Source organism: Rhinolophus sinicus, chromosome 2, assembly GCF_057876585.1.
Source record: "Rhinolophus sinicus isolate RSI-liver-muscle chromosome 2, RSI-T2T, whole genome shotgun sequence".
NCBI lineage: Eukaryota > Metazoa > Chordata > Mammalia > Chiroptera > Rhinolophidae > Rhinolophus > Rhinolophus sinicus.
In genome coordinates, this window is record NC_142502.1 from 26,313,716 (window position 1) to 26,385,804 (window position 72,089).

The 72,089-nt window shown below is 36.7% G+C and overlaps 1 long non-coding RNA gene across 2 annotated transcripts; it reads left to right on the forward strand.

The window, feature by feature from the left end:
* Positions 1 to 8,346: 8,346 nt before the first annotated feature.
* LOC141571903 (uncharacterized) lies at positions 8,347 to 43,270 on the forward strand. Of its 2 annotated transcripts, XR_016019685.1 has the most exons (4): positions 8,374 to 8,435; positions 22,307 to 22,493; positions 41,240 to 41,499; positions 42,194 to 43,270. It is a non-coding gene; the product is annotated as an uncharacterized LOC141571903 (long non-coding RNA). The 2 variants fall into 2 exon arrangements; XR_016019686.1 differs by lacking the exon at positions 22,307 to 22,493 and having other exon boundaries at positions 8,347 to 8,435.
* The last annotated feature ends 28,819 nt before the right edge of the window (positions 43,271 to 72,089 follow it).

Here is a 72,089-nt window from a genome sequence, read left to right on the forward strand (position 1 = left end):
AAGCCAGAAAACTCAGTTCCTCCCCATATGTCCCTTGCGCATTTCAAGCCGCTGCCCCAGCACTGGAGCTCAGAGTGAGTCCATCAGCGAGTAAATCCATGTGTAGGCCCTTTAAGAGGAGCATCTGGGGAGTGCAGCCACCCTCTGTCTCATTCAGCCACAATCTCTGCTGTTTTTCACAACCAGAAATTATGGGGGCTTCTCTCCTCAGCACTGAAACCCTGGGCTGGGGAGCTTGGTGTGGCACTAGGACCCCTTGCTTCTCCCGGCGGGGAAGGGACCTCCACAGCCAAAATATCCCTCCGGACTTTTAATGGTCAGACATGGGTGTGGGACCAGCCCATTCTGTGTCTATGCCCCTTCTACCAGTCTGGAGGTGGCTTCTTCTGTATGTCCTTAATAGTTGTAGGGCTTCAGTTCAGCAAGACTTCAGAGATTTTCAATGATGGTTATTTCGTAATTTAGTTGTAATTTTGATGTGGTCATGAGAGAAGGTAAGTACAGCATTTACCTACTCCACCATTTTGACTGGAATCTTGGAGCAGGGTTTTAAGCACAAGTATGCATGTAAATGTTTGTAGTGCTGATGACAATTGATGAGGCATTTGTTGATGCTGTTGTGTATGTGTGTGTGTGTGTGTGTGTTAAATATACTTAATAATGCTTTATATTTGGGTTTTAGAGTTTACAACAGGCTTTGTCATATACGCATAACCTCATTTCATCCTCATAGCAGTTCTTATCCTTCTGCCTATGGTTACCTCACCCTGTACTATTTTTCCATTTTTGAGTGGGGATAACTAAGGTTAAGAGAGGTGAAGTGATTTGCCCCAAATCACACACATAATAAATTAACTGGGATTGTTTAAACCCAGGTTTTTTCATTCCAAATCCTGAGTTCTTTCTACTACTCTATTGTAGCTTCCAACTTTTAATTCCTACACCTTTATTTTCTTATAATTCTTCCCAAATTGTAACTACTTCACATAGATTCAATTGCTTAATCTTACTAATTGTGCTTTCTTTGTAATATTTGTATACATTGTTGTCCTTTGGGCAACTTGACTCTGGAGCTATTTTCTATCAAAGCATGTTTTTTCACATATTGTTTGTCTGAATCTTATTTCTTTCCTTCCTATTTTATCATTACATATTTACCTCCATTTATTACTTTAACATATCTTCATAGAATATTGAATCTATTTATTTACTTCAAGGGACTATCCATTTTTAAACTAGTCATAAAATCAATGAGTGCTGAATTCTAGCAAATATGAAAAGCTTTCTTAGTCTTTGTGAAATCCATTTGGTAAGAACTGGCATCTTTTCTGATCACTAGTATGCTTTCTCTTCTTTCTCATTTTTCTTTCTTTCTTTCTTTCTTTCTTTCTTTCTCATTTTTCTTTCTTTCCTTCCTTCCTTCCTTCCTTCCTTCCTTCCTTCCTTCCTTCCTTCCTTCCTTCCTTCTTTCCCTCCCTTCCTCTCTCTCTCCCTCCCTTCCTTTCTCTCTCTCTCCCTCCCTTCCTTTCTCTTTTTCTTTCTCTTTCTTTTCTAACTTACTCCCCCCTCTCTTCTTCCTCTCTCTTCTTCCTCTCTCTCTCTCTCTCTCTCTCTCTCTCTCTCTCTCTCTCTCTCTCTCTCTCTCTCTCTCCCGCCTTTCTTTTCTTTCTTATTTAAACCCAGAGTCTAAGAAAATAAAGTTCTTAACTCCAGCAGAACAAGAAGAAATAGCTTTAAGCGAGCTATTCCTTTTCTTGGCTCTTCACATCAAGTGGACTGCTTAATTTAAAACATCAACCCTGTTAGGGTAAAGTATACCATAGCTCTACTCCTTCCATTTAAATTTATTGCTAGAAATATAAAAAGCTTGTGGAAGTGTGAAACCAATACTACAAAGTTGTGATATTATAGAGGTTACTTCTTCTGATTTACTTTTCAGCATTAGTAATGGTACTAAGGAAATAAATAAAAATAGTCAATTTGTTTACGAGCAATATCAGTTCCAAGAATTCTCGTAATTTGGTCTAAATATTTGTGTTAAGCAAAACATTTTACTTTTTGTAAAGAAAACAGCCTCTAAGAAACTGTATCACAGTGTTTATCATCCATTTTATTAAAATTCTGAAAAAGTCCCAAAGTGCTGGCTCTTCTGGGACCTTGAGGAAGCTCCTCTGATCCGATTTGAATTTAGAGCCTGGCAGAGAGAGTACTTCTGCAAATGAAAGGCAATCTTTTGGTTGAAATATGTCACATACACCAAAGATCTCCTATTAAAGTTTTAATTTATGTTTTAGTCCAGATTACATACAGTTTCTTTTCTGAAATAATTTTTTGGTGCTTTCTCTTTCCTTTAAATAATTGGGAATTAATGATGTTCTTATAAAACGTTGAAAGAACAGTACATATACAAAACACTTTTAGAAATGAGATACCTTTATCTTCAGACTATTAAATTTTTTAAATTCTTATTTAAAATGCTTTATATTTCAGTTGTTTTTTATTTATTTTAATTGTGTTTTTCCAGGACCCATCAGCTCCAAGTCAAGTAGTTGTTTCAATCTAGTTGTGGAGGGCAAAGCTCACAGTGGCCCATGTGGGGATCGAACCGGCAACCTTGTTATTAAGAGCATTGCGCTCTAACCAACTGAGCTAACCAGCTGCCCCTACATTTTTTATTATATCACAATTCGAGATATATAGAGACAGATAGATAGATAGATAGATAGATAGATAGATAGATAGATAGATACATTAAGTAGGTGTTACTAATGTGTAAAACCATGAAAAAATATCACTGTAATGTACTTAAAGGTAACTTTCAGTATGTGAATATTAGAATTTTCATGATAATGTTGACTCAAATCCCCAAAGCATTTCATAGCGAATAGGTTTCTTTGAAAATGTAATATGGGAATAGATTTTATTAATGCAAAACCTGGCAGTTCCTGTGGAATGCTATACAATCTTGTGCCATGTTGTGGCTTTATTGGTTCCTTTTGAAGACTGTCAACAGGTTTTGCAGAGAATGATTCATTCAAAAGAATATGCCAAGCAAAGTTTTGAAATTAGAATAGGCTGAGTTGTTGGTGTCCTCGCTCAGTGAATGGTATCGCCACCCTTTCAGCTGGTCAGGCCAGGACCTGGGGAATCACTCTAAACTCTTTCTTGCCCCTCTCCCCACCCCTGGGGGGAAAAGGGGAAGGGGAATAAGAATAAGAAAATTTCCAAGTATAAAACAAATAAGTCATGAGAATGTAATGTACAGCATAGATAATATAGTCAATAATATTATGATAGTGTGGTACGGTGTCAGATGGTTGCTGGACTTATCATGGAGAGCACTTCTTTAGGTATATAAATGTTGAATAACTATGATGTACACCTGAAGCTAATATAATATTGTATATTAGCTATATTTTAATAAAAACCTTAAAAAAGAAAGCTAATAAATAAATAAACTCTCCCTTGCCCCAACATTGAATTAAGCACGAATTTTTGCTAAAGATTGTCCCATAGTTTCTCTCCTTTTTATCCCCCCACTGCCATCTCAGTTTAGACACTTATCAATTCTCCAATGCTGGGCTATGCTCCATAAAACCATTCTCATCAGAGCTGTCACGCAGAAAAATTTGTAAACATAGACCTGACCATATTACTCCTTTGCTTAAAGTATTGCTTGTAGCAGGGCTCTTAACCACAATATCAGGGTCGTTAGACTACATGTGCCTCCCTTACCACTTCTCCCAAGGTCCCCTTCACCCTCAAAAACAACCAACTTACAGGTTAAAAATTAAAATCCCAGCATTGCATCGAAGACTCTTCATAGCTTCATATCATACTTATGACTTCGTAGGCGTCCACTGCTTATATGTTACCCATATGCCATGAGGATCTGTGCCCAGAATCTTTGCTCATTCTGACCCTCTGCTTGCCACTCTCCTCCCATCCTGCTTTGATGACTAATTCCTGCTTGTCATTCCAGCCTCAGTTTAGAGGCCTTCTGCTCAAGAAAGTCTTCCATGGCACACTGTGAATGCCTCAGTGCCTCTAGCAGAGTACTTACATTAGAACAACCTTGGTTTCATGTCTCACCTCTGGAACAGCAGGTCTCATATTTCAGTGGCATAAGAATTGCCATTCAACACGCAGGGTCCTACGTAATCCAGAGAGTGTAATTCCACAGGTCTCCCTGGGACCCAGGGATCTGCATTTTTATCAGGCAGAATCAGGTAATGCTGATGGGATAAACACCTCAGAAGCCAGCTTTTGGGGTTCTGTTAACCTTCATGTGACGAGTTATTTTCACTTCATAGATATTTCATAAATGTTTGAGGCACTGGATTAGGCCGAACATAGCGTTTGATTCAAGAGTTATGTCAACTTCAGGATTTTTTAGGCCTTCTGTCTATCTCTCCATTTTAACCTCAGCAAAAACCCCGTATGTTCTTGCCTTCTGTCTTGCTGTCTTAGAGGAAGAAGCACCCCTGCAATATCTTAGCATTGAAGAAACTGAGACTCAGGGCAGTAAAAAAATAGATTTTATGAATAAAATGAAAAAAGATATGATCTGTGAGTGTCTCTAGTTAAACAATTAATTGGGTTTCCAGATGAGTAGTGCTGCTGAAGAAAATTGAATGTCAGCTGCACATTTCCTTTAAATTGTTTTTTGTGGCCATGTTTTAAAAAAGTAAAAAGAAACTGACAACCATAATTGTAATAACTCACCTGATATATCCAAAATATTATCATTTCAGTGCAAATCAATACTAAAAATTATTAAGAAGTTATATGGCATTGTTTTTTTCTGGTACTGAGTCTTTGAAATCTGGTGTGTACATCACACTTACAGAACATCTGAAGTCAAATGTTAAATTTTCATCAGAAATACTTGATCTGTTTTTAAAATTCATAAAATGTACAATTGAAAAGGTAAATTTACACACCCAAGATGTTTCACAACATACTTAAAAGCTTTCCAGTAACTGAAGCAACTGTTGGGTTTTAAATGTGTCATTAAATTAATTAAAAATAAATAAAATTTAAAATTTAGTCCCTCAGTCATACAAACCACACAGTTCAATTGCTCAATGGCCATATGTACCTAATGGCTACTGTCTTAGACAGTGTAGCTATAGAACGTGTTATTGTTCAAGATCAGACACTAATTAATCAGCTATCTTCAAGCTATTGATATACTCAGCCTTATTATTTTCTTAAGAATCAGATTTGCAGAAATCCTGAATGCTAAAAATAAGGAAAATTTTCCCAATGGGTTCTATTTATATTATCTAACACTAGAATTTTACTTAAATACTTAACAGTTTACCTTAAATGGATGAAAAGACTGACTGATTCAGTAATAGGAGGCAGAGTCGCAGGAGGACAGAAATATTTACGTAACTCGAGTGAAAGTCCCTAAGTTGTCCTAGCACTCCCAAACAAACTTTGTAACTTGGAGCAAAATGCTTAATATTTAAGCCTGTATCTTCATCTATATACTATAGATGGTGCCTAGTCTACGCACAAGTCTATAGACGCAAAGTGAGGATCAAGTGGGTAATATAGGTCAAACTGTTTCATAAACTATGGCTAACTTATTCTAACACAAATATGGTTTACAACTAATAAACTGAAGGACTAGATTAACAACTACCATTTATTAGGCATTTGCTCTATGGCAGGCACTTTACAGGCTAACTCTAAATCTCATCCTTGCTAGGGAGGTGATATGATCTCCTTTGACTGAGAAAGAAACAGACAGTTGAAAGTTTTAGTACATGTGCAAAGTTACGTGACCTTTCAGGTTCAGAGCCAGAATGTGAACCTAAGCCTTTTTGATTCCCAAAGCCTGTGGGCTTTCCTAGAAACATTACCATGCCCCCAACCCCATAAAAAAAGTGAGGTTCCTAAATTTATTTTCAACAATGAAATAATATAATCCAATCATGATTTTTGGAAATAAAGTGAGCTGAGACTGTAACTCATTTTGAGAGAGGTTGTGGAATTCCAGGCCTCTGTGGGGGGTTTACCCATTGCAACAGATAGAATAAAAGAATAACTCCACAGGGATTTTGAATGAGGATTTACATCAGATAATTTCCCAAAGAAGGAGTATGTGACCTTCTGAGATAGGCAAGTATTGGCATTTCTGGCTTTGAGTCATGCCTAGCATCATAGGAATGAGTTGGCAATAATTAGGCACACACTCATTAAAGAAAACAACTGGAATTCAGCAGTGCTGTGATCAGGTTTCATGTAAATCTACAAGCTTTTCTTTTATGGACTACATGACTTGATGTTTAGAGAAGAAAGGAAATCATCAGCAAATACTCAGATCACCTGAGGTGACCGATGCTGAAGTCCAAAAATCAAAAAGGCAAGGCTTTAATTATATTTACTTTTCAGATACCCTATTGATCTTCCATTTGTAACAAAAAGGATGTAAGACGGCTCTAGCAATGTGGCTTACACAATTTATGTTGCTGTGGTGTTTATAGTAGAAAAGAATTGTATTTGTCCTTTATTTTTTTCTTGTGGGGTTTAAAAATGATTTTCAAGATTTACAGTTATTATGGTGTTGTGTTGGCCAAAGTCCCATAAATAGAGCATCTTATTACTTCTTTGGATGCAAACAAACATTCCATTAGGGTTTACTCTGTGATGGCCACGATGGGTAGACTGGGACACCTCACCCACCTCCTCCAAAGAAGAGAGTCTCTCCAGTGCCTTCGCTACTGGCCCCATCTCCTCGGTGCTGGGCAGGCCTGGCCCCCCCTCAGCGTGGCCTCCAAGCAGCCAAGTTGGCAGCATAGTTGCAAGGCCTTGAACTCTTTCCTCAGTGTCAGCAGGAGCAGAATCAGCAGCAGAGTGATGCAGCTGATGGCCAGTGCAGCTGCCAGTAAGTCCTTCCGCACTGGTGACAAAGAAGAATGTGACAAGTCTCTGCTCTGAAGGAGCTCGGTGTGTGTGTAGGGGGGGAGAGGGGGCATAGGGGGTAGACTAGTGTGTAGCAATTACCACACAAGATGCATAAATTTCTGTGGCAGAGAGCTTAGGTTACCCATAATTATAAAGCAGCAGAGAAGTTGGTGAGCACTTTCCCTATATAACCCAGTCTAATGTGTTGTCAATAGACTGGCCTATCCAAGGATACTTTCCCTGTCCTCCTGAGAGTAACCCTAGGGTGATATCAGACTCTTGTTCCAACTATTGCTTTAAATTAAATGACCATATGGATCCCTTTAGAACTATTACATCTTAGGATGCATTCATTTTTGAGTTGGGAGTTTGGTTGCGAATTGGCCCAAATAGACACTGGAGTGAAAAACCTCATTTGGTAGGAGATGAATCCTAGTGAGTGTATGCCATTTGATGGATTCAGGAAGAAGCCTAGGATTAACCTTGCTTTTTCAATTTTGCCCAGGTCTTACTCTGTCTATAATAAATACAATACCCATAGTATACAAATTCTATTTAACATGCTGTGAAAAGTTTTTGGTGGTTTTTTTTTTTTTTTTGAGTATTACAGTTTTTTTTTAATTGGGAAATATTGGGGAACAGTGTGTTTTTCCATGATGTCAAGTCATTGCTTTTCAATTTAGTTGTGGAGGGTGCAGCTCAGCTCCAAGTCAAGTCGTTGTTTTCAATCTAGTTGTGGAAGGTGCAGCTCACTGGCCCATGTGGGAATTGAACTGGCAACCTTGTTGTTAAGAGCTCATGCTCTAACCAACTGAGCCCTCCGGCTGTCCCCGTGAAATGTTTTTAAAAGCATCTTCTTCAAAGACTATTTTTTTTTGGATATCAGTGAAGTCCATAAAGTCATATATTAGAGTCTTGTCTTCCTTAATGCAAATAGTCATGCTGATACCACTTGAAGTAGCAACTGTGAGAGCACCTACCTACCTAAGTGAGGTCATTCATTGATGGTATCAGAGACTCCATCCGTAGTCCAGTATCCTGAGATGAACTCTGTAGCCTGTTCTGTGATCCTAAAATCTTATTTACGCGTACTTTGGCTGGTCAAGAGATTAGCTCCTGCAATTACTTGCCCAAAGAAATAAAACTTCAGACCAATACGAAAAATGCAGTTTACACATTGCTTTTCCTTCTCAATATAGATCTAAGAGAACTTTGACTTTGAAGGTAACATTGCATAGCTTAGCTGAGGGCTTTCAAATGAGATCATGGCTCAGCCATCACCAAATACAAGAGAAACAGCAGATATTTCCAGGAGACTCAGATCCCTTCTCTGAAATTGGTGCAGTATCTCTGCTGCTGAGATGCTCTGTTTAACGAGTTACAACTTTAGGGATGATGAAATCTAGTAAAATCTCTCCAATGTTCTGTTTTCTCTCCACAGTCCCCTGCCCCTCAGCCTTTACTGGGTTTTATTTGGAACCATGCTTCACCTTGAGAAAACTAGAATGCTGCTGAAGGTAGGTGAATCCTGAGGTAAAAACAGAGCTGACAATCTGGAGCCTGCTGAGGCTGCCTCACTTTGTGGGGTGCGGTCGGGGAGCAGATATGACAATACTGCGGGATCGGAAGACAATGTTACCTCAGGAATATGTTGAAAATAGTTTTAATATATATATTTGTAAATGTATATAATATATAATATATATTTACATATATAATATATGTTATATATTATATATATAAATATATATATATATACATATATACATACACTATATATATATATATATATATATATATATATATATATATATTCTGAGCCTATATAAAAATTCACCAAAGGAAGAACAGATGGGAGAGGGGAACTAGCAGTATGTGTAGTATTTGTGTGTTAAAAGTTGGTCTAATTTCCTGACCAGTGTTTACATTATAATATTGCCAGTATTCTGTATTACATATTATTATCAGCCATGATTTTCTTTCATTAAAGGTTTTCTTGTTGATTTTTTACTTATTCCAGAGCTTCTAGCAGAGAACACTCACAATCCAATAAGTAATAAAAATCCAAAGTGTGTTTTAGGGATTGCCAATCTGGATCTGGGAGTAGACTTCAGGGGACACTTTAAATTGCATGTAAACTATAATGCATATATTTATTTCATATTTTAAGGGGAGAATTTCCATAGTAGTCATTAGATTTATGAAGTCATTAGTGGACCCAAAAAATGAGCTATATGATTATGTGTCATTTTGTGGAATGAGTTTAATTCTGCCTCAGAGAATGAAATTGATAGAAGTCAGAAATCCTAATCTAAATTTAGTTTTTACATAACTATTTAGTCCATAAATGTGAATTTGATGAAACTATAGTCAGGCATGTTATCTACTACACACAAAGATTAGAGACAAATAGAAGTATTATATTTTATGATTATTAAAAATAAAATCATATGCTTTCTTCCAATACTTAGAAACTTCAACTTCAAAGAATTGAAACTTTTAAAATGTAGATTTCCAAAAAAGATGACAAGTTGTGTAAGATTTTGGTATAAGAACAAAGTTAACCTTTTCCTCTCCCCAGAAATAAACATTAAACTAAAGATAATCAGAATTCTAGTCATAAGCTTTTATTTTTTGCACTTGAAGAACTGAAAGCTTTCTCTGTTTGTTATTTTCTGAGGAAGGGGGTTTCCTGTGTGTCTTTCTGAAGCTCTGGGGATCCCCTCATCTTTTTAGTCTTAGCTACCTTTTCCCTTATGGCAAGCATCCTATAAACCAATGAGGGCTGCTGTGGCCATCATTTGTCATCCCCTGGCATTGATATCTGCAATTTTTCTGGACTGAATCAGTGTGCTGTTTCCTGGTATCAGGCTCGAAGTACTTCCAAATGCTGATGCGGGGGGCCTGCCTCAGGGGGAGGCAGAAGCTGTCTGATTTGAAGGGACAAAAGCCTCACAAATCATGTTCACAATGTCTGAAATTCTATCTCTAGAAATGTAGTAGTTTGAGATTTTCATTTTTCTGATGTTTCTTTCTCTTAAAACGCAGTTGACTGGGAATCCTATTATTACTCTAGTATTTTGGCAAGGGGCATTGGGTCAGCTATGCACACATAAATGCTAAGAAAAGAGATTGGTTTGTAGGTACATGAGAATCCAGGAGGAAGCAGCTGGGGGCCGGTCCAGCATGGGAGGCAGACATGTCCTGGTAGATGTGCCTTGGCTGTGTTGTGTCTCTTCCAAAGGAAGAGTTTAGGGCTCAGGCTCCGCCCACTGCCGCTGCAATTCCAGGAATGACCACTAGGAAATAACCACTTGTCAATATGCATTCCACCCAAATTGGTAATAAAGGAAATCTAAAACCTGTATCAGTTTTTCAAACCGTATGGATATGAAAGATACATTTTTCTTTGATGCCTTAAATCTGGAATTTCAAAAATCACAAGTGGTGTTTTCAATGGATTATTAGTGCAGAGCACTTTAGTTCAATAAAGAATTCTGTGTCTCCATTACATAGACTGATGACACCTCCAGACATATTTATAGTAATTTTCCCAGCTGATACAGTTTAATTAATGATATAAAGACATAATTACATGTTTTAGTGATCTTTCACATATTTACAGGAACTGCTGTAACTAGCTTAATTAGAGTAATTATGTAAATAGCTGATAATGCACAACAAATTACAAAAAAAAAAAGTCTCCTAGACTCTGGTATGTTCAGTTTCTAAGCAAGCTTATAAAAGAAAAACATTTACATCTGGGGATTAAAGTTAAGACTATATGGCTGCTAAATTTTGTTGTTCCTAAACCAGGCAGCACATAACTGCTGGGGGTTTAACAGTTCACTTTTCTTCCTTTTGTAGTTCTGTTGCAGACCTCATGTCCGTTGTTCTATGAAATTGCTCATTCTGCTTTGCCACTGGCTCGAGTTTCATGATGAGTTTTCTGTCATGTTGGGGAGTTACATTGCACTCGCTGCAAATTGGAGATGATGCTTAGGAAAAAAGGTTGACAAACTTCACACCTCTCTTTCATTTCCTTTCCTGTCCTTTCTTTAACTGATAGCTTCTGTTTTCATCACATTCACTCACAAAAATGTTTCTTTGGACAAGGCTCTAAGTGCTCTCTTTTGTAGTTAAACGCAGGTTTGTAATGTCTATAACTGATGTTCTACTGTGGAGTTCTTACTCTTGTTTGTCCAGCTCTCAGTTCCTTTCAATGTGGCCTTTTCTATTGACGTGATCAGTCTTTTCGTCCATAGCAGGAAGCAAGAGGCTCCTTTTAAAGTGAAATAATGCCCCTCCTTAATCAGCTGGTGTGTTTCCCTTGGTTGATTGATACCAGGCACGCCCTCTCCCTGCCTTCACTTTTGCAGACTGCTGGATCCATGTCATTGGGCTTTCTGTGTAAGACCTAAGGAAATTCAACAGAGGCCAAAACAAATATCAAGCTTAAGTAGAGTATAGGATCAAATTTTAATGATAATTTGCTCGAATTAATGCTTCTTGCAGGCTTTACACAATCCTCCTGTGCTAACTTTTCAGTCTTTCACCTGCCCTGCCTTATTTCCCACTATCCCACAACATGAAATCTCTCCTTCAGCCAGGCCAGTCTCTTGAGTGACCTGTGAACACATTCTAGAACCTATGTGTTCATTTCCTTTTCACAGTCTCCTACTCTATTGGATATTACCCAGTTTTGAGATACTTCTCTAGTTCACCTCCGGCATGAAGACTTTCATTACTAATCTCAATGAGTTTTCTCTTCCAAAACATAGTCTACACCATGTAAATCAATTAATTCTGTACTGTCATGTATTGTGCAGCCACCTCTTTTCTTCAGCTAAATGGAAGTCTCCTGGAGGAAGGAGGACTGTCTGACACTTCTTTATTCTTCACTAGTGCTTGTCATTGTGTCGATTACATAGGAGGCATTTGGTAAATTCTCATTCATGGATTCAAGTGTATTTAATGAGGAACTCTGCATATGGCTGTACAAACTGTGTATGCTTAACTCTAGGGGGCACCATCCAGCATCAACTTTGCAATGCTTTTTACTGTTACAAGATGGTGGCCCCTTTCTTCTCAGTGCCACTTTTTGAGGTCACAGATGTCCTTAGCTTCACCCTTACCAATTAGTCTCCCTCTGCTGAAATCTGAATTAGTCAGTCACCTCCACAATAAGATCCAGTATCCTCCCTTAAGGAATTCACAGGCTAATAGGGAACACAGACAAAGAAACACAGAATTGCTAAATCTTTTGATCTATGTAATGGTACAAGCATGCAGGAATTACAGAAGTGATATAAGGGAGGAAGTAACATTTAAGTTGTAGGATTAACAAAACTAATTGGATGTTGGGTTGAGAAAGGGATGGATGAAGGAGGGTAGGGTCACTCCTAGGTTTCTGGCTCTGGAGATGTCATAAATGATGATGTATCTTGTGGGAGAGGTAATTCTAGATAAGGAGAAGAGTGTTTGGAGAGAAAATAATATTTTGGGATGTGTGGCTTTTGACAGGCCTAGGAGAGATGGGAAATGCCCCATGAAGTATTGTTTCCATTGGCTTAGTACTGAGAAGTGGAAAATGAAGAGCGTCAGCATCATCAGTATATGGGTGGTGGTTGTGTGAGGTGTTTGAACTCCCAGAGACTGTGCAGGATGAGGAGGGGAAGGGGCCAAGAACAGAGTTCCTGGAGGTGGCGGAGAAAAAGCTAACCAAGAGCAGAGTATGAGCAGAAAAGCCCAAGGGCTTGAGGTGTCATAAGCCATGTTAGGATAACTGAGGACAGCACATTCCAAGATCCTGCTTTAATAAATTGATAGGAATGATTCCTAATAAGCACCACCAAATATCACAAATGCATAACATTTGCTTTGCATATGAAGTGAATGAATAAACATTTCCTTTCTAAACGTTTTAGTATTATTTATTTGTATAGTCCTTTAGGAAGTTGTATCTGGTCAGTAGAAAAATTAAGTTAGGTTTAAATAATGAAGCAGGTGTTCTTTAAATGAATATGGAGAGTAGGCTGAGGTGTAAGAACCGGCAGTAAGGTGAGATCATCAGGGCATATTGGTGAGCAAGGAGAAGGCAGAATTGCTCATCTTCATTCACAGCCCTGCCCCCATGGCCAGTTTCCTGTAACAGTGAGTTGTACTAGGCACCCTTGACCTTGAAGCCCCTTGCAGCAAACCATCATAAACCATCTCCTTACATTTCTGTCTTTTTACTCTACTATCCTCTGCTCTGCTTGTTCAGAGTCTGTTTTAGGTGTTTATACCCTTGTTGCTTAAGAGTTTCTTCTAAATGGCTTTAAATACCTTCTATATACGGTACTTCTATACCCTTACGATTCTGAAATTTTGTCTTCAGTTTGGGTCTGTCTCTCGAACTTCAGACTCATGTAGCTAAAAGTCTGGTCCTCGTTTCCAGACTCTTCCAAGCCTTTCCTTTTTCAGTCAATGGCAACTCCATTTTTTTTCCCAGTTATAAAACCTAGAGATTACAGTAGTCCCTCCTCATTCATGGTCTCACTTTCTGCAGTTTTAGTTACCTGTGGTCAACCATGGTCTGAAAATAAAAAGGGAAATTCCAGATATTTTGAGAGAGCACATTCATATAACATTTATTATAGTATATTGTTATAATTGTTCTATTTTATTATTAGTTACTGTTGTTAATCTCTTACTGGGCCTAATTTATAAATTAAACTTTTTGTATGTATAGAATAAAGTACAGTATGTATCAGGTCTGGTACTATGCGTGACTTCAGGCATCTATTGGGGGTCTTGGAATGTATGCCCCACAGATAAGGGGAAACTACTATATCCTTGATTTCTCTGTAACCCATCAAGAAATCTTATTGGCTCTACCTTTAAAAACAATATTCAGAATGTAGCCACTTCTCACCACCTCATTGTTAGCACGCTGTTATTCACCACCATCATCTCTCACCCATAATATACTACTCTAACTGGCTGTCTGCAGTCTAATCTCAACACAGCAGCCAAATCCTTTTAAAAAATAAATCCTGTCACTCTTCTGTTCAAAGCCTGATGGTTTCCCAATTTCGAGTAAAACCCTAAGTCCCTATAATGACATATGTATGATTCACCATCCCTTGCCTCCCTCTCACTGCCCACTGCTCCCCCACCCCCACCCCAACTTTGTACCTCACATCCTCCTACTGTTCTTGCCCAGGCCACTCCAATCTCTAGAACTTCTTAGCTGATCCTGGAAATGGTAGGCATGCTCCCACTTCAGGGTCTGCTTTTTCTTCTGCCTGGATGTTTTCCCCTCTAGCCACATGACTTGCTTCCTCCCTTCCTTTAGGCCTTCATTCAAATTTCCCTATTCAGTGAGGCCTCCCCGTGTACTCTACCTAATATTTTAGCTCCCCATCCCCACATTCCCAGTGCTCCTTCCTTGCTAAATTTTTCTCTTTATCACATGATCACTTTCTGATGAAGGACATATTGGGACCTACCTTTGTAATTGTCTCCTCCACCACTAGCACATATGCTCAAGAGGAAAAGAGGCCTTGTTTCTTCACAGCTGTGTCTCCTTTGTCTAGAGAAGTGCCTGGCATATATTGGGCACACAACAAATATTTAATGAATGAAGGAGAGACTAAAACGACATAGTACTTCTGCGTCACTTGTCAATAAACTCTCTCTGATCTCTCCATACTATTTAAACAGCTTCAGAAACCCCACTTTCTTCCCAACATTTCCTGAATTGAGTAAAGAATTTATGAATTCTGTCCAGAATACAGCAGCTGGATCTGAAATAACCAAAACCATTCTCCTCTCTTTTTTCCTGTCATCATCATCATCATCATCATCATCATCATCATCATCATCGTCATTCTCTTTGTTGTCATTGTCGTTCATTGACCATGTTATTATTTTCCAGCAGCTAGAACAAGCTTGACATACATTGTCTCATTTAATCTTTACAGCCACACTGTAATTTAGCTCCTATCCTCCTTTTTGAGATGAGGGAACTAAGAGATAAAGAGGTTAAGAAATTTGCCCAAGGTTACACAGCTAGTGAGTGGCAAAGTCAAAAGGTCTCAGGCTGCTACCATCCCTCATTTCCCTAGATCTATATTTGTATATTTGATATAAACATGTAAAAATGGGGCCATTTGCAAATGGTTTGGACCACACGTTCACAGGCAAGGTAATGAGTCCCAATACAGAATCAAGCTACAAAAGCAAAGCTAAACATTCTTTTAAAAGCAAATGCTTAGTTAAGTACATCGAATTGTAATAGGCACTACTCTACTTGGGAGGGCATTTATTTCAATGGAAAATGATAGATAGACAAGATCTCATGCTGACTAATTTATTGAAAAAAATGCATTTTGTATTCTTCTTAAAAGTCAGTTTCTCCTACGATAAAAAACAGAAATAAGACTATAACTAATGTCATTTTGTCTTAAATATCTGGGTGAAATTTCAGTCAGTTTTCCAAAGGAAGCAATTTAACACCCTAGCAAATGGATTTTAGAAACCATATTTTCATATATGTATAGACTGTAAAGCTGATACATTTTGCCGTTCATTCAAGTAAAATAAAACATTTAAAAAACTGGTGACAGGAAAGGATTTGACCATGATAATAGATGTTTTAGAATGATAATGTGGAGACATGCTTTCTTCTTCCCAGAATAAGACATTTCAGTTCTTAACTTTTCTACCTCTTATTTGCTTATTGAGCAAAGTTTGGGGGACATGACATTGAGAATGAATGTTCGGATGTCAGGTACCCTCTAACGGCATAAACTGAAGTCAGAGATATTGAACACAGTGTTTAAAAAGGCTGTTATTTCATCATGAGTTTTGTAACTTCATAGAAGATACTTGAGGAAATTAGTATCTTATACTCAGATGCACATGTTTTATTTCTTCAACAGGATTTTGTAAGAGAGAGAACTCTTTTTTAAAAAATTAAGAGCACACCACTAACTTCATGTTATACCAGAAAAGTATGAGGTTCCTTGAAGTCACCCAAAAATAACACTTCCACATAAACCTGTCACCTTACAGACACTATATTTTCTTTCATTTAAAAAATTTGTGACTTTTCTTTCTAGGTCAATTACTACATGCTCCTTTCTTCTTTCTTTTTAAGTAGCTAATGGCAAAGAAGTAGGGGTAGATTAATAGTAGGTAATATAAAGGATAAATTTAAATGCATGTAAGCACATATTTGTGAGGACTTCATTTAGAAGCTAAAGGAAGTGCTCTAGAATTATACAAAAGAGCACGTGTATCTCTTGGAGTAATCAAGAAGACTCCATTACACAAACCAGGCTTTCGTTATTCATTAGCACAGGACTTTAGTTTTGTTGTTATGATGTGTGTAAATAATTTTACTTTTCATATGCCTTGTTCAGTCAGCAACTGTTCAACTGTTTCCCTATATATTTATTGCTTACTAGAATTAATTTAAGATGAAAGCATAAGAGAGCTACAGACTATGTAATAGTAATTGTTGCTTTGGGAAAATACAGCTGACCTCTGGTCTACCTACCAGTCAGAATTTTAAGATGTTAATAAATTCAGTATTTCCCTTCCTTTCCCCTTCATTCTTTAGTGAAAGCTTCAGAAAACCGAGAGTTACGTGCTGCTGGTTTTTGTTTTTTCTTCTACAGCACACATTTGGGAGTTTGAACCTCTTACCTCTGTAATGTAGAAGAATAGGTTTATAAATTCTAGAAATTGTCCTTCCTTAATTGTAAGAACAATATGATTACCTTGGTAATGCTTTCAACTAGAGACCATAAATACAAATACTTCCGTGTCCATGTTTCCTTTACAATTTTCCTCAAGTGTACTATTATTATCATTATTATTTGCTTATCTGTATTAGCAAGATATGTACAATTTAGTGTCCTGCTTTCTGAATTTGTTCTTAAGCAAGGATTCTGTGCTTGTATTCTTAACTTTCTTGCTACCCCACTTTCAACCACTGTTAGCACAAACGATGCCTGTCTCAGAAAAAAGTCACTTCTTCAATGTCATGGGAATTAATTCTTTTCTATATCATGACTCTCCTGGATACTTATTCAGTCATTGACACCTGTGCTAAATACTGGCAACGAAGACGTAAATAGATCCAGGTTCTTGAACTTGAGTGAGGGGACAGGTAGTCAGGGAGTTGATGCTTATAATAAACTCTAAAATATTATGATCAGTCCCATGATAAGCATGTGTATAAGGGATTGTAGATGAAGGGGACAAAGGAAAGACTTCACAGTGGAGGAGATATCGAATTGGGACTGGTAGAAGTCTACCAGAGAGAAACACAGATGAACACTTTCAAAAGAGGCACTAGTATGAGGGAATAATATGGCAGTGTAAAGGGCATAGCCCTACAGGGACCATGCAGATAAAGAAAATGAGTGACTAGTCTAGGAAAGGGGTAGGGACCGTGGAGAATTAGAGCCTGCATGCCACATCTAAAGCAGAAAGCCATGACTTAGCTTCAACGGGTTGCTGCCATGCAGGACTGTGGGCCCAATATTGGCGAATCTTCCATTTTTAACAAGAAGATAAAAGTCCTGTGAAATACCCAAACATTAATCTTTGTAAACACTTAAAGCCCAACAGAACATATGGATGAATGGGTCCACAGATCTGAATCTTGGCCAATAATACACTCCAGAAATGGTTAGTTCTGGGTAGTAAGAGCAGGGAATATGTTCTGGAAGATGAGAGAGAGAGTGGTAAAAGGTGAAGATGGAGAGATCGGTTGGAGATTGTGTGTAAAAGACCTATTCTTTGTCTGGTAGTTTGGACTTCATTCTAGAGGTAATAGAGAATAGTAAAACAGTTTTATGTAGAAACATGCTATAATAATTGTATCTATTATAACTTCCTGAAAATATTCAGAATAATTTATTGTTTTAATTTAAAACAAGTTCTGAATATAGATTTACATGATCCGCTCACAGATGTAGTGTAGACAGGAGCAGATCTAGTACTTGTTTGTAGTTACAACTGGGATTAATCAAATACTCAGAAATTAAATGAACCATAGGACAACTCTGTTACCACCACCGCCACATGTTTGCAGATGCAGTCGTGTAAATCAGCTGAAATTTTCTGCACTGTTAAAAAGTGTTACCAGCCACGCCCCCATTCTGAGCATTAAATAGGAATCAGCCTCACTAAAAATAACCTGACATGCACAGGTCGAATAAGCAAACCAGAACGCATCCTTAGACCTTTACCTGTTTGTATAAATATTTAGAGCTGAACCAAAGTTGGGGTGACCTCATGCCAGAAGGATGTGGTTAAGCTGTACCCCACTGTTTACCTTCCCGCATGGCCACTACTCCCTTTTCTCTGCTCTCTGAGGCCTGGCAATGAATGGACTTGAAGGAAAATTTCTCTATTTCCCTTCAGAGTTTCAATGCATTGCCATAACTGCACACACTGACAGATTGTGGGGCCAAATGAAAGCTCAGCACTTTTTTAGGTATACTGAAATGGGACTCTGGTGACACACTGTTGCATGTGTGAAGGAATCTTACTGTTAGTGTGGTTTAATGTTCTTGGAATCCAGTACTGGTTTGAGTTATAAGCACTGTGGGAAAGAAGTGTTCTCTTGCCCTCCCATGACAGCTCCAAGTGGGGTCTCTGGTTTTACATAGGTCCAGAATTTGGGGTCAAAAGTTGAAACTAATGACTAAAGTTGGACTCTGAGCTTTTAGTCATGATAGGTTCTAGAACTAGGACACAATTAGCCTTAACAGTGAAAATGTAACCTCAAACCTCTATCAGCTCAGAGGTCATAAAGTGAGAAGAGTCATTTTAGAGTAGAACTCTGGATTGGGAATGATGAGATTATTATAGCTTCCTTTGAAGATCTTTGTCAAATCATGTTTTCTCTGTCTCTCAGTTGGTTCCGTTGTAAACGGAAATAATAATCTGTTCTTTTCTACTGGATGAAAATGAGTATCCCTTGAGTATGTATTGCGATCTTCAGGAAAAAAGGTCTTGAAAGAGTATATTGTTATTTTTATTAGTTAAGAATTACACCTGTATAAAAATGAAAAGACAATCCCCTTACACTCTACTTCATTTATGACAAATACTTCATTTTAGAAGACTAACCATATACAAGTTAGCATTAAACTAGACTTTGTCATTAATTGCTAACAAGTGGTATATTTACTTTGTGTCTCCAAAGCAGAATATAAATGGTAAAAATGAAAATGAAAACAATTTAAAGAACAGATGATGCGATGGAACATTTCTGGCCTTTTTGGCCCTTTTGTATGGTGCATACTGACAGTCAAGGGAGACATAATCAAGTTTCCTCACAGATGTTGTCCCTATAAAACCAAATCCTCCATTCTCACTTTCACTGAAAAAGGAGAAAAAAGATATCCATGATTAGGGGAACTTTGGGACTCAATTTTTATGGTTTGCCAACTTCCCTGTTCAAACTTTCACTACTTTCATTATCGGTATCAATCAAGACTGTACACGCTTGGAATCACTTTTGCTCATTTTCATTCTTAGCTTTTGTGTGTGTGTGTGTGTGTGTGTGTGTGTGTGTGTGTGATTTTTTAACCCACTCTTCAATTATTCTTGGAAAGACTCTAAATTCTGATTTTCCTCATCATGTTTTTATCTTCTTCCCCACCCCCTACAACTAATTCACAAGGAAAGTTTTGGTTCTTCCATTTAGTGTGCAATTCTTTGATCTTTCTTTCTGAGAGAGGTGGGCCACCTACTGTTGCCTTTTGGTATAACTTCTGAAATTGGAAAATTCTGGTTGCAGAGCTTAGACAAATTTATAAAATAAGGAATTACACGCAGCCATATCAATTTACGAATTAGTCCTGTTGGCATAAAGAATTTTAAAAACATTGGAATTTTTTGCCGTTATCTTTGTTATTCAGTAAACTTTTTTTTTTTTTTTTTAACCTGCACGGTTGGGGTAGTGGAGGCAGAGAAAGCAGATGAGGGGCTAAGGAAGCATTTAAAAATCACCAAGGCCCAAGTCACACCCCTAAGAAAATCTGATTTATTGGTGTGGGTTGGGGCCCAAGTATCAGTATTTTTTGAAATGTGCCCAGATGATTTGAATATGTCACAACTGAAAACTACCACTACGATTCTGCTGCTTCTTATTTATTGAAGCTGGGTTTTTTCAGTAAGCAAAGCAGCTGCTCTGTCAGGCTTCTTACAGAGCAGGAGGGCCCTCATGGAATATATATCTAAAAGATTTCCAGAAGGAAACTGTCATGAATTGGCATGGCATAAATGATCAAATCCCATGAATGGCCAGTAAGAGCTTCCAAAATTTCCTTTTTAGCTTTTCAGTGAAGTGTGTAAAGTGAATGAGATAGATTTTGTTCAAAATTCTGCTCCTCCTTTCTCTGAATGTATTAACTTGACCTAGGTACTTCACTTTTTAACTCTAAAATGAAGGTGATAATAGTAGGTAGATCACAGTGGTTTATAAGAATTAAGATAAATAATACATGGCCCATCCTAGTACTGAGACTACTGCCTGGCACATAGGAAGTACTCAATGAAACTTGGAATTATTGGTAAAGGGAATTGTACTGTAGTGAGTGATGTATCCTGGTCTCTAAAAGTGTCTTTTGAATTTTTGCTTAAGCCTGGCTATCACCCTTAACGGGTTCTTTACAAAATGTTACATTAAACTGCATTTGTGCAAATTTTGACTTTTGGTGCATAGCTAAGCAGTTTAACTAAATTTAACTATGACTTTACTGTGAAAATATGCTTCTACTACTATGATTAGGCCGGGTCACAGCTTATATGGTTACAGAGGGATAAGCTGAAATCTACTTTTCCTCTTAGAATCCTTAGCAAGAGGCGAATGACAGTGCATGAGTGTTTCAAAGATGCAAGCTGGGTTTTTATCCTTTAAAAATTGCTATGCAACAATCTTAAATGAAATTTTAAAGGTACAAAAAGTCTACCTATTATCCTGTTACACTAGCATGGTTATTTAAATTTCTCCTTGCTTTCTTCCAATTCTATTTGAATGTCTTTATCCATATTATGTCTTCCCTGACTGAGGAGTCACTGCACGTACTTTGTATTTGATTTAGAAGTGTGGGCTTCAGTGTCAGAGTTCTTACCTTCCAAGTCTCTACCATCCTGGTTCTACGTGAGCGCTATAACTTCTCTGTGCCTCATAGAGTTGGTATGAGGACTTAGGACATAGTACTACAATACGTTTTAGCTATTGTTTCACAGTTTTTTGGTAAACTCTTTCAACTTGCTATATGACTTAAGTATTTCCATTATTTAAATGCCAATGTAGTTTTTCACTGTGAAATGTTAATATTTTGAAAACTGGAAATTACATATAGCCTTAAAAGTTTCCATTTCTCTTATTATTTTCCATATTAAAATAATTTTAATTGGATATGTCCAAGTGTATTCAGCAGATATGTATAGACACAAAAGAATGAAAAAAAAATGATCATTTGATGAAGGGACTATCAGGCAACCACACAGACATTGTTATGTATCTCAAGATTACACAGAATGATTCTAAACCTCTGCCAGTTTACTATGTGGTTCTTCAGCTATGAAGAAGTTCCTATAGACTCACTCCAGTGAGTCTAAGTGAGGCCTTCTTGATCGGAAGCACCTCCAGGTATGGTGTTGATGAAAAGAGAGATAAGATTAACTCTTTGTGCCATACACTTTCTATTTGCAAATGAAAAGTGACCAGCTGATGACTTACTAGGATTGGGAACGATCTGTGATGCTCATGCGTTCAACAAATTATCATCACATGCTTGTCACTTACCAGGCTATGCAATGTGAGCAAAAGCAGATGGGGTCTGACCTCCTGGAGTTTACCATCAAGGAAGGGAAACAGATATTAATCAAATGATCAATTGAACAAGTGTGACATTATACTTGGAACATATTCTAGGAAGGAAAGGTGCATGGCACAATGAGAGTCTAGACTTAAGGTACCTGACCTGGCCAGGGAGGTCAGAGAAAGCTCCCCTAAGGAAGTCACAGTTGTGCTGAAAACAGGTGGGTGAGAAAACAGATGGAGGAGTAGGTGAAAGGGAAGGAAAATGCTTCCTTGGCAGAATGGAACAGAAAATACAAAAGTCCTGAGGCAAGAGGAAGCAGAGCAAGTAAAGGGAATTGAAAGAAGGCCAGGTGGCTATCCTGTGACAGAGTGGAGTGACTTGCTGTCATATGGATTGGGCCAGTGGTATGCTGGAGGAGGCTTATACCAGTTTCTGAGACCTGACTCCATATGTGTCTTCCCAATTCCACATACAGTGACTTGAAATTGGCCAAGGTGGGTGTATTTACACCATAAAAATCAGGCAAGTCTCTCTTTACCCCCCAGAGAGCCAGTTTACCAGCACACCATTGGATTGAATTATGTGGAGCTATGCCTGGATTCAGGATCCAACCATTCCAGGTGATTCCTAATCTGAGAATTGAAGCAACAAAGAGACATATCTTGGGAGAGGAAAAGAGACTGTGATTTCCAGTGACCATCACAACTTACACAGTAAGAGCAAACTAATTAGGTATGAAGAATGTCCTCTGGCATTCTGGCTTTATCCTTTCTTTTCTTTTCCTTTCTGTTTTTACAAATACAATGACTCAAACATCTATGCCAAATACTGAGTAAAGCCTAGTACTCTCCCTGAGATTCGTAAGAATACCCACAATGGGTGTCTTTTTCCTCATGACCACCTCTCACCTTGAATTTCCTGCTGAGTTGTCTGCTCTCTTCATCTTGCTGCCTCTGCCTGCTAGAGTCTGCCCACACTGTCTTACTTTCATGATGTTATCATTCATCACAAGGCCATCACCCATCTTCTTTCATTTCCCAAAGCAGCATCAACAGCAGGAACAGAGAAGAAATTAGGATTAGGATGGAACCTCAGCATGAGGCCTTCTTGCCCTAAAGTTCCTGCCTTGGGTGGTCTCCTTCTAGGGCTCCCAAAGTCTTAGTGCATCTCCTCCCTCATCCTCATTCCACCCCCCACCTCCCGGGAATTTTTGTAATATTATTTGGAAATTTTTAATTTGTGATCTTTATTCTAGATTATGCTCAACACATATCTTTGCTAATCCAGAAAACTCATCATCTTATTTGCTAAAACAAAGAGCAGTCAACCCGAATGACCCCGAGCAGTAGGAAGAGCTAACAATATGTTTGAAACGATCATTTTTCCTTCCCTCAGGCAAGATCATAGTTTTAAGCCCAGTTCACTTCTCCCCCAACCAAAGGTCTTGGGTCTTGGGATGTTACTCTTCATTTTACAGAGACGTTCATTGTGCTTCACAATCGTACATTTTTATAGGTGGAGAACTGGAAACACTATCTCTTATCTAGATCTTAGTAGCCCCAGTTCATTTTAGACTGCAATATGCAATCTTCCAGTGTTACTGAGATTTTATTATTTTTTTAGTTCAGACTCCTTGGCATAATTAGAATGCCTTTCTGCCATCCTCCTCCTCCCCTGGTCTGGAACACTGGACGCTGGCGTGTTGCTACAGGAGGTTTTCACTGCCATCTCAGCCAGCTTGCATGCTATTAGCAGTATGCCCTCCGGGGCACGGAGTGAAACATTAACCTCTGGGTCAGTCTCTTCCACCTCTTTACCTTCTTACTCTCCTAACACAGAATTCCTATGTAGACTTTAGAGAAACGATTCTATCTGCCATTTCAGCCATAGAAGAAAGAAGCTGTTACATACAGGAAGATAGAATGAAGTCTGCGTTACTATTGAGACAATACCTGGCCAGCTAAAATTTAGTGGAGTTAGTACTCAGCTCCTCAGACGTCCTTTAGGCCTTCCTTACCAGCCCTTTCCCCACACCCAGAGAATCTGTTCAATTCATTCACACTGAGGTATGAATGACTTAATATAACATGGCTTCTAGAGCTATTTACATTTCATCAGGAGAAAGGCGTTTAGCCCAAGGAATCACATTGTTTTGGATGGAGAAAATTAGTTTTCAAAAAGCCACCTCTGTAACACATTCAACATTATTTCCCCCAGTTTTAAGGGTTACTCCATGAGGCTACATATGAGCAGAACTAGAAAACTTACGGTTTTTGGGTGGGGAAGTCTCCATTATAATTAATTCAGCACTGAGATATTAATACATGGTCAGTTCTCTCTTTTTAGAACTAGATTGAAAGGGCCTCTCTTTTTAAGGCAGAATTCCTGAGAGGTTCAGCAAAGAGTTAGTGGCTTGTATTCAGTCTCTTATTAATGTGTATGGCCTATTAACACCGGCCCAGTGCTTGTCTTAATAAACAGTAGAGCAGGTCTAGAAAGAAAAGATTTAAGGTCTATGTCAGTCTTGCCCTGAGAACAAGGGTTCTCTAGTGCTTTTAACCCATATCTTTCAACAGATCTAATTCAAACAAGAAACATTATAAAAGCTGAAACTCATCTTTTTATTACCCTGCCCTTACTTTCACTGGTAACTTACATTTTAAAGCTTTGATAGAACATTGAGGCAAAGTCAAATGAACATTATGAGGTCATGGTTAGGTTGGATTTGGCAATTTGATCTACTAATTCCAGAAATGAGGGCCGGAGACTTATGCCCATGGAAATGAAGGCCAATTAGACATAATTAACGTGTAGATTCAAAAATAAGATAGCACAGCATTTTACTCTGAGACTTTGCCAGTATAGTTTAATAAATGAAAATGAAATGCAGTCAAGTTGAGACATTAGAAAATGAGGTTAGGCAGTATTATGCAAACATCTCAAGACCTGGGTAATAGACCCTGACACTTTGGGAACGTGGATTCCCTAAAGCCCAACAGTGGATCTTTTGTGGTTTAATGGTCTTACCCATTTTCTGAAGGAAAGGGCCTGCACAAAAAATAGGAGAGAAAGCAGTATTTTTGGTTCAGGTAAATATTAGAGTTAAGGATTCATAAAAAGTTTTAGAGTTGCCCAAAGCTTTTAAAAGTTACTGATATTTAGGAGTTTTTGTTTCCCCTTATTTTTGCATAGTGTCTCTCACCACAAAGTCTGCTTGTGATGGCACTACTTAGCTGTCACAAATGGAAAACTAAAAAGTTAAATGAAAATTATACTTTGCGCATACAGAGAGTAGGTGATTAGAAAATAGAACTAAGGATTCAATTCCTGGATTATTTTTTTTTAAAGAATTGCCTTTACTCCTAAGATTTCTTTTTAGTAAAGCTTTAGGCTGTTATAGTGCAAATTGTACCTGGCTTAAGGGCAGCAAGATTTACTTAATGACTACCTGCAAATCATTTGAGAATCTTAAGGGAGGAATGTTATTAGAGTGTAGCGCAGTAAATGCTCTCTGTGCAGGGGAAGGCTTCCCCAGCTCATGGCCCCAGGCTTTGATCTCATCAGCCCTCATAATGAATTTCAGCCTTTTGTTTTATAGGGACTTGCTTCTAAGGTAGAGCATAGCTCAGTGTAGACATTATCTAATTCTTCCTGGTAACATTGATGCAAGTTTGGGTGGGGCAGGTGTTATTATTACCCAGCCCATTGTGCAGATGGGGAAATAAAATAGAAAGTTAAGTGACTTTCTCAAAGTCAAAGAGAAGCTAAACAAGAGCCAAGAGGATTCCTTTTGGGGTTTCCCAATTGTCAGCCCAGACCTTTTACCTGCTGACTCTGGAGTCACCAAGCAGCCGTCGGGGAACTGGCAGGTCATACAGGGCTATGAAAGGAGTGCAGGATTCTGAGCTCGGGGGCCTGAGTTTGTCCCCTTCTGCTCTAACTGTGTGATGTTGGACAAGTCATTGGGCCTCCTTAAAATAGTTCCTCTACTTTAAAACAGGGCTCGATCAGAAATGTGCACCCCCAAAGCTGCTGGGTTTGATGAAATAATGCATTTTCAAGTTATGCCACATGATGAAATGTGTCTAATCACAGGAATGTCCCAGACGGAAAAGTCGACAATTGTGAGGTTGAAATTCATAAATACAAATACAAATGTTGATAAGTAAATCTACTTTATTACCTAGGTTCATTTCAAAATGTGTACTCAAAATAGTCCATCATTATGTTTCCTGTGGACTTTATAAGATTTTAATGCAGTCAATAGATGCATCAATTTGTGTCTTTGATATTGTGTCCTCTGTAGCTCTCTGTGGTGCCCATGAAAACTCATCCCCGCCAGGCACAGTAGATATGAATTGAGCATGTCTACCTCTGCAGCTGGGTTCCTCACGGAGCCCGAGGGGCAGTGTTCTCTGGGATTTTCAGATGACCACAGCAAGGCTGTGTCCTAAGAAGGAGTAGGGGCTCTGTCCACCTGGCTGGGTTACACATCTCCCCATGGCTCTTCTTTCTGTGTCCTGAGGTCACAAAGTTTTTAGGGTAACAGCTTCAAGATCCACACAGCACGTGGGGGCTGGATCAGGGGAGAATATTGAGGGACAATTACAGGGCTGTACATAGAACCCTCTCTCTTCTGACCACTGAGGCTTAAAAAAAACAAAACACAAAACTAGATTATAACTATCATGTTGGATTATAACCTTAAGACTTCCTCAGCAGGCACCTCAGACATTTATGTAAAGGATCTGTGGTAGGCAGCCCATCTAGAATAATAGACGTGTCTGAATAGTGGGTTGAAAATATTATTCCCTGTTTTCTCATAGAGATATAACTGTGAAGTGAAAATAATTAATCCAAAGTTAATAAATATAAACATCATTTTAAGGTTAGAATTTTACTCAATATTTTTTATAAATCAGAGGAACCCCTGGAGTCAATTGAGTTGATATAATAAATGAGTGGTATTCCAGTTTATAGTAGCTATTCCTTCCCTTTCTAACAAATGAGCATGAAAATAAAAAAGAAATATTCATTCACCACACATACTTAAAGTTCCAGAGATTATAGCTTTCGTTAGGTCAAACAATGTCCATATTTATACCTGCAAAGTCTGTGTTCCAATGATTTATACAGTCATCTTTTTGCGGGGAGTGGGAATTATCCTATATATTTTTTTCCTTTTCCTTCTCATTTACTCCATCTGTTCTATATCCAATCTCACATCTGAAGATATGAAATTTACACATACTAAAATGAGATTAATTGACATTTTGTTGGTTTTTAGAGCGTGAAAAACTTTTTTCCCTGGGGAAAACAAAAAGGCTAATGACAATAATCAAAACTGGGTTGTGTAATTTTTGCCCGGTGTGTAACATCTGAAAAATGATTTCACTTTCTTTTTTGGCTTGAAGTATCTAGAAAATTACTAACTAAGTAGATATTATAGTCTTTTTTTTTTATTTTGTTAAGTTATATTGAAACTTTGCATAGAGAAGAACTTTCATGGAGCTTGAACACATGAATTGAACACACATCACTGTCCCCATCCTATAAGGTGGGAGCTTGGTTCAAACATACATTCCAAAAGAATATTTGTGTCCAAACTGCAGACATAAAGAACTGGAGACTAATATATATGTAGACAAGGCTTTTAAACATATCATCATTAGAACATAAATATTTATTATGGTATTTTTGCAACATTCTGTTTCAGAACACTAAAAGTACTGGATCAAAAGCATTAAAATTTTGTCTCCCAAGTTTTTCCTAGGACCTTATTTACGTGACTGGATCAGGGGGAAAAAATCTGAAGGTTCGCAACAAAATTAATGCTTGTGAAATTTCAAGTCTGTTCTCCTTGGACTAAGAATGTTAAACCACATATTAGAATGTCACTGTGAATTGAAATTTGGAACTTTTCTTGATTTCTGGAAAAATGTGTGTGTGTGTGTGTGCGTGCGCACACACACACATGCTTGAACTATTACATAAGGAAATGGTTACACTAAATTCCTAACTAAAGGCATAATAGCTAAAGGCACCAGAGCTCATTTATTATTTTTTTTATGCTCTAGACATTTAACAAGCAAACCTTCACAAGATGCACATAGGAAACCAATAACTGAAATTTTACTGCTTTAGTCATTTTGAATGATCATTGAGAAGTACCTTCCCCCCAACCGTTATTTACTGAGAGGAGAGTTTATCTTTTTGGCACATTCAAGACTCCTATCAGCTACACAGCATATAAATAAAGGGGTTAAGAAAAGACAAAGAACTTCCAGAATGACTGTAGGCTACAGGAGCAATAAGAAAGTACCAACAATGTGGCATATTTATAGAAATTGGCAAATAGACCGAGGCTGGATGGGATACAGAGGGTAGTCACTTCCTCTCTGTTTGTCCTGGTGCGAAAGCACTTAAATCAAGTCACAGCCTGACCTGCTGGAAAGTACGTTTCAGCAGTCTCACAATTATCACTGTTGTTCAGTTGTAAAAGAAAGAAGAGAAGGGTTTTTGTTATTGTTGCTATATTTTATTTTGATTTTAAGAAGAGTTTCAGCAAGTTTAGGAAGAGGAAGTTAAATCTATGCCAAGTTATCACTGAGTTTTGTGGGTATTCCCTCTTGCTCTCCTCCAGAGCTGGGAATTTCCCTACCTTTCTTCATGCTTGCCCCACCCCCAGCTCATCAGTGGAGCAGTTTGCATATAAGCCTTTTCCTAGATCTGTCCCCTTGTATAGAATCTGGGCCTAAACAGAAAGTTTTTGATGTATTTGAATCCAGTACAACAATTTAGGCCAAACTTAATCTTTCAAAGAATCTTTTTTTTTTCCACCCTAGAAGATAATTCTTCATAGACACAGGAGAACATTGTCTCACCTGATTATCTCAAAGTTAGCATATATGAAGATATATAGTTTTGTAATTTACGTTAGAAATTTATAGTTTTGTAAATTTAAATTAGTTTTGTAAATTTTAAGTTTAAATTATTGCATATTAACTGTTGTTATCATTCATTGTAACAGAATAGAATAATAACATAAAGGTAATAAACAAGTGCTTTTCAGTTTCCTCGTTTACTGAACATTACCGAATATTTACTGAATATCGACATTTCCATCACCTACAATCATATTTCTTATTTAACTCTAAGATTAAAAAAAATTATCAATGAGAAAATAGTGGTTGTCTTCCATTTTTTGAAGATAAAGATCATTAAAGATAATTTTGGTTCTGAATAGTACCATTTTATGCCTCTAGGCTGGCTGGAACAGAGTACAATGCTGGGCACAGATAGTAGTTGTTCATGTTAGTCCTTGAATAAAGCATTCAAATGTGTGTATTAGTTACATCTATATACTGTAGTTATTAAATGAGAGTCTTGATTCTGCTCTAGGGTTGAGTATGGCCCTAGGACCAAGGAAATGAACAACTGTACCTTGAATTGTTTATTCTTCTTTACAGGGTGGGACTAGAAAGAAGGAGCAGGAGGCCTGATTATGCCTTTTGCCTCAGGCTCCAATATTGCTTGGTAGGGCACCTACCTTATGAGATTCCTGTGAGGTTTAAATGAATTAATATATACATCAGAGAGTAGGCTCTTTAGAATACTGCCTGAGGGAAAACGTATGTGTTTATTAGGGAGTGCAACTCCAGGAAAATGGAGTGAAAGGCAAAGGAATTTCATAAGGCAAGAGAGGAGAGAGAGTAAATACAGGGGAGTATGCTATTGAGCTAGTCACAGTTTACTGGTTGCACAGACTCACCAGACCTCTCCAAGAAGCTGGATGAAAACACCTAGAAATAGACCCGCAGAGAGGAGGATGAACAAGCAATTTATCTGCTGGCCTCTTCCTATCTCCTGTCTTTCATTGGTCAAGGTTGACCTATGGGGTTGTAATGCCACCACATGTCTGAATTGTATTAGCTGGCCCTCTAGACAGCTGTTAGAAAAGCCTCCATGGGTCCTGTCCAGCCACTGTGCAGGCCCAGTGGTCCCTCCTTGTCAGGCAGAGCCTAGCATGGTGGCTCCTTCATCTTTAGTGGCCACTGTGGCCGTGATTTTACAGCCACAGGGATAATATGACCCATATAATTAGACTCTGGATTCTTCCCAGTATTTCCAACCTGGGAAACTAGCTGCTGCTCCCTCAGTAATCTTTTTTTAGATATTTGAGGCAAGCAGTTGTTTTTTGCACTGACTGGTCTCTCTGCCTTGTAAGCAGTTCGTGTGATCTTCAAATATCAGGATTTTTTTGGATCATCTTGTGCTCAACTCAAAAGTTACCTTTTCAGAAAGGCCTTTAAATGAGCAGCACAGCTTTCCTCCTTCTCAGATAAAGAAATACATTGATCTCCTTTTTTTTTTTTTAAACTTGTATCCTTGTTATTATTATTTTTTTAAAAAGCATGTACTTTTGCCCCACATATGAAGAACATTTTATGTTATAAAAAAGGAAAGGGCGTGAATCTGGGCCGTGGGCTTGCTCTCACACCCAGCAGCCTGACAGTTCACACAGCCAAACCACAAATGGAACTAATGTCTCATTATTGTCTTCCCATCACATCTGACCTATTGTGAATCAGCCCTCTTTCCCTATCAATATCAAAATTGGCTTGTTCAGGATGTGAAAAGATGTCATTTCTCTTCCTGTTTCTTTTTCATTCTCTTTAGAGAAATTTTGACTTTGAACTCTTGGCTTATAGTAAATTTAAAGCTGACAACTGAAATTTAGAAAGCAAAATCAGAGAACCACAAATATAAAAGATCCTTTTTACATTGTTTCCTTTCGCCTTCATTTCTTCATTTCCCTCTCCCCATGGAACATATGTCTGGTGAACTCCCTGCTGCCAGGTCTTTGGTTCTTTATGTCAGATATTTGTGTCATTCATGGTTTCTTATCATGTTTCAATACATGCTAAATAACTCACAAGGCTCAAGAATTCATCTTGTGGCAAAGATAATGCATGATAAAAAATTAAGATACCCTAATATTTCCCCTGTAACCATAGTTTAATTTAATTTATGATTCTTCAAGGAAACAAAAAACCTTAATTAGCCAGTTACAGTCCTTGTTTCAAAATTAACAGGTGTCTTTATAGCCTCTGCTTTTTTATTTATCCCACTGCCAAGGAATGTCTATATAAGGCACAATGATCAGAACTGACACTTTATTTAACAAATCTAGAAATAAACAGTCTCATTAGCAATTGAATCCTCTCACAACCATCTGCTTGTTGAACACTAATTTCTGTGATATTTTGACTGTGGTCACTCAGGGTCTGGTTGGAACCCACTGATGATGGGAATGTACAACCACATGATATGTCTTTCCTTTCAGAAAAACTCTAATCATTAAGAACTTCTTTGGGGTATACTGAGCTGCAATCTATCTCCTTGTAATATTGGCCCACTGATGTTGTTCATGCCGTGAAGCAGTGTTTCACAAAGTATGTTCTGTGGACCATTTGCCTCAGAGTTATAAAAAAGGAAACTGCATGAATCTGGGCCCTTTTGTGGTTCTTTTTTTTTTTTTTTTTTTTTTTTTAATTTTATTGGGGAATATTGGGGAACAGTGTGTTTCTCCAGGGCCCATCAGTTCCAAGTCGTTGTCCTTCAATCTAGTTGTGGAGGGCGCAGCTCAGCTCCAACTCCAGTCGCCGTTTTCAATCTTAGTTGCAGGGGGTGCAGCCCACCACCCCATGTGGGATTTGAACCGACGACCTTGTTGTTGAGAGCTCGTGCTCTAACCAACTGAGCTATCCGGCAGCTCCTCACTTGTGGTTCTTGTTGAAATGCAGGTTCCCTGACTCTCCTCCACACAGGGTCATTTGACTGGCAGTAGGTAGCTATGGAGCCCAGATCCCTGTTTCATAAGCTTTAATACGATCCTCTGCTTGCTTATGTTTGAAGATCACATCACTGCTCTAAAGCCAAAGACAAAGCCCCTTACATACACCGAGCCCTTAAGATAGTTGGAGACAAGTATTATTGTCTAAGTTTCTCCATGTTGTCTGTTCTCTGGACCAAGTGTCCCAGTTTTTTAAATTGTCCCTCATATGAAATGGTGACAAGTTTCATTCTCTTTGAACTACTTCATTTTATTAATTTGTCCTAAAATATGATGCCCAGACCTGAATAGAATGTTCTAGCTGTGGCCTGACAGGGGTAGGAGGTGGGGCAGAATAAAAAGACCAACCCCTTCTTAGCATAGATAGTGTATTTCTTACAAAAGAAATGAGTAATGAATTTAAATACATTTATTTGGTTCAACAACTTCAGTTACCATTGAACATTTGGTCTAGAGAGAAATAGCTTGAATATAACTGTGGATTTTCAGACAAAAATATTCATATGTTAGCTGGAGCACTATGTATGATAAAACCTCATTACTCTGGAATGCTAATTTGGAGTTTTTGGTAGTTGGCATGGGGTTAAAATAAAGATGGTCTTTGGCTTCTCTATGCTAAGTAGATTCAGTAAACAAAAAATAGTATAAAAGATTGTGAGGATATAATTAACCTACTTGAGAGAACACATTTTTCGAGTAGTTTGATATCTGTTTATGTACTCTCAATTTACCTATTAATAAAGTAATTCTTGTTATTTATGAAAGCAGTATAAAAGTACCTACTTGACTACGCTTTTGGGCCTATTAGGATGTCATTGTATAGATATAAAACATAAAATTGCATTTGTTTAAATAATATAATTCATAGTTTTCATTAGTTTAGACTGGTCTGCTCCCCAACTTGTCTGAGTTAAATAAAAGTTGACTGCACACAACTAAGGGTTGATAGACCAGCTAAGGGTTGATCATTTTCTTGACATAATTTAAGATGTTTACATTTTTGTCCTTCATATTATAACCTGATGGTTATCACTAGCTGTGTGAGCAAGTATTCCTAAAAATAAAACAAATACAAGATAGTTTGTAAATCTTTCCCACAAAGTCATTTAATATTAAATAATAGTAAGCCTTGTTTATTTTTCTCCTTCATGTAAATTCTTAGTCTTCTTTCTATGGTTCCTCTTCTTCCTTCCTTCTCAGTAGAGCTAGCATTTGATCCTTAGCTTTCTCTGTCAAGCCCTCTTCTCTCTGTTTTGGAGAATTCCTTCGGTCCTTAAGGCTTCATCTTTGCATATCTTCTACCACTGACTTCCCAATCTATATCTCTAGCTCTATCCTTTTGGCCAATTCCTACAATTTGATTTCAGAAACAAAGTAAATGTTTATCAAGTATCATTGATAAACATTGGTCAATGATATTTGGTCCTTTCATGATAGTAATCTTATTTTATCCTCACAACAACCTTGTGAGGTGGGTTGCATCACTCCTGTTAAAGTACAGGGACACTGAGGCTTAGAAAGTTATGTTCAACTTTACCTTAATTCAACATTAGTTTGTGATGATAGTTTCGTTATTGTCTGTCGCCATGATATCTCCATGATGTTCAAAGACCGTATCTGTTTTTGCTGAACAGTTGTTTGTACTTGACCTGGTATGGAGTAAGCACTAAATAAATATTTAAGAATGCGAGAATGAATGGTCAGGTATGCATTTTAGGTAGACGGTAGGTAACAATTAGTTTGACTTGAGGAGTTCAAAAGCATCAGAGAAGCTAGGAAGCAATTGCGATAGCCCAGATAAGAGATGGTGTGGCTTAGTGGTGGTGGTGTGGTGGGGAGATGAGGAGACATGCTCCTAGTTTACAGAAGAGAGGGCACTTCATTCAGAGGAGAAAGTGCTTTGCAAAGATCTTTAGGCTCTCACAGTCAGAGGATTTGGAGATTTCCTCGACTCCCAACTTTCTGGCTGGGTGACCGGTATATGATGTTGCCATCAACTCAGTCTGGAAATACAGGAGAAAATTCTTTAGGTCTTTAAGCATTCCATTACCAGATTAATCTTCCTCAAACACCATTCTTATCATATTACTCTCCTGATTAAGAATCCATAATGACCTTATGGATTCTCAAAACAGATATTTTTTTTTTTTTTTTGTACACAAATAACTTATTCTGGTATTCAATATTTTTTTACCTTCTCCTCTCTTTATTGCAAATGGATTATAAATACCTTAAGGGCTGGGAAAATATCACAAAGTTTTGTTACTATTGCTGTTACTGTATAGTACCCAGCATAGTGCTGGGTGAGCAATATGTGTGTAACACTAATTTGTTTAAAGGATTTTAAAACAAATCATGATTATGAATATGGAGTGATTTAGAAAAATAATAATGTAACTTGCTTTTACTTGAATCTATGTTACAATTCAAAATACAGTTGACCCTTGAATAATATAGGTTTGATCTGTGTGGGTCCACTTATACATGGATTTTTTTTCAATAAATACTGTAAATGTATTTTTTCTTCCTTATAATTTTCATAATAACATTTCCTTTTCTCTAGCTTACTTTATTGAAATAATACAGTATATAGTGCATATAACATACAAAATATGTGTTAATGACTGTTTATGTTATTGGTAAGGCTTCTGGTCAACAATGGGCTATTAGCAGTTAAGTTTTAGGGGAGTCAAAAGTTATACGTGGGGCCGGGCCAGTGGCTCAGGTGGTTGGAGCTCCATGCTCCTAATCCAAAGGCTGCCGGTTCGATTCCCACATGGGCCAGTGGGCTCTCAACCACAGGTTGCCAGTTCAACTCCTCGAGTCCCACAAGGGATGGTGGGCTGTGCCCCCTGCAACTAAGATTGAACACAGCACCTTGAGCTGAGCTGCCTCACGCATGGCTCAGTTAGTTGGAGCGCGGGCTCTCAACCACAAAGGTTGCCAGTTCAACTCCTCGACTCCCGCAAGGGATGGTGGGCTGTGCCGCCTGCAACTAGCAACGGCAACTGGACCTGGAGCTGAGCTGCGCCCTCCACAACTAAGACTGAAAGGACAACAACTTGAAGCTGAACGGCACCCTCTACAACTAAGATTGAAAGGACAACTTGACTTGGAAAAAAAAAATTAAAAGTTATACGTGGATTTTTGACTATGCTGGGGGTCATGCCCCAACCATCACATTGTTCAAGCGTCAACTGTAATAAGAAATGCTTATATAGTATATTTTATATGATAGACATTAATCCTAAATGCTTTACTTCTATTAACTCATTTAATCCTCACAACAACCCTATAAGACCGATGCTGTCATTATCCCCATTCTACAGATGAGGACACTGAGGAGGTGAAGGACATTGTTTAATGCTGCACAGCTAGTAAGTGTGAAGTTTGGATTTGAACCCAGGCAGGTCTGGACTAAATATATACTTAACTACCATATACAGAACCTTTGAGATAACTCAGAATGCATTGATTATTATAGTTGCAAGTTAAGTAATTATCCCATTTACCAAAGATGGATACCTGATTAATTAAATGCTAAAAAAGGTGATCAAAATCTATAACACCCTTGAGCAAATATATGTCCTTCCATTTCTCCCATCATCTGATATGCTCATGCTTGGTATCATTAAAAATAATAAAGGTTTAAGTGGTTCTTTTGCATCTATAACTCATTTGACTCTTAGAAGTCATGTGGTGGGTGGGTAAACATGATTATCCTCCATTTTTAAGAGGAAGGTGACACAGCCAGTGCTGGAAGAATAGAGATGCTGATCAGGGTTCTTGTTTCTAGGCCAGTGTTTCCATAGCACTAGTGATTGGTTGTCTGACCCAAATTCTTTCAATAAGAGCACACATCTTAAGGACAAACTGTAGAATCTAATGTTATCATGTATGTAGGAAATATTGAATTTCAAGTTGAGATTTCCTAGGTCAGATGTGCAAGTATAAACCACTGAAATCCAATAAGAATTCTTGCTAAAATGTCTTATTCAAAATTATCTCATATTGTGTTGAATTTCTGAAATATTTAGCTGTTTATGGTTTGACCTTTGGGAGCTATCTTTCTTTTTTTTCACAGTTAGAGGAAAGTTTTGTAACTTAGTAACCATACCTTTTTATCACCTTGCTGAATTACCAGTAGTTATTATTGGTTTCAATTATTGTAATTTGATGACTGGAATTTGAATGTTTAGTTCACTAGGAATCAGTCTAGGCTCATCAATTCACCAAAATAGGGGAGAATAATAATAAGTATCTATCACTTAGAGTTGGACAGGATTGACTGTATTAATTTGTGAAATGTTTAGAAAAGCTCTTGGTCCACAGCAATATTCAGTAAATGCAAAGTATGATTATCATTATCATTATTATTAATAACATAAGTACTAATGGCGTATAACAATGACCTTCTCAGGGGAGTATTGCATTTTATATAGTGGCACCAAGAACTGTTTTATGGAAGAAGGCTATCTATGTACCAAACCATCCCTGAGAGCTCATTTGAAATCTGTCATTCATTATATTACATCCTTGCTGAGACCAAACCACTGTTAAGGCTAATAACATCCTTGATCTTACTCTCTGTTATATAAAAGGAGTATTTTTTTTCCAAGTGTATGTTCTGGGTGACACCTGGAAACTCAGTATTCTAAGTTCCAATCTAGAGCAAATAAGGATTTATTTGTAGGATAGAAAGCATTTTATTGCTACTGACTACCTGGTAACAATTTATTAATTAGAGAAGATGAAAATTTTAGTCCTCTTTATCAAGTGTACCCTGCAGGATTGATGCCCCATATTCAAGCTTTTTGTGTGGTTATGGCTTCAACGACTTTTCTATTTGTTATGCCACTTGACATTAACATTGTTTAACAAACCAAAAAGTAAAATATTCAAAACAAAGAAATCCACAAGAAAAAGATTTGACTCATGAAAGGGGTACCCCTAACTTCCTTTGCTAGGTAAAATGAATCATTACTGGGTAATGACCTTAGGGCAACATTTTCAAATAAAACATAATGTTCTCCTTTTCCTTTAATTTCACTCTTATGGATATGTGGTTATAATGAAACGTCCCTCATATTTATTTCAGAGTTATCTTCTGAGACTGGAGCCATTTCTGCTCCAAAACTACACACCTTAGAGATGCCTGGCTTGATACACAGGAATACTGGTGTGAATAAATGAGCCAATGCACTGTTTTGTGTTCTGTAAGACCAGTGGGGGAAATAGTCAATATTCCTCCCAATCTGTGGGAATTTCTTTCCTTCCCACCTTCCTGCCCTTATCTTTTCCCTCCACTTCTACCTTCCCATGTCTATTTCCTTTTCCCTTCGTATTGCCATTTCTTTTACAGTAGTCTCCCCTTAGCCACAGTTTTGCTTTGCATAGTTTCAGTTAACTGCAATTCTACCATCGTCCAAAAATATTAAATGGAAAATTCCAGAAATAAATAATTCGTAAGTTTTTGTTCTTTTGTTTTTTTAACTTGTGTGCCATTCTGAGCAGCGTGATGAAATTTTGAGCTGTCACACACCATCCTGCCCAGGATGTGAATCATCCCTTTATCCAGTGTATCCATGCTGTATATGCTCCATGCCAGGTAGTCACTTAGTAGCCAGCTTGGTTATCAGATCTACTATTGTGGTTTTACAGTGTTTGTGTTCAAGTAACCTTTTTGTTAGTTAATTTTCTCAAAGAGCAAGAGTAGTTTAAACTTTATTATAGGTATGTATATATAGGAAAAAACAGTATATATAGAGTTTGGTACTATTTGTGGTTTCAGGTATCCACCGAGGGCCTTGGAATGTATGCCCTTTGGGTAAGAGGGGATGACGATACTTTCTTTTCTTCTCTCCTCCTATTATCTCTCTATTCTTCCCTCCCTTTCACCCTTACACTCTGACTTTCTCATTCCATTATTTATTTCAATCTAGGCAATTCTGTGGCAGCTTTTAAATCCAAAAGGCAAATCGTGACTTATATGACTAAAGGACTAAGGCCAAAACATTTATTCAGGTAGTCTTTTGTCCTTGCTTGCTTTCCCTATTTCTATAAGGATTTAGTTCTAGCATACAACTTTTAGCTCTTGATTTATTCTCACTTTTACAGACCTCTCCTAGCCCTACTTTGCATCTCTATGTAATCTCTGTCTTTCTTACTTTTAGACTGCTGGATTCTACTCTGTATCACCTCCTTCTGTACAGCTTCTATACAGCTGTCCTCTGGTGAGTCCCAACAGGGTCTGTTCAACCTGCTTCAAGGTGGTGCAGCCATCTTTCCAGCTCCCTCCTTCCCTGATATTTCTAGGTCAGCCTCGTCTTCTATGTTGAATGGTTCAGCTATTAATTTATTATGATATTTATTCATTCAACATATATTTATAGAGCCCTATACATGATAATAAAGTTAAAGGAAATGGACCTTTTCTCTTTTTACATATTGCATTTTTTCTTGAGTTTTCTACTATACATTCTACTGAATATAAGAAAGCAAATGTTGTTATACATTTCATCTTGCCCATTCAAATAATGCCAGATAATTTTTACACAAAATTAAACCTAACAGAGGTTTTAAATTAAAGTATAATCCACATGGCACCAAATACTCACCTTGTTTCCTTAGCTCTAATGATGATGTCCTTATAAAATTAAATAAAAGAAAACTCGTTGATTGACAGAGTTCTTAATTTTTGATTAAGACATTTTGGTCTTGCTTAGAGCCTAATCTGTAGATAGATGCAATATGAATATAGTATTAAGTACCTTTCCACCAGTTATTATGTGTTTACCAAAATGGGAGAAAAAAACTACATTGAGAAGTCTGCGAGGAATCCACCTTATCTCAAAGTGCACATATTCGCAGAAAAATATAGTTTCAAAAGCTGTGTGTGGTGAAGAGAATGGATGAGAGATTAAGATTCCTGTTTAGTCAGAAAAAGTAGCTTTTAGTCTGACTCACAGTCAAAAACAGTGCTCAACATTCCTTAGTTATGTGTCTTTGTGAGCTTAACCCTAAAAAACTGAGTCAATCTTTTTATGTTTTGTTATTTGTATGTTAATAATAATGTCATTAAGTTATGTTTATAATTATAATATAAGCACTACGTTTTAATTTGGTTTTCTTTTTAGATAGTATTTGGCAATGAATGTTATTATTTGCAAAGTAATGTGAATTATGAATATACTATTTTTAGTAAGATTCTACATAGCTAGAAAAGTGTTCTAAATCAAGTGGATAACATGAAATCACCCTGGCTCTAGCAAAATGAGTATTTTTGGAATATGCACCCAAAAACCAGAAAACAGGAGAATTCTTAGAGTCTGGTGTTGTTTGTGCCTCAATGAAAAAACATTGAACACATAAGTGACACTACATGACAAGGCTAAAAATAAGCAGTTTTCTAATTTCCCACTAACCTCTCCTGGTTTAAGCCTAAAATGTAAGATGCGGTATGTTCTCTTAAAGAATTATTAAGGATAAAGAATTGACATGAACCGAGTCCCATGATGTGCATTATTTCATTTATTGTCTTAACATTTTGAGGTAGATATGTATACTCCCATTACACTGGTGAGGGAACCAGAGGTCCAAAAAGGGAGGTCGGTTGTCCAAGGTCATCATGGCAGAGACGCTATTCAAACCGAGGTCTATTTGATTCCCAAATCAATGCTTTTTTTTCACTGCAGACAATTTTTTGGCCCCTCCTGCTTGTGTTTAGGTCAATGAAATAAAGTCACTATGTCACTCTTAGTTGTTGCTATGTTTTGCTCACTGGCAGGGCGGTTCACAGAGTGTTACTCACTGAGGACAACCTTACAAGCTCCCCTGTTGAGGAGCTCGCAAAACGCCAGCTCTCAGCACAAAGAGCCCAGAACTGCAGGGGCACAGGCACAGGAAGACTGGAAGGAGATGGAAGAGACCCACTTACGACACTGTCGTAAAGCAGGTGTAGTCGAAAACCAGTCGAAAGGTCACATCAGGGAGGTTAAGAAAAGAGGCAGATGGAGGAAAGGATGGGGGACAGGTATTGTAGAATAAAAAAGGGGAAAGTGGTGAATGATTAGAGAAGGGAGAGTGAATGAGGATTATCTGGAAGAAACAAGTAGGGCTTTGTGGTGAGAGGAGAGGGTGGAGGGCAAGGCAGAGATGAGACGAGAAGAAACTTTGCCTAAAGAACAAAAAACAGAGTAAGTACAGCTTTATCTTCATTAGAAAAAGTGGAAGTTTGTCTTCCGTGACAGGTTGTTCCACCCATTGTGTTGTGCTAAGATATTGGATTATCTCAACTGTTTGCCATTAGAAATGTGTAGATTCCCGGGGCCACTTTATGGCCAATGCATAACAACGTGCCTGAGCTTGTGGAGTTTGCTGTGTGCCAGGGTGAGGTGAAAACAGCATGTAATGATAGCCACCTACTTTCTCATCAATTAACCACAGTTTTTCCTATTTAAAAGAGTATACAGAGATGAAAAATAATTTTACAAAGCAGAATAACTCAACCCTTGGGGCCAATTATATGTGATTCATAGATTTCCTGGAGGTAAATTATAGTTTAAAATACAACATGTAGATTCTTCACCAGCTTCTAACAGCCCTGTTTAAGTTTGTTGGAAACTTTGGTAAACTTCCTTAGATACCCCAAGGTCATAGTTTAGGTTCACAGCCCATTTTATGGAGGTTTGCAAACCTTTCAGCAGTGCTGAATTGGATTTCAGTTGAATTGCATGCAAACTTGGGTCAAGTTTCAAGGGAACACTGGGTAGTTCTTTTCTTTCAGGTAGAAGCCAGGTGAAACTCAAAGGGTCCAAAGTGGGTTTTGCTTTGAGTTTCTTTGGGGTTCTGCTTGAACTTGACACTCAAAGTGAAACTCAGGAGGTCTGAACCTCTTGCAAACTGGGGCTCAAAGGGAGGTTTTTGGAAGCAAACTTGCATTTTGAAAATGCTGAGCTAACAGTGCTAATTGGTGCTTTAATTTGCTTTGCCCAAACCTCTGAATAGAGTTTTGTCTGGAAAAAGGTTTCTCTTAGCATCTATAGAATTTAGTAACTCTTTTCAAGAGGACTTTGGTCTTGCTAACAGGTAGTCTGAAGCAAGGAAAATGCACAAATTGCCCTAATGTCAGATTGCCATGCACAGTCCCTGAAGTAGGCCATGGAATGGATCAATCAAATCCTTATATCACATCTCTGCATTGGGATTATAGGTATCTCTGGCAATTCAGTTTATCTGGGCAATTAAAATTAAAGCTGAATGTGTTGCCTATATTACCTAGATACTTGGTATTCTATAAATATGACCACAGTGACATGAAAATATGCTCTTACTGGTCAGAATGAATAACGAGAAAGAGAATCCTGGGTTTCCCCCACACCCCCGCCCCCATGAAATATATCCATAAAGACCAATATATAACAATCCTTTAAAAGTGAAGACACAGTAAACATATAGATGAGCCAATTGCAAGGGCATTTTGCAAGATGTGCTTCTGACCTGATTAGTGGTGGGTGCTAGGGCAGAGGAGATTTAATTTAGTTTTGGCAAACAAATTGAATATAAAATTAAACTTAACAGAAATTAGGGTTTTTCTTTTTTCTTTTTCTTTTTTTTTTTTTAGAAAGGAAACAAGTTGGCAGAAGTTTGGCATATCAACAAAAGGAAATCACAGAAAGAAAAGGATTAGTCAAAATAAAGATCAAATGAAGATCTAAAACAAATTGGCTTCAGCCCAGGAAACATTTGTTGCATTTTATAAGCAGGTCTTTCCTTCCCAAGTGTGAAGAACAGAGGAACCACCTGATCTTCCCCTAAAGGTCATCAAGTGCTGTGCGTACTGGTGATGAAATGCTCTGGAGCACCAGAGAAAGCCCAGCACAGGTGCAGTATTGAAAAGAAATTCAAGCGTCCTAGCCCTAAAACTAGAAACAATTTTTAAAATTAGTTTTAAGTGTACAATACAACATACTGATTAGACATTTACACCCCTCACAAAGTGATAACCCCCTAAGTCTACTACCCATCTGACACTGTACATAGCTATTACAATACCATTGACTATATTCCCTATGCTGTACTTTACATCCCATGACCACACACACACACACACACACACACACACACACACACACACACAAGACCTAGCCGGACAATCAGCTCTGATGCAGCTTTTGGAGCAAAAATTAATGTAAGACCCGGTCTTATTTTACTATAATATAAGACTATGTCTAATATAATATAACAAGACCGGATCTTGTATTTTTTGCTCCAAAAGATGCATTAGAGCTGATGGTCCGGCTAGGTCTTATTTTTGGGGAAACATGATATATATATATATTATAGTTGACATTCAATATTATTTTGCATCAGCTTCAGGTGTACAGTGCAGTGGTCAGGCATCCACACAGTCTATGAAGCGATCCCCCCATAAGTCCAGTACTGATTGGAAGGCAATGAATATTGGTAGGCAGATTCTAAGCAAGTGATGTACCAAGTTTTCAGACTTCAGAAATACACAGTGGCTGTTTTAACCAAATGAATAAACAATCTCTCTCTCTCTCTCATTTTTCTATAGAGTAGGCATTCTGGAAGATGTTGAACTTTTTCAGACTTCAAAGAATCTTGTTTGATGCATCATTATGACCAATACCACCTAACCTGTGGCCCAGCACAAAATGAAAGGTAGAAACCCTTCTTCAAAAAACAGAAAAAAGTGCTGTTAAATGTACTACATATAAGGCTTTTTCCTTTCTCCTGGGGTCTTCCTCGCCACTTGTGATAATTTTTATTTACTACTTAATGTCATTTTAATTAAAGAAAAATTAAAATTAGAAATTATTAGTATGAAATCTTACCACCTATCTTTATTTTGTGCACAGCCAGTTTTACCTGTAAAAACATTGACTTCATATGTGGAGTAACTGAAATTGCACAATTAGTATTTTGTAGTTCATATGTTTGCTTTTCATTCTTACCAGAACAGTGGAAATGTCTCACAGAATTAACTCAACTGTTTTCATTTCACTTCTTGATATGCCCACATTCTACCAACACTCTGTACCTTTAGTTTACTGATGAATAAGGGCGAGCTGAAAGGAAAAGCAACTATAGGGTCACCCCACCTTTCCCTGAACAAAGAGGATTTACAGAAGGCTTGCTGGAGAAGGTGACATCCAAAGACAGTAGGAGTAAACTATAGATATGAAAATAATATCCAGACATGAGAATAATACCCAGAATAATATCATTCTGGTAAGAAGGTGATTACTATATGAGATTAAACTTTACTACAATTAATGATTTTATTTTTGGCTTATTTTTTCTTGTTCTTGCAATTTTTGATTCCCTGTAATAATGAAATGACACATTTGTAAATGAGGTGTCCATATTCATCACGAGAACTCGACTGCCTCCAGCAAATGCCAGTGTCATTCAGAAACTTCCATCTTTAGGTCACAGATTATAAACCCTATCTTGACGAAGCCATTCAGATAAATATTCAAGATGTGTTGGCAGTTCAAATTTCTAGAACTATGTATAAAAAGAAATTCCACAAATAATACCAAATCCTAGATTCCATGAAGGGGCTAACTATGGAATGATGCTGGAAATTGAAACATTATTTAAATCAAATATGGCCTTCAGAGAAATCAAACTCTAAGGTCCTTGTGATGCTGTAATTCTACCTGTTTAAGGAACTAACTGAGGCTCCAATTTTAGAAAATAATTGGCTTTTGTGTTTATTGTACTTATTTATATTTTAGGTGAAGAAATACAAATAAGATTTTAATATACCCTTAAAAATGTTATGTATTAATTTCTGAGTTTGAAAGGCATTTGCTCTTCAAGTTGTTTCATTATTTTGTAAATAAACACACTCAGAAGCTGTTACACCTGCACTCATTTTACATTACATATGAGTAAATAGATATATAGCTATAGCTCTACTTAAGGGGCTATTATACAAGGATGGATAAGTTAGATGAATTTGAGCAGGAAGGGAAAAACATTCTCAGAGCATACACTGCAGTATCTTTTCAGCTTTGTAGCCTTGGACAGCTGGGACATGCGCTTAGCTGATAGATTGGTCTAGTATGAAGCAATGAAGCCCTAGGGCTATCTCCTGGGGAAAAGTCTGTGCAGAACCTGAAGAACCAATGGCCTATACATTTTCATTGGGAGCATTAAGTCTAAGAGCCAGTGTAGAAGATAGAGTTTTTCTTAATCACACAATTACAGTGAAATAGATCATTTTAAAAAATCAAAATGAAAAGAGGAAAAGGCAAGCTGGTCAGCCAGTTGTGTAGAGCAGGTTTATAATCAGGTTATGGGTCCAGTCAGTGCTCTGCACTCCATGGCCATATATTCCCCTAAATCATTACCTCAAAGCTATGCTTCATTAGTCATATGGAGAATCACAGAAGAAGACGTGGGTTAATTTGTACGAATGAAACACTACTCCAGGAAAAAACAGCTCAGAGTGTGTGCGTGCCCTGGAGACCATGGTTCAGAAATATTTTACACAGGGGAGAAACATTTTATAAACAGCAAATGCCATATGCTTTTGAATTGTCTTAATGGTAAGAGGTGACTTTCCACCCTCATTCAATTTCCCTTGTGAACAAGCATCTGGCCTCCAGCAACATATAGCAAAGACCACAAACCCTGTATTTGGTAGGTCTATACTTGTTAAACAGAAATAAATTGCTCATTTAAATATTTTTTTTATTACGACCTAGAACTTACCTTGAGTATCTGCCTTATTTATACCATTACAAGTCTGAAGGGGAAAGATGAGTTTAACTTGAACAGACACTTTTGGACTTGACTTCTGAGATTATTTATTTTGTGATCCTCCTTTTCTGTTTGTAAATTTCCTGGTGGAAAAGGCAAGCCTTCAAAAGCTAGTGGTCTGCTTCTGTGGTCTATTTCCTTAGACTTTCGCAGCAGTGTCTATTCATTTCTTCACAACCTGACCTAAATGCCTTTGATAATGGCACAGACGTAAGTGACAGAGCAAGGGAAATGTCAACCAGATTGATTTGAATCAGTAAGTCCAAGGCTGACTTTATTCCTGGAGTGTTCACTAATGTGTGAAAATTCATAAATTTTAGAAAGTGGTTAAAATTGAGCAAATACATTTTTAGTATTATCATTAAAATGGTTTGACCTATGAAACCCTGGAGAGATTGTGGGAAGACCACACTTTGAGAACAATTGCTGTGACATTGATTATCTCCACGGATGATTAATAGCATACTATTCACCTCTATACCTTGCTTGTTTTTCACTTAACAACCAGTACAAAGAAATAATCTTCACTCGCTTTTATAAAAGCCTAGTATTCCATTGTCTGGATTTACCATAATTTATTTTAACAGTTATCTTTTGATAGACTCTTGGGTTCCCTTTGCCCCATTAAAATTTATTTTCTGTAATAAACAATAAAAATGTAAATACAGAATTTTATATACAAACAGGTATATTTCTATGAAAAAAATTGCAGAAATGGAATCCAAATTGCAATTTTGTCAGGTTTGGCCAAAATGCCCTTGAGGAAATTTGGTCTAGTTTGCATGCCTACGTAGAATACATGAACAGACTTTCTCCCCCAACTTGCTATTGGGAGGTCTGCTAATCTGGTAGGTGAACAATATTATCTCAGAGTAGTTTTAATGTTCATTGATGTTGTTATGAACACCTTTTCATAGGTTAGAACCCTTTGTATTCCCTTTTCTATGAACTGTAGGTTTTCTTTCAGATTGTTGATCTTTTCTTCTCAATTTCTAGGGCCTTTTAAAGGACTAAAGTATCTATGGGCCTTTAAAGTATTGCTCCTGTTGTGAATTTCAAATTCTGTATCTCAGTTTGTCATTTGATTTTATATTTATTCATGGTGCCTTTTGCCATGTAGAACTTTTCCATTTTAATATTTTATTATTTTATCCTTGGTTTCTGCAATTTGGGACTAGGTTTAGAAAGGCTTTTTCTACTTCGAAGTTATAAAAAAAAAAGGACAGATATTTTCTTCTTGTACCTTTAACTTTTTATTTGATAATTTATATTTAACCATTGGCACGTTTGTAGAGTATCTTGATATATAGTGTAAAGATTAATCCAATTTAATGTTTTTCTATTATACTGCTCACTTTTTGCTGCACCATATATTGTAAAAGTCGTTTTTTCACATTGAATTGAGAAGTAATCTTTATCCTGTAATAAAATCTTGAATATATTTGATTCCAGTAGTATATTAAAAATTGAAATCTCATAAACTAGTAGGAATATATTTCAGTGATGCAAGAGTCACTTAATATTAGAAAATGTATTAATATAACTTATTAGATTAAAAGATCTCACAACCACTATGTTGATATAAGTCAATAGTAGGATCCAATTGACTGAGAGACCAGATAAAGGCACCTCCTGATAAATCAAGAAAATTTGCTTATCTGGAAGCTACAGAAGGAAGTCATTGCAATCAGGATATACAGCAAAGAGGCCAGCAGCATTCTCCAATAACAGACAGAGGACACTGGCAGATGTTCAATTGCAGATAGTAAGTCCAAAAGAGTGAGAGCCACATGAGACCTTGTAGAAGTTCAGCTGACACCTCCAAACTCAGGCTTATATTTTTGAGGCTGTGGCAGTTCTATAGGGTAGAGTAGATATTTGTGAAGCATCATGTCATAAGAATTAGGTGTATCATCAGTCTTCTGGAACCCAAGACATGCTAGACTACCTGGCATGGTACAGGACAGTGTGATTTATTCAGTATGTTTATCCCCATCAGGCTCTTTAAGATACACATCTTGTTCCAATTATTTTTCTGAACTTAGAGTTGTGGAAAAGGAAAATCATCAGTTATAAACTTCTTTGTTAATAACCTCTTAGCTGTAAGACCCAACCTATAAAGAGAAAGTATAGATAATTATTTCAACAGATGTAAAAAATATTCTTATGGTGAAATGTTAGAATTCCTACAAAGACAAGAATTTCTGGTAAAGTATTACCATTCTATATGTATTAAAGGCCCTAAAAATATAATGAGACAAAGAAACTAAAAATGTAAATATTAAAAGAGAAGAAGTAAAATTGCCACTTACAGGAGATATAATTAGGTAATCATACAGGAAATTTAAAAAGAGTCAATAGATGAACTATAATATCTAATTCAAGAGTCCACTAAGGTGGCCAGATGCAATATTTAGAAACAAAAATAGTTTCTTGCATACCAGCAATAACTGATAAGCAATGTAAAAGGGAAAAAACACACACCCTATTCATAATAGCAACAATAAAAAATTTATAAGATGCTTAATAATAATTATATTAAACGTGTGAGTCCCATATGAAGAATATGATCAAACTTTTCTTAGGTTTGTCAAAGAAGACTTGAAAAACATGGAGAGATAAGCCATGTTCCTATATGGGAAGATTCAATATTAAAAAAAAATAATTTCTACCCAAATTAAAGTATAAGTTTAATGCAATACCAACTGAAATATTACTAGAATTTTTATTAATATTTAATTCAAAAATTTCTCTGGAAGATAATTCTAAAATTAAAAGAGAAAAATATGCAAAAATATTCAATAAAAGATTGGGAAAATTATAGTCACTGGAACTTGCTTTACTGCATAAGAAAACATAAAGCTTTACTAATCAAAATAATATGATATTGGCATTAAAGTGGACATAAAGATCAATCCTTGTTGATGTAATGAGTATAGTAATTTAAATATAAGGGGGAAAGTTAATAAATGTTATTGAAATATTTAGTAAATGATTTAGAAAAATTAAGCTAGACTCTTTAACTTAATGCATACACACAGAGACATATCCAAGATTCAGATGGAATAGGGGCTATAGATAAACAAAAACAAGTTAGAAAGTAGAAGTCAGATAATTTCTGACTTGCCTGGTTAATTAATTAAAATGTAATGTGTTAACGACCTGGCACATAATAGGTCCTCAATCAACAGGTCCTCACTCTACCTTCTCCTCTTTCAATATCCAACATGGGGTCATATTGTCTATAGAAATATATATGTTCAGAAAAGGTGAAGCCCTTTGCTCATCATTTAAGTAACCTTTTTCAGTGCTCTAGTCTTGGGTCTAACCGAGAGCACCTCCGTATGGTAGATTCTTTACCATATTGTTTACCTTGCAAAGAATAGCTATAACTTGGAGTCACAACACATCATGGATCAAGAATGCTCCTTTAGAATTGGATTTCTAGGATTCAATTTGACTTTTGTGTATGCGTCATATAGCCAGAGTGCTCGTGGCTTGCACACAAATAGTTTGATCCATTTCTAAACAGCCTGAGTGCTTTCTAAGAAACAGACATGAGTAAAATATTTACTGTAATTAAACCTGTAGGCAGTCCCAGACTGCTGTCCTCCTGGGAAATTAAAATATTCAGAATGATCCTAAAGAGTCTGTCTTCTTAAGAGTAAAGAGCAAATAGACTAACCATTGGGTGAAAAGAGCCATAATAAAAGTAAAGCATTCACTTAATTGAATGCTACTGGTTCTAAGACTAAGAGAAACAATCTATACAAGAACTGTAAAAAAGTGGCTCTTTCTCCATGGGCCCACATAATTCTACCAGTTTTGTTTCATATTTCATGAGTAAATTTGTTGATGTTGCAGTTTCAGTGTAAAACAGCTTTGGACAGCTGTCTTGAAATTTTTCACAACTCATCTCAATATACCAATTTACAGGTTCTGTGTCAGTGTGTCAGTGTGTGACTGAATATTTATTCCATATTTGCTTATTGTTGTTTGTTAATTTAACAGACATTTACTGTGACACAAAGTAGATTTTCTTTTCTTGTTTTTGGTACCTGACCCTCCAAAACCAGGAGTGTTTCATAGGGATGCTGAAGTGATCAAAACCTAACATATACTCTATGGCCCCTTGCTCCCGTAAGTAAGCATAGGTCTCTATCACCTCAACAGTTTTGGTGATAGGTTTCTTAATCACTGTCTGGATGTTATAAACATGTAGTCAAATACAATACATACTGATTATGAAGTGAAATTGGAAATCTTACCATAAAGCCAATCAAAAAAATCAATGAAAGTGACGCTAGAAAACTATTCCTATTTATAGACAAAGCTGTTGACAAATGATGACCTGGTAGACTATAATAAAAGAGGAAATACCTGACAAGAATGATAACATAATAGGCATTTTAAAGAGGCTTATTTGCATACCAGTGTATTAAGAGAGCACCTTGGGAAATTAAAGCTCTTGAGTAATTTTTAATGACTCACTATGATCATTTTGCAAGAATCAAACAGGTATGAATGGTATATCCTGCTAACCTGCATCTTTGTTATAAAAATTAATTACCTTACAAGGAATCAACACTTGACTCATTCTTCTAATAAGTATTGCGTAGCTATGATTTTAACCTATATTCTGTAAAATAGAAGATGAAATAGCTTTATTAATTTGGGTTACATTTTTAAAATAAGATAAACTTTTTGTTTACTCTGTACATGACATTTTGTTTTCTATTTTAAGTAGATTCACTTTAAGTGAGCTTTTTTTTTTAGTATAAACATTTTTTCTTTTTTTTCTCTATTATTATTTTATATTAATTTCAGGGCTAGAGCATAGTGGTTAGACATTTATATAATTTAAGAAGTGACCCTAAGTGAGCTTTTTCCAGGACAAATTATTCTCCAATAATGAGAATCTGCCGTTCTGTAAAACATTAGCCGTACACTGTGGAAGAAACTACCAACAAGTTCAACAAGAAATAGTCACTATACTAAAGAAGCATACAGTTTAGCCAATGTATATCACATTTCTTACTTTTCTTATGTGTCTTATGATATGCACAGTATTTTTTTTCTTTAAATTAATGTTTATATTGGGGCAACAATTATTAGTAAAGTTACATAGATTTCAGGTGTACAATTCTGTAATACATTATCTATATCTCACATTGTGTGTTCACTACCCAGAGTCAGTTCTCTTTCCATCACCATATATTAGACCCCATTTACCCTATACTAGAACCCCACTCCCCCCTCACCCCTGCACACTATTTTGAGGATGAAATTAAGGATTTTTTTCCTAATCCCTTTTCCTTATCTCTCCCCTCCAAAAGTAGTTGTTCTAAGGCTGTGGAGACAATGAGCTTAACGATTACAACTTTGAGATGGAAATTTTAGCACTTTATTAAATGAATGCTACTTCTATTTTCTTGTTTACGTTATGCAAAGATTCTTGTTTATTGTTGCTGCTATTTGACGGGAAATGTTTTATTGCTACCTGAGACCCTTTACAAACACTGATGATATAAAGTTAGAGGGAAATTGGCATTTCTGAGAAAGTTGTATTATTATGTTTGAGTATGAAGAGTGCGTTTGAAGATTTTTCCCTCATACTTTAATGTTGATTTCCTTTTTTACTTCTAGAACTTGGTGGGGGAAAGAAACAGAGGCCTTTGTTATAGCATTAAAATAATTTAGTTTTTTTTCTCTGCATCAAATTATTATCAGTGCTTTTTAAAGTGTATTATGAACTGGGATTTTATTGTTAGTAGTAGAAATTCTACTCTTCACAAAAGCTGTCAAGCCGTATTTATTTCATGTATTATCATAATTTCTCTCTTCACTTATACCTCCATCTTAATATGTACAAGAACAGAAATAGATAGTTCTGTAGGTGAAGAATATTCATAATCTATGTGTATTATAACTGCAATTTCTAAATAAGAAATTATGCTTATAGTTTCACTCAAAGAATGATCTTCAGTTTGAATTTCAGTTAAGATCTTAATTTGAGGACTAGACCTGTTGGACTGCTTTATGTACAAAACAGTTTGCTCAAGTTAACAAAACCAAATAGATTGCATTACAAGAAAAATACACCAAGTTTGCAGTTTCTGAATGAGATTAAGAAAAATAAATTAAAAAAGCAGAGATTCTACTGATTAAGCAGATTTTTATGATGAGATATACACCTTTTAATGGTAAAAGAAGACTCTAAGGAGGTTCAAAGAGGATTTACTGCTCCTTCTGTTAACCTGGTGACTAGCTGGGTCCTCATCAGAAGTATTATTCTCTTTCATGGCTTTCAATGCTTGATATTCAATCCAAATGTGACTCTTTAGTTATTCTGGGCAGAGGGTAAATTTCTCTTAAACTCACATTTTGCAAACTACCTAGGAGAGTGCTAATATCTCCCTCTACAAATCTTAAAGGACCGACAGACAAAGAGACAAGGCCTCCTTCTTTTTCACTGCTCTTGTCCTGGCTGCTCAACTGCCCACATTGCTCCCTCCAATATAAGTCATGGAAGGGTCACCTGAGCTCCTCCAATCCTGTTTCCAGACTGCAGCCATGGCAGCTGCCCAGCATCACAAACATGGCATTACTATGAAGTGCTTTGGGGCTTCTCCTTTCTCCGTAGCCAAAAATGCTGCCCTTGATGCCCATTTTTGCTATGGACCAAACTTCCCTTTGTCATTGTCACAACAGATTCTCTCTTGCAGTGATGCACAGATGACACCTATGCTTTTCTGCTTTTAGTAGAATGATAAAGAACACGATAAAAAAATCTGTCTCAAACAACGGCGTATACTTTAAACTTATCTGTTGCCTCCTCACAGATAGAACAGAGGACTAGAGGCCATTTTTCCATTTCTTCCCTTCTGCCCCATGAAAATCTGAGGTTTCCAGGGTACATGTCTTCTGACAAGAAGCACTTCCTAATCTACTGCTTGTTCCATGGGAGGAAGAGCATTCTATGGACAATTTTTAATCCGACAAGGGGAGCTCCAGCTGTCTTTCCTGATTCTCCATCCTCATTTTCAACAATCACAGTAGTCTAACCTTCTAACAAAAGCAAAATCAACTTACTCACTATGATGACCTCTGACCTACGGTCTTAGCTACCAAGGCACAAGCAAGTCCCTTATGTGATTTTTTTGGGCCAACTTGTACTTGTTCTGTTGCTTATGCTAATATGCATTTTATATAATCACTTTTTTTTAATTAACACAGATTTTTATAGTCCCTCAACATACATTGAATACTTTCTGTATGTCAAGAACTATGGGGTATGTTATATTAGAACTCTTTAGGGTAGATGTTCAAAGAAATGAAAAAGGGAAGAAAAGAAAAAGGAAAGAGGAAAAGCAACAATGATTAGGTTGGCCAGCATCTTTGTTTTTCTCATTCTGCCTTATGCTCCTTCACATGTGTTATCTCCCAGTTGCCACGCCCCACAGCAGCTTGTCCCAGATGGCAGTGGGGGCCAGCCAGCAGGAATTACTCGACTCTGAAAGGCTTTCTCAATGTATGGATGAATGGATGGGTGATCATGTGTTTACTTTACTATTTTTAGTGTTTTGTTTTTGAAGTTAGATTATAGGCAGCATAAAACAGCTAAGCAATCTTTGGCCTACAGACATCTGTTCCTCACTACTATTATATGATGAAAAACAGAAGCAATATGGCAAGCACCAATTTTGATTGGTGACACCACAGATCAAATTACTGCTCTGCGTAAAAGCCTCCACTTTCTTTCCATCTCACAACACAAGAAAACAAAATGAAATAAGTTATTTTTTGGTCTATGAGGTCCTATAAGATTTCACTCCTACCTACAATTCTGACTCTGTCACCTGATGTTCTCGTCCTTTCTCCCTATGATCTAGCCAGCAACATTAGCCTCCTTGCTGTTTCTAAACATGCCAGTATGCTCTTATCTCAGGGCCTTGGCACTTTCTTGTCCCTCTGCCTAGACGTCCCTGCCCCCAGATATCCACTGGGCTTTCTCCCTCACTTAGATCGCTACACAAACATCACCATGCAGAGAGACTTTCCTCAGCTACCTTTTCTAAACAAGTTCCCCTTTCCTACTCCCACAACTTTCTATTCCCATTACCAGTTGTATTTATTTCTTTTTATATAACTTGTTATAGAACTTTGTTGTCTGTTTGTTTTCCCTCTCTCCCTCAACCAGAATATAAACTTCATGAGCTTGGATTTTGACTCTGGACTATATTCCCACACTTAGAACAGTACCTTGAACAAAGTAGGTGTGCAAAACAGTGCCCTTCCCTTGGATTATAGTATTTAAGTGTGCTTTGGCCCAATTCCAACATCCAATATATACATCGCAAAGCTTGGAGATGCTTTCCAGAAACTGTAGAAGGCCATGTTGCCCACCTGTGCATGACTCTGGAGGATTTACAGCCTTCTCCTGGCACAGACCAACCCTCAATTGATGATTCTTAGCATTTGCTGCATAAATACTACAACTTCATTCCCATTCAGGGAGGAGATGAGGGAGCACTTACCAGACTGAGGTAACTGTCTTCATAGTGCACTCTTTATTGGCCACCTTCCCTTCCCTCTATCGTTCCTCCACTCCCGACCAGCTTGTACCTCTCAAGGACACTATTTACCCTCAGGATCTGCTTGGGGCAATGCAAATCAAGACAGTAAATATTTGTTATTATTGAATGAATTATCGGGGATTCTGAATATATATTTAGAAAAAAAAAAAAAGGCTAAGAGGGGACAGACAGTTGGAGCATAGATTCACGGAAGGTGGAAAGTTAGTTAAGCAACCAGGAGACAGAACTGCCAATAATAGGGAGGAACAAGATGATTGTATTATGGAAAAAATGAAAATGAACTCTTGGCAACATCTGAGAATCTGTATCTGCAATTGAGTTCTCAGAAATCTACAAGGTTAAACACAGAAACAAATACACATAGTGCTGACTACATGGGTGTGAAAACCGTGCCGTTGTGCAGGGCCCCGTGCTGAGATGACCCTCTGCTTGGTTTAACGCTCTGCTGTTGCTGTCTTGAAGTTCTTCATAATTTTTGAACATGGAACCCTGCATTTGCATTTTATACTGGTCCCCACAAATTATGTAGCGAACCCTAGGTGGGTTTTTCATTACAATTGAGGAAGATGAATAGAATGTCAAGAATTTGGAATGACAGGAATAGATTTTATAGAGCTGGGTGGTAGGTCACTAAGAAATACTCAGGAACTTCCCATAGTCTATTTCAATTAAGAGGGCTGATTTCTTGTGTCAATAATTGCAGCAGTCTTGGTATCAGAAATAACTAATCTAGAAATACTTCATGGTACTAATTACTTGGCGTAAAGCAGGAACACATTTTTGGATGCGTGTAATGCATATTCTTTATGATTTGGTTTGCTCAGAGAAAAAAAATACAATTGATACTAACTAGAAAAACTATGATGGAGTATTTAATAAAAAGTCATATTTGTTATCTTCACTGACTTCTAATATTCTGTTTTTGTGGTAGGTGCCCTATTTGCTGCTGCTGGCTTTTAAATTGATCATTCATTTGGCTTTCCAACTGGAAGGCTGCCAAGAATTTTTGATATTTTTAGTTTGACAACTGGCATATAAGATGCTATTTTAAAAATATGTCATTTTGTTTATTTCCATTTAAGATAGTAGACATTTAAAATAGTACCTTTAAATGCTAAAAAGATGCCTTTTGATATAATAAAGAATTATTTGAGGTGAAAAATAGTTATCCCTTGTGGGAAATTTTGGTTTGTGGACTTGTAACCAGGGTGGCAATTCAGTAAAGAATTGCAGCATTTTCCACTAACTAAAAACAGATGTCATGTGATGATGGGTGTTACATCTGCAGCTGACACCCACTTCAAAGAACAGGTGCCTCTAGATGTTTAAAAAAGAAAAACCAGCTCTTGTACCAGCTTCTATAGCAGCGTTCAGGAAGTGATGAGTGGGAGCAACGGGAAGACTGGCTCAGTGGCAACTCTGGTCACTACGTCATGAATGTACATCAGGGCACTTAGGTTCTCCTTGCACTTTCTCTTGGATAAGCCTTCAATTTCAGAGACTAAATCAATAGTTGATAGTATGTATTGAAAATTAATGACTTTAAATGCAAAAGAATGAAATTGGACCCTTACCTTATAACATATACAAAAATTAACTCAAAATGGATGAACAGCTTAAACATAAGAGCTAAAACTATAAAACTCTCAGAAAAAAATGGGGAAAGCTTCATGACATTGAACTTGGCAATGATTGCTTAGATAAGACAGACAAAACCACAGGCTGCAAAAGAAAAAATAGATACCTTGGACTATATCAAAATTAAAAAATTTTATACATCAAAGGACACAGTCAACAGAGTGAAAAGGCAACCCAAAGAGTGGAGAAAATTTTTTCAAATCGTGTCTGATAAGGGATTAATATTCAGAATATATTAAAAACCTCCTCCAACTTAACAACAAAAACACTCCAAACAACTCAATCAAAAAAATGGGCAAATGGTTTGAACAGGCATTTCTCCAAAGGAGATATACAAATGGCCAACAAAATGATACTCAGCATTACTAATCATTAGGGGAATACAAATCAAAAGCACAGTGAGATATTACTTCACACACATTATAATTATTTTAAAAAATCTAAAGAAAAGTAGCAAGTGTTGCCAAGGAAGTGGAGAAATTGGAACCATTGTGTACTGCTGTGGGAATGTAAAATGGTGTAGCCACTGTGGAAAACATTATGGTGTTCCTAAAAAAAATCAAACATAGAATTGTCATATGATTCTAGGTATATACTCAAAAGAATTGAAAGCAGGACCTCCGACAGAACAACCGATGTTCATAGTTGTATTATTCATAATTGCACAAAGGTGAAAACAACCCAAATGTCCATGATAAATAAAATACAATACATACATACAATGGAAATTATTTTGCCTTGAAAAGGAATGAAATTGACACAGTCTGCAACATGGATAAACCTTGAAAACATTATGCTAAGTGACGTAAGACAGTCACAAAAGGACACTTATATGAAGGACCTAGAACAGAAATTAGAATAGTGGTCGGGACTGGCCCAGTGGCTCAGACGGTTGGAGCTCCATGCTCCTAACTCCAAAGGCTGCCGGTTCGATTCCCACATGGGCCAGTGAGCTCTCAACCACAAGGTTGCCAGTTCGATTCCTGGACTCACAAGGGATGGTGGGCTGTGCCCCCTGCAACTAGCAACAGCAGCTGGACCTGGAGCTGAGCTGCACCCTCCACAACTAAGACTGAAAGGACAACAACTTGAAGCTGAACGGCACCCTCCACAACTAAGATTGAGAGGACAACAACTTGACTTGGAAAAAAGAACTGGAAGTACACACTGTTCCCCAATAAAGTCCTGTTCCCCTTCCCCAATAAAATATTAAAAAAAAAAAAAAAAAAAAAAAGAGAAAGAATAGTGTTTACTTGAGGCTTGAGAAGTGGGGAATGGGGAGTTATTGTTTAACGGGCAGAGTTTCCACTGAGGATCGTGAAAAAGTTCAGGAGATGGACAATACTGATGATTGCACAATGATGTGAATACACTTAATGCCACAGAGCTGTACACTTGATCATGGTAAAAATAGTACATTTTATGTATATTTTACCGCAATTTAAAAAAAAAGAAAAAAAATCCTTTAATCATGCAGAAAAAGGTAATGACTTCATTAGTTTTTTATTTCTATTTTTTTTAGTGTTTTTTTTAATGATAGCATATGCGTATGAATTTTAGGCAACAGAGAAAAGTTTCAGACATCTCTTTTTGCATATATTTAAGATGGTTGAATGAATGGTTAAATGGATTGGCAATTGTGTGGTTGGAGACAGAACATAAACAATTTAATCAGAATGAGATCATATTGCACATACTACTTTTAAAATAGAAATGTTATGTTTAATTTGACCTAAATATGACACAAGAAAAAAAATTGAAAATAAAACTGAAGGAATTTACTGAAATTCAGAAAAATGTTTCTTTGACCACAAGATGACTCTGGCTGAAAAAAGAGACTGGAATGATATATGCTTTAAAGCTTCATGCTTCAGTTTTAGACAGTGTATTAACTGACTCCATACCATGAAAGAAAGGTGATTAGCACTCTTACACTTCTTTTTTTTTTTTTTAACTCCAATCTCCCAATTGTGTTGCTTATATTAATTTAACTTTACTGGAGTTTATAGCACTTACCCCCTATTCTGAAAATGCAGTCTCCCAAATTGTTTAGTCTTAATTTTATATTTAAATGGATTTAGTGACTATCATTTGTCTTTCTACCTACAATATCTGTTGTTGAGTTTTTAGTTTTGACTCGCCTCTAAGTTGGTTAGCTTTCATTGTTAAAGTAAGTTTTTCAAGAAGGGCTCTATTCCCTCTATGCTTTCACATCGAAGAAAGCCTTTACCTGTATATTTGATTTCAAATTGCAGGGTAACAGTTATCTTGAGTCATATTTTCTCTCCTTTAGAGCACTGTAAGCGTCTTATGGTATTGAATATTGCTGTGAAGATATCTGAAGTCTGACTGATACACCCCCATGTCCTCACCTGTAGATAACTTCCCTTTACTGCCTGTATTCCAGAAGAATTCTTTCTTTAGCCTTGATGTTCAATGACTTAACAAGTATATGTCCTAGTGTTTGCAATCTGTATTAATCTTTCCTAGTATACAGTGTGTCCATTTGACCTATAGAATTAGCTATTGCTTCATTTAAAAAAAATATAGCTGAATAACATTTTTAAGAACTTTTTAATTAAGTTCGTTGAGATGCTATTTCAAGGGTCAAGTTATCTATCTGTTGGATAAATTATCTGTCTTCTAATTACCTAATTATCTTTGTTCCCTATTTTTCTAGTTATTTTCATTTTTTCTTTGTCTTTTGATTTACAATGACTATTTCAAGCTTTGTTTTCATTCAAATATCAGATAATTAACATTCATATATATAATATATGCATATGTAAATACGTTCATAAATACATTTTGATATACAGATATTACAATCTATGATAGCACAATTTTGGTTTTAAATTTATTTTATTGCTCGAGAGCAGAAGTCAGCATGCTTATTCTGTAAAGGGTCGGAGAGTAAATATTTTAGTCTTGGTTAGCCATATATGGTGTCTATCACATATTCTTTGTTTTATGTTTTTTTTACAACTCTTTAAAAATGTAAGAAACAATTTTAGATTGCAGTCACAGGTCATACAAAAATAGCTATAGTTTGTGGACCACTGCTCTAGAATCACTTTATCATCTCATTCTGTTCATCTGCTTGACTTTCTGCTCTTTTTATTATATATATATATACACTTATTACATTATTTTATACTTTTGAGAAATTTGCTTGTTTCTTTGTTATTTTTTCTTTCAAACAAGGTTCTCACCTAATTTTGCTGCTAAAATAATTTCCTCCCTCCCACTCTGCCTCCCTTTCCCTCCCTCCCTCCCTTCCTTCCTCTCTCCCTTCTTCTCTCCCCCATCTTTTTCTCTCTCCTTGCCTCCCCACTCTCTTCCTCTCTTTCTTCCTCTCTTCCTTCCTTCCTTCCTTCTTTCCTTCCTTCCTTCCTTCCTTCCTCTTTTCCTTCCTTCCTTCCTTCTTTCCTTCCTTCCTTCCTTCTTTCCTTCCTTCCTTCCTTCTTTCCTTCCTTCCTTCCTTCCTTCCTCTTTTCCTTCCTTCCTTCCTTCTTTCCTTCCTTCCTTTCTTCTTTCCTTCCTTCCTTCCTTCGTATCTCTCTAGTGTGTTTGTCTAGTTGCCATGAAATTTCACTTCCTCTTGTTCATGTTTTATTTAGACAGCATAGTTCAAACACTGTGACTCCATAATATAGTGTGGATGTGTTCTCCCTAATCCTCTTCCCACTGATCTCTGGGACCTAGTTATTCTTTCCCCTGTGGGCTAATATTTGGAGGTAGTTTTATTCTTTCAGTTCACTTTTTCTGTAGCATAACTATAAAGAGATGAGGGAAGAGAAAGTGAGCAAACTTAATCTGGGCTGGTCGTAGTAGTTCTTGCTGAAAAACAAGACTCTTGTTTTTCAGAGTCTTCTTAGGTTGTTAAGTGTGCTGTTCTATGGCCCATTCCAGTTAGCCAGAGGTATAGCCCATCTATGGGCATTGGCTTACCGCCCCAAGACAGCACAGCACCCTATAAAAAGGTAAGACTTCTGCCTCAGCCAATCTTGTAAGTTAATTTTAGTTGCTTGTACTCTTGAAGAATTTATCTTGACTTTTCCCACAGCTACCAATAGGCACCCAAAGCCTATTGTACAAAATTTTTAGCTCATCTTTTTTACTCCTCTCTGATTATGTCTGGCAAAGAATTAGAAGCTATACAATGTTATGTTGTGCCCATCAAACATTTTTTTCTTCCTATTTATGTTTTTTCTAATTTCATAGCCCCAGTTTATTCACTTTTCCTAGTATGTTTGGAAGGGAGATTCTGTGATCCTGCTTTTTTTTTTTTTTCACAATTTTGCTCCAGAAATCTTAAAAAATACATATGATTACTATATGATCTGCACCAACCCAATGCCAATCCATGTTGATTAATTATAAAAGCTATGATATTTTACATAAAATAAGTGTTATAATACTTGAATAGCAGTGCCAGACTATATTGAAATTATGACGACAATTAAATAGGTAGCATAATCTTTGGAAAATCAAAACAAAAACATGGAATCACAAGATTGGTAATGACTCTTGAAGGATATATTTTGACTATGTATTGTCTCTGGGGCACTGGACTGATAGAATGTTTTCAATCTGCTATGGAGAGACTGGATACACACCAAAGCAACACACCCACACACCCACACACAACACGCACACGTGCACATTCCCCCAACAATAAAAGGCACTATGTACCGAGAGATAGTCTGATTTCAGTTCTTGATGAAAGAGAAGACACCAAGGTCTGGAGAGAACGGTGAAGACTTCCTGTAAGAAAGGGAATGTGATCCAGATCTTGAAGGAAACATAGACCTTATATGTCCCCTTCATGATTTTTAATTTAGAACAATTATTCTTGGTTCACAAGTTGCACTAATTTAAACATACCGTAATTCTGGGCCTGAATCATACAGGTCACACTTTCAGAAATATTGTGGGGAAAAATCAATAAAACTTTATGACTAGGAAATGTGAGTCGAACGTCTTGTTTTTGTGTACGTATTCGTCTAAATGACTATCCTGGAATTAAAAACATAGAGAAAATAATTCACAACTTTTTCGAGTGTCATGTTCCATAATCTACAACCTTGTTTTTTTTCTACCAGTCAGAAGTATTGCAATTTTAAGTACTCTGTGGAATTGCGAGTTTTACTAGATCACTAATGGATAAATTGTAGATCCTTAGCTTTATTTATTTATTTATTTATCTATCTATCTATTTATTTATTTATTTAATATATTGGGGTAACATTGGTTAACAACATTATACAAATTTCAAGTGTGCAATTCTAATGATAGTTATTCAACAAATGGTCTTATAACAAATGGCTAATCACTGAGGGAGAAAACATAAATATACATTATACATGTACTTTTATATAGGAATTTCTATGTATATGTGTATTGCTACCTCAAGTAATATCCAAAAACAGATCCCAGATACATTATGTTCTTAAATTTTAAAACTAAAATCTTTAAGTGCCAGAGAATAGCTGTTAGTATTTTTATAATCTTTGGGTAGAGTGAGAATTTCTAATTCTGGTGCCGAATGTAGCAGATCAAATTACATAAAAATAAGAACCTTGAGGGTTTTTTTGGTAAATAACATAAAAAATTAAAAATCAAATGAAAAAAAGACTGATAAAAATATTGCTATATATATAACAAAGGAATACTACAAAAAGAGTTCACAGAAATAAATAATAAAAAATGTCCAATATAAAAATGATGAAGTAACATGAATAGACATTTCACCAAAAAAGAATATAAACTGAGAGATAAATATGTTTTATAACTTGGGTATCATTAGTAAGCAAAAAATACAGAGTTTTAGAAGCTTAGCAAGGTATCATTTTAAAAACAACAATAAATGGACAAAGATAGTTTTTAGTGATAATATTTATTGTTGGCAAGGCCCATTTACTGCTAGAAGCACTTTGGAGAGCATTTAAAATATTTAAAACCTATGACCAACTGATCCACTTCCAGAATTTTATCCTAAGAATTTAACTATCTTTGAACAGGAATCTTCACAGCAATATTGTTTATAAGTGAACAATTGTAAACAACCAAATGTTCTGTTAACTGCATTACTACGTATACATACAATAGAATTCCACACAGCCTTTTAAGGTGATTTGTACAAGACTATTTAGTGACGTAAAAAAATGTCTATTGTAGAATTAAAATGCAAATGTAATACTTCAGAACAGTTTCTTCCTCCCCCCGCCCCCCGCCACAGGCCCATGCTTTTCTCAGTGATGGTATTTGTGGAAATTTTTATTTTACTCTTTCTTTTTTTCATTTGTACTTTCTAAAATTTCTACTATAAACTCTAATACAGAGAAAAGGGTTAAATTTTTGATAGTAAGTGTCAAGTTTTTGCCAGTAAGTGTCTTCTGAGGGAACCGCCCTGATAACATTTTGTGGTTTTGATATAATAACATCTGCTTTCCAGAGTGAATTTAATCCTGCTGTAGTGTCATTTGAGTTCCTTAATCAGAAAGACCAAATTGCTTTGTTCTCCTGAAACAACGCAAACTTATTTTCACAATCAGTCTTAAAAACAGAACTTAAAAATGCTGTGCATTGAACGTATGATGCTGGTATTAAATGGATGTAGAAGGTATTTAATTCATCCCTAATAACAGAGGGAAAAAATAACAATGAGTGTCTGCACAGGCTGCATTAGAAATATGAAGATGTTGGTTCTAGTTCCATTTGTTCCGTCAGCTAGAAGTGTGCTTTAGAGCTAATGAGAACAATAATAATAATCACAGGCATTATTATTATTATTATTAACCACTTAATTGCAATATATTACTTTCTGCAGTACTTACTATATTATCTCATCCCCACAACTTCTTTCTCGGGGTATTAAGTATCCCTACTTTACTGATGAAGAAACTAAGGTTCAGAGAGCTTGCTGACTGTGACCCATCTTCTAAGTTGCAGAGCAAGGTGTGATGAAATTTCCAGTTTGTTTTGTTCACTAAAGTCCTAATTGCCCCAATAAACATCAGTTAAAGGCAATAGCTTTGGTGTACTTTGGTGACAGTGGCTTACAAAGAAAGGCGCCCTAAATTATAATGACCAAAAAAAACCCTTCACTGCTGTCATAGTTCTATTCAGCAAATACTTAATAAATGCCTCCAAATACAATGTACTACACTAATTATGTCAGGAGTGCGTGATTGTTGAAAACAATCTTTGCTCTGTAGAGGCTGAAAATCCAGAGTGTTGGGTTCAAACCCAAGTCCTTCAATTACTAGCTGTGTGGACATTGGGCATTAACTTCTCTGTGTCCCAGCTTTTTATCTGTAAAATGAGATCAATAGTAATACTTATCTCAAAACTTGTTAGGAGGATTAAAAGAGTTATTGTAATGTGCTTAGAATAGTATTTGGCACTTATTAAGGTACTAATATATATTTAACATTAAACAACATATAAATAGTTATAGAGGGCATGCCAAAAAATGTGTACACATTTTAAGAAAGGAAAAAGCTGTATTAAAATTGTAATACTCAATATATACTCATACCAAAAGATGAATACAAGCCATGTGTATACATTTTTTTGGCACCCCGCTATATACATGCATGTGGTCTAGTGGCTAATTACATAGTGTTGCTAGTATTCACTGATAGAACAAGTCTACTTCTTTGAATTTCATACATGTGTAATTCCTTCTAGCCACATCCACATTTCTCTTGAGCAATGGCCCTGTGTATACATTGAAATAATTTATGCCTTTTTACCACCTGGTCCTCCGTTTTATTACAATAGCTGGAAAAATAAGCTCAGTGATATTACCAAACTCATCAGTTCATTGGGTAGGTTAAATGGTACAAGATATTTGGAAAACTTTTGTATTAAAGATGTGTATTTTAGTATGGGTCAGTCTACTGTCTTCTCAGTAGCTTCCTTTAAATACAGATGTTTAAGAGAAAATAAAGGACTGAAAATCATAATTAGGGGCAAATCTAGAATTAACTCTCCCAACATGATAGTTCCTAAGTGTCTGAGAGACTGTTTCTTTTAAATACGTTCAAGACACACAAGACAATATGAACAGATGTTTTCTAAAATTTTGCAGAATTCTGTGGGATGGTATTGCAAGTAAGTCTTGTTTTAGTACTTAAATATGCTTGAGCACTAGCCTTTTACTAAGTTTGTGACATACAAACTTCTGATTATATATCCTTGCCTAGGTTGGCAGGTACAAAGGATATATTTGTACATTTATAAAGTCAAAAAAGATAGTCTTATTTCATAAATACTAAAGGAATTATTAAACAAATAAACAAAGTAGTAGTGAGTTGGTTAAAGGGTATAAATTAGTAGCAGTGTTAATTAATTAAATAATGAAATTCTTGGCAAAGTACTATTTTCTGCATAATAAGTCAGATAAGATTGTTAAAAATACATAGGCAGAAATGCACACTTTCTCTCTGAATTTGGTTTGTTTTTCTTTGATTTCTTTGCAATTCAAAAAGAACACATTGGACAACAAACTACCATGTTCCAAGTAACATGGTAGATGTGTAGAATTACAAAAGAGAAAAGGACCATGCTCAGGAGATAATCTGGTCTTTGGAGGATATGCTTTTGCTATTCTTTAGAGTATTTCAGGTTATTTCCTTATTTTTAAATTCTCAGGCATTTAAAAAAATAAACTCAATTACTTAATGGAGAGTTCAGTTGCATCCAATCTACCTATCAGATGAATTCAGTCATTAATGAACATATGTAGTAGTGAGAATATCTGAAGTGGTTAGTATCTCAGAAGATTCTTGGCCTCAGGCCAGGCCATTTTCAATTAAAACATAACCATAATCATGTACATGTCAAAACTCATTTACTATGACACTGATATTGGTTTTGAAATAGGTTAATACTTGTTTAAGTAAAAGGCAGTGAAAATATCTCATAGACTGTTCATTCCCAGCCTCTCTTCCTTTGCTTATCTTTAAGTGCTCAATGAGTAAAATACATTGAAATAGCATTTTTATAATTTACCTTCAAAACTTCTACTTTATAGCTAACTTTTTATTTAAAAAAACACACCTTTTTATTGTTCCAAAAAGGAATCTAGAATGGGAACTCAAAATACATTCTGTATTACAAACGTGTAACCAAGAATCATGTTAGACTTGAAAGGCTCAGAATATTTAATCTTATTTACATTAAACAATGGAATAAAAATTCAACCAAGCCTCAGGGTTTTAAAAAATTGTTTTTGGAAATAAAAAAAGCTTAATTTAAGCAGTAAAGATAATTATCATGCTTAAAAAAATAAGTTAACAATGAATCACCAAGGACCATTTTACTATGAATCATAATGATATGTGGTCAGAATCTTCAGTAGGTTTACTTTTTTTTGTTTTAAGAATACCCTTTGGTGGTTTTCTTCTGCCTTCAGATTTTTCATAACTTGGCATTGCTTTTCTGGAGCTGAGACTTTTAATCTCTAGAAGATTCACTACACTATAAATACAGTTCTTGTAGTTCACATGGTACAACAGAGTGGATCATACAAATGAGTCCCCTTCTGTGTCACCTACTCAGTCAGCTTCTTTCTCCACCCCATTCTGTCTCATGTGCAGACACATAAAATGTTCAGTTGATAAACAGGATGGTTTAAGTTGAAAGGTGAGAAGGAAAAAAGGGATCACACAAAGTTTTTTTGAGGGTAGATGTATTACATCTTTGTATTCACCCCCTCTTTGTGATTAGCACAGTTACTCTGCCTGTAATAGGAATAGGACATCAGTAAATATTTGTTGACAAAGTGAATGAATGGATAAGTGAGTAATCTTTGAGAATTATTTGTAGCCTCTTTACTGTAATTGAGAAAGCTATTTAATTAAAACAAAAGTGTAAATAAGGACACTGTGATAACAACACATGTTAATAGTATGTTATAAAACATATAAAACACTTTCACATAATTTGGCTCATTTGAACCTCTCAAAACTCTTGTTAAGGAGGCAAGTGTCATTGTAGATGAAAAATATAAGGTTCAAGATCAAAAGATGACAGTGTTTTCCTTCAATATCTCACTAACAAAGCACCAACCTCTGGGAGTGTCTGTCTCTGGTTAGCATATCATTAGTTGTGGTCATTGTGGTGAGCAACAAACCATTCCAAAGATTAGAATTATACCAGTTTAGGGATGAAATAATTGGTTTAACAAGTAGCCTTTATATATACAGTGTTTCCCTGAAAATAAGACCTAACTGGACAATCAGCTCTAATGTGTCTTTTGGAGCAAAAATTAATACAAGACCCGGTATTATATTTATTATGTTATATTATATTATATTATATTATATTATATTATATTATATTATATTATATTATATTATATTATATTATTACCCAATCTTATGTTAAAATAAGACCAGGTCTTATATTAATTTTTACTCCAAAAGATGCATTAGAGCTGACTGTATGGCTAGGTCTTACTTTCGGGGAAACGGTATGTGGACAGAGTAGCGGGGAATGGGATGAGATAGAAGCTTATAAACTATATTATAAAACAATAAACATTTAATGAGGACTTACTATGTGCCAGGCACTTGGTGAAGTCTTTTCTCATACATTTTCTCCATTTTACAAATGAGGAAATTTTACAAATAAGGCTCTTGAAGATTGGGTGACTTTCCCAAGGCCACACTGTAAGCATGTGGCAGGAGTGGAATTCTAATATCCAAACAATATGACAAAGTTTCCTGTCTTAAAGAGCTTGAAATTTGGTGGGAGGAAAAAACATGAATTACACATATCACCTAGATAAATAGAGATATCTCACAGACCAAACTCAGGTGTCCAAATTAATAATTCAAACGGTGCCTATGGCATGAGCTAGAGTGGTTAAGTTCTTAGGAGAGGTGGAGAACTTGAGCTGGCCCTGGAGAGGTGAGTAGGGTTTGGACAGGTTACAGGTAAGGGAAAGGTGCTTCAGTCAAAATGAAATGCATCAGTATATTGCCAATACAGGGGTGAACATAACAGAGTCAAGGGACAATGAAAACCTGGGAAGATTTTCATGATCGTTAACAACCACCATTTAGGGCATAGAGTTAGGTGTGTCAGAAAATTCAGAGGCATTAAACATGAGATACAAGGCGTCAGAGAGGGCACTCAAGGCCTGGGTTGGTTGATAAAGGTTTTGTGGAGGAGCTCCATCTTCAGCTCAATTCTAACAAAATCTTAGAACTTAGATATTCATAGAGGAGGAAAGAGAGACTAGAAGAATGCTCTCAGCAAAGACGTGCTGGGTTTATGGTGTGTTCTGGTAGAAAGCAACACTGCTATGGGCCCTGGATTCCAGGCTGAGGGGTTTGGGTTTTTCAGTCAAACTTTAGAACCATTAAAGGTTTGCAGTTGCCTGTCAAGGAAGACAGACATAGATAAGACTTTGTTTTTGTAAACTGACGGAAGGAGAAGACAAACAACACCTAGAGTTAGAACCATTAGGAGGTTATTAAAATAATTAAGCATTAGCATGTGGAATGAGCAGTGGAAAAAGAGTAGATGGATGGAAAGATCTGAGCTCCAATTGGACATGGGTTGAAGAGGAGAGGGGAAAGAAAAAGGGGTTGCGAAGGATTCCAGTCTGATAACTAGAAGCCTAAGGGCGTCTTGGTCATCTGCAGGACACTTTGTAGTACTTACAGGTCTCCATACTTAGGATGTTATTTCACCCTCATTATGAACCAATGGAGTGGATATCATTTTTCCTGTTTACAAAAGAGGATACTGAGAGGTTAAACCAGGGACCCCCAATGCCAGGCAAGTAATGCCAGTGAGCATAGAAAGTTGGTGGTGGGGAGTGGTGGGGGTTGTGAACTGGAGAACACAATTCCTATCTTCCATATTTCATAGGTCCTATTTGTTTACATTTTAACATTTCTGCAATTGGGGTGCATCTTACAATCCTATAGTCACTGTCAGTGAGGTGGCATTTGTAGTTGTCGTTGCCTGAGCATGCATGAACTTGTCATAACTGTTTGTATTATGGTTGATTTAATTTAATTACATGCATTGTTGACACTACAGGTATTGAGCTTAATTGTCATGTAAGATGTCTTTTTAAAGACTTTGATATTTGGAATTGAGAGTAAAGGTAAGTGTGTACAAAAAAAAGCATGTAAACAAAGCAGTGGGGCATACATTTGATAATAGCTGCTTTAGTTTTCTATTGCTTCTGTAACAAATTTAAACAAATATAGTCATTTAAGACAACATAATTTTTTTACCTTATGGCTTTAATTATCTTATGGTCCTATAGCTCAGAAGTCTGACAAGTTTCACCAGACTAAAATTAAGATGTTAGTAGGGCTACATTCCTTTCAAGAGACTAGGAGAAAATCTGTTTCCAGCTTGTACAGACTGCTCACATTCCTTGCCACGCAGGCCTCTCTCTCCGTCTCCTATGCCAGCAAAAGAGGGTTGACTCCTCAAATCACATTTCTCTAGCCCTTTTTCTATATTTCTTTCTTTCTTTGACTCTGATCTCAGCTGGGAAGTGTTCCCTGCTTTTCTGGGATTAGGTTAGGTCTACCTAGATAATCTGGGATAATCTACCCATCTCAAGGTCCTTAATCTTAATCTTTACATCTTAATGTTTACATCTGTAAAGTCTCTTTCTTTCCATGTATATTAAAAATACTCACAGAGTCCACAGATTAGGACTTGGAAGTCTGTGGAGACTATTATTCTATTTACCACTTTCTGTAAAGCAAAAATTCACTTTTTGAGAAACAACCACAGCTCCATATTTTCTTGCAAAACAACAACCAGTACTTTAGGGGACCCCAAAAAGGAAGTGATCACAAAGGAGATACAGCTATGTTATATTTGGTTACTGAGATATTTGCAGAAGATTTTATCATAAACCAAGCAGTGCAACTAAGTGAAGGGGGAATTGCCCAGTCCCTCAGGATGGAAATAAAATATTTCAAAGTTAAGAGCTTTCCTGATAGATATTTAGACTATTAGAAGGATGATTTTTCTAGATTGTTTAAAATCTGGGCCACATAACTTCTCACTGTTTTAGTGTCTGAAATTGTTCACCATTTTTTTTGCCAAGTTAAATTCTGATGTATTTCAACCTGGCTTTATTTGAACTGTAAATTATCCTCTCTCTGCCCCATGACCTCTTTCTACTATAAGAGTAAAAGAATCAGACAAATTTTACAAGTGAGAGTATGTATGTTATTCCTGGGCAAGAGTACGTTAGTGACAATTTCCAGTGTGGGTGGATTTGAGCTTCTGAAGGATGAATATTTTCCAGTTAGACTTTCAATTGACATCAAAGACTCCGTTGTCATATCTGCCTCCCCCCCATTTACTGCTTCAGTTTTGTACCTATTATAAAATATGTTCTAACCTTCTTTTATAGAAGGCTTGTTTCACACATTTAAGTTTATAGTTAATCAAATGAAGACTTTTTGAGTACCTTCCTGTGCTAGAAGCTCCAGCGTGTGTCAGCATATTGCATTCAATCCTCAGAGTGTGTCCAGCTGCTGTATGTCCCATTACTGGGCTCTGGACCTCATTTGTTCCCAATAGTGACCTCCAGGTTTACACTCAGGCTGTAGTCTAGACTTGGCTCCATGTGATATTGGCTAAATTCAGTAATCAATTGTCCCCCAATGTCAAAGATTTGCTGACATGGAGGCTATTGAAAGCTCCAAAGGCTCTGGCAGATGTTAGAAATATTATTATATAATACCTATAGAGCCTGCCAAGGCAACCACTTTAAAGAAAACAGTAGTCATTTAGGTAATGGCTTCTGGTATTTATATTTAGCAAATAATCAATGCGAATTCTTAGTCATGTTTATGTGAGAGTTACAGGTGGTTCAAACTAACCATCTTCTGGATCTAAACCCGTAGCTCCTATAGGTTTTTCTCAACAAATGTGATTGTTCAATAAAAGTTAGCACAAATACATGACTGAAAAGTAAAATATTAGGCATTGCAGAAGCCTAAACAGAAGTAGGTGGTTAGATTATGAGGAAATACATATACAATAACTGAGGCAGATAAGCTGTTTATGCAAATTTCTATTTCTCCTTCCAATGCTTTTGTTCCCATGTATTGGAGCCGACCAAGCCTATTTCTACTGGTTCTCATTTTCATTTATTAGTAAAGTGTTGGCTGATGAAGGATTAAAGTGCCAGCTCTCCTTGGAGAATACTCACTTTTATAGTGGTTTTACAGCCCTAATAAGCTTTAAAAAATAGCACCTCTAATAGTGGAATTTTAGAAGTAGAGACTAGGGGGAAGAATTCTGTTTGAAGTCCTTCAAGTCTTCATTTTGTGGCCACTTATGAAGCTGACCAATTGAAGCCCAGACAATAATTTATAAACATTATTTTTTCTTGTACTAGATCAATAATATTCTAAACTGAGAATACATGTTCCCAGGTCATTTTTACCCTGAGAGTTCTAACATGAATCCATGTTCCATCCAACAGGATCTTAACAATAATTTCAATCCTGTGCAGATAGAAAAATTAACATTCCATTCCCAGTGACATGGCCTTTTTCCTGGTGAATCATTTGTCACTTTATTTCATGAGATCTCTAATTGCATGCTACCAGAGGACAAAAGGTGTTGTAGCCTGCTCTTGTGTCTGTAAATATAAGCCATAGCAACAATGCAAATCAGAGTTGTTTGTGTTTGTTTGTTTTTGGAGAGCTGGTTTACCAGCTCATGACTGGTGTGGGTAATTTCTATCTCCCAAAGGAAGAAATACGTACTATTCCTCAGTGTTTACTCACTTCATTCTAGCTGATCCCAAGCCAGGTCAGCTGAACTATTACCTTAAGAGCGTGTAAAATTGTAGTCAACATAAAACCTGCCATCATTTGCCAATATATACCAAGTGCCTGACACACTCTTGGATACAGTGATGACCAAAGTCATCCAATTTCCTTTCTCAGATACTGTACACAGGTAATATTTTCAATGTGAATCCAAAGCTTGTCTGGCCCTCTGAAAATTTTTTTTTTTTTTTTGCCTTGTAGGGCCTTTACATTGTGATAGTGCTGTATTTAAATAGAATATTTAAATGTAATATTAAAGAAATATTCAAAAGAAAAAACTATTTTATTATATATATAATTATATATAATATTATAAAAATATTGTATGTAGGAAATAGAATGTATGCTATTGTCTTGTCTATTACAATCTCTTGCTCTCATGGTGCTTGCTAGAGCACCATGGTAGAGAAGACTGATGTTATTCAAAGAGGAACAAAAATAAATGTAAATTTCAGCTTGGTAAGAGCTGTGACGGAGAGATGCATAGTGTTACCAGCATGTATAAAATAGGATTTGACCTGGCCAAGGAAGGAAGGAAAGTCCTTCCTCATTGATAATTCCCTGAGATTTAAAGAAACAGCAGAATTTAAATAGACAAAACTGGGGAAGGGCAAGGTACCTGGCACACGGTACCAGGTGCTCAGTAACAATAAATGGTGGGTAAATTGTGTCCTGCGCATGTACTGGAATCTCTGTTCAACTTTGATATCAATTTTCTGGGAAACCTGGGTTTCTTTCGATTTCAAAACAGATCATTCTGGGATAAGAGCTGGAGGTGTCTTTTTGACCCCTCTATGCTCTCTTTTAAAAAATGGTTTTCAGGGACCGTTAGCACCTGCTCACTAGAAGAACTTCAGCTCTGTGTGAGATCATGTGATAGGAGAGACATGGCCTTTAGCAAGACACCAACCACACAAGTAGCTGTGGTTTATCTAGTCAGAAAAAAAAAAAAAAAGTTATTCTACTTTAGAAGCCCAGAAACTGCCAGGCTCTGGAGTTGTTGTGACGCTGTCTGTCTTAATGTCTGGCTATTTGGTGGTTTGTTCCTATGTATACTGTGACTCCTGTTTTGTCTTGTCCCTTTGCCGTGTAGTTTACAGAGGTAAAGTTCCCTCAAGGGGTGGGGGGAGAAAACAACCACAACCACAAATCATTATTCAAGTACTAGAACTTAGGTTTTGAATCTAATTGCATGGGGATGTCAGAATATTTTGCTTAATGAAATAAAACAATCATATAACAAAGGTGTTAATTATTGTGAGTGAAAGGGCAGGAAGGCATGGAGAGGAGGCAGGACGCAAGTGTTATTTGGCGAAAGTCGTTGGTAGGTATGCCAGCGGGGACCTGTTGTGGGAGATCCTAGCTGCCTCACACATGGGCAAAGCTCACACAGAGGCATGGGTTCTAGGGTTTATGGGCTGGGGAGGGAAAGAGATGGTTGTCCTCAACCATCAGGCGCCATCTGGTCCAGAGGTGTTAATGCAACCATTGCTATCCTGATGCTTAACTCTCAGCACTCTTAGCTTTTTCTTTTTCATTGAGTCTCACAAAAGGAGGAGAAAGTTTTGTGTCTTCATTCCTATGACCATGATGTCACCATAGAACCCAGTCTTTCTATGTAGTCATCATAAAAACCCTGGTCTGGTTCTTAACCACTGTCCATATCATGAGCAGAAAGAGGCCCTCCTATTACTCATGACACCCAGATATTGAGTAACTGCTGTGTGCCAAGTATTAGGGTTCACCCATCATGCTCTAATCCTCACAGCAATGCCATGAAGGAGGTATTGTCTCCATTTTATAGATAAGGAAACTGAAATGTAATGACCTTAAATAGCTGAACAAAAGACACTTCCCAGGGATTTGTGTCTATAGGTGGCTCTAAAGCCTGCACTTTTTCTACTGTTCTAAAACAGTGTTTTTGTTTCTGTGTGTTTTTTTTTTTGTCTTTGGGAGGGGGCATAGTCCAGTCATTGTGGATGAAAATTTGGAATTAATTACTTAGTTGCTCTTTCCACATCTCAGCCTGATTTTTTCTAGTTTTAGCAATGAAGTAACCACAATAACATTCAAGTGATGGAGTTCAGAATAAATGTCCTCATCTTCTTCCAAATGTGGCTGAAGTTAAGTAAAAATAAGTGCCATTGTTTCTTAGCACATCATTTAAATATAAAGATATTTAAGAGAGCCTGGGCTGTTCCAATGAAAGTTATTTGTGCTAAGTTCCTACTGATGGAATATTTTAAACAGAGCCATGGATGTTGCCTTACCATGATTACTCATATCTTTGAGACTTCAAAATCCAGAGTGTAGAACCACAATAATAGTAACAGATACAAGGTGTGGTATATAGATACACAAAATGGAGAGACTCTATCAAATTAAAAACAAAAGTAGAACCCAGTCAATCTGAAGGAAATTATTACATAAACAAAAGGAGAAAATGCATTAAGAGAATTCCTTTGTGTGAAAGCAAAGTGAAAATAGTTGAATTTGTCTTTTTCATGGTATGATTGCATATGCAGAAATACATTAAAGCATCCTCCTGAATTAGATGATCTTAATCAGGTAATCTTTAGAGTCAATCATGGCAGCACAT